The sequence below is a fragment of the Nicotiana sylvestris genome, chromosome 9, assembly GCF_000393655.2.
Source record: "Nicotiana sylvestris chromosome 9, ASM39365v2, whole genome shotgun sequence".
NCBI classification, from domain to species: domain Eukaryota; kingdom Viridiplantae; phylum Streptophyta; class Magnoliopsida; order Solanales; family Solanaceae; genus Nicotiana; species Nicotiana sylvestris.
The window spans coordinates 104,910,303-104,982,391 of record NC_091065.1 but is presented as its reverse complement, the minus strand read 5'-3'; positions in this window follow the sequence as shown (position 1 = coordinate 104,982,391).

The window sequence follows — 72,089 nt, the reverse complement described above, 5'->3', positions numbered from 1 at the left end:
CCAACGCGGACCGCGCGGAAATGTACCGCGACCGCGCTGAGGGAGGGAAGAAGTGGGCTCTCTGAACCTACCCAGCGCGGACCGCACTGATTTGGTGCGCGGACGCGCTGGTCGACCTGGCTACCGACCCTCTGAACCCCCACCACGTGGATTGCACAGAAAAGCGACGCGGCCGCGTGGCTGCCAGCGCGGACCGCGCGAAAACGGCCGCGCTGGGCTTGCAACACCTGAACCTGCATTTTTTTTAAGTCTAAGACCTCCCGGGCCCCACTCAAAACTCACCCGAGCCCTCGGGGCTCCAAACCAAACATACATATGATCTTAAAAACATCTTACGGTCTCATTTGAGCGATCAAATTGCCAATACGTAGAATCAAGCCTCAAAACACATGATTTTCTTTCAACTTTCGTAAAACTCAAATTCCCAATTTTAAGTCCGAAACACGTCATATGACGTCCGTTTTAAGCCAAACTTTATAGATAGTGCTTAAAACATATTTAAGACTCGTACCGGGCATCGGAACCAAAATACGAGCCCGATACCACAGTTTTCTGATCAATTTCCTTCTTCATTTTCCTTAATAAATTTCAGAAAACAATTTCAGACAAAAATTCATTTCTCGGGCTTGGGACCTCGGAATTTAATTCCGGGCACATGCCCAAGTCCCATATTTTTCTACGGACCCTCCGGGACCGTCGAATCACAGGTCCGGGTCCGTTTACCCAAAAAGTTGACCGAAGTCAATCTTATGCATATTAATATCAAAATTCATCAAATATTTTCCCAAAATTCACATATTCTAACATAAAAACTTTCCGGCTACACGCCCGAACTGCGCACGCAAATCGAGGCAACTAAAAGCGAGGTTTTCAAGTCCTCGGAAGAGCGGAACAAGGAAGAACTACGGTGATGACCCTTTGGGTCGTCACACATAGTAAAGCTTATAAGATATACAGTAAAAGAACTATGTGTGTAGAAAAAGTGTATATGTTATTTATACGGCCATATTAAAGGCAACTGCCATATTAAATACTACGGTCATATTAAAGACTACGGTCATGTAAAAGGCTATGGCCGAAATAATGCGACTCGGAGATGTCCGACTTCCGCCATAAATTAAAGGCCTTCAAGTACTTCGAAAAACGGGTTAAACTCGACTACCCTCGGCAAAAGCAAAAAGGGCTTCGATAAAATCAGCCTTCGAATAATTTAAAGGCTTCGATAACATCAGCCTTCGAAAAATCCTCAAGAGGTATTAACACGAATGGATTTTGATCGATTGAACCCTCAAAAAACCTAACTGGTACAAAAAACATATGCTAAGGCATAAAGAAATTTCACTAAGTCTTTTAGCCTAAAAGAGAGAAAAATTATAGCCGTCTTAGAGGCCAAATTGGCCCAACTTAAAGAGCCTAAGGGCCGATCTAAAAGAGCCTAAGGACCAATATAAAAAAGCCTAAGGGCTAACTTTATTTCGAGTTCGAGCAAATCCTCACTCGACCATAAAGCCTAAGGGATATTTTCATTTCGAGTTCGAGCAAGTACTCACTCGACTATTAAGACCAAGGGCTACCCGAGTTCGAGAAAATTCTCACTCGGGGACTATCTATGAAGCTTAAGGGCTAACTCTATTTCGAGTTCGAGCGAGTCCTCATTCGATCATAAAAGCCCAAGGACTATCTTAACCCGAGTTCGAGCAAACCCTCACTCGGGGACTATCCATAAAGCCTATGGGCTAACTTCATTTCGAGTTCGAGCAAGTACTCACTTGATTACTAAACCCAAGGGCTACCCGAGTTCGAGAAAATTCTCACTCGGGAACTATCTTTCGAGCTCAAGGGACACCTCATCTCAAGTTCTAGCATCCTCGCTTGGCCATAAGGCCTAAGGGCTATTTTCATTTCAAGTTCGAGCGTGCACTCACTCAACTATCAAGCCCAAGGGTAACCTTACCTCATCGAATGTTGAGCCTAAGAGCTACTCAAACTCAAGTTCAAATGGTCATTTGGGGACCATTGATCAGAAACATTCGAGGGCAGAACTTATTATCGGTCATTACCATCTCAAACTTTGGACATTCAAAAGGAATGCTATGATAAGGCGTTTTGACCCGCACAAAAGGGTAACAGATTCAGAAGTCATGGAAGGAAAAAGGCTTTGTATAAATCTTTTTACAAGAGCTATAGGTCACGATCAAGAGTTGCTCATAAGGGCCGATCAACCTCAAAAGCAAAAACTTACTAAGAGCACGAAACCCAAGCGGTACGGTCCTTATTGTCAGAAGTGTCTTTGCCCTCAGAACTTTCCTGCTGCCGGATCGCTAAAAGTTCTCGGAGTTTTCCTCGAGAAAGGCTAACTTCCAAGCTCTTGTTTCCTCAGTCGCTTACGTCACGATGATGATGTCGTGGCATTCGGGATAAAGATCAAGGACTTAATTCGTTTCTTGTCGTTGTACTCCAAGAAATGCGGGACTATCTGTATACGGTAGAAATCGAGGCTACCTGATTTTGTGGGCTCGAGGGTCACTTCAAGAGCGAGATCGAAATAGACTAGGAGCAAGCCCGATGCATATGGTCAAAATCATATGCCTCCGATTTTGTAAGCTCGAGAAGTCGCATCGAGGATAAAAGTTCGATATAGACCAAGCTCGAGCTCGAAGGTAGAATAAGAGGCTCGAAGACATAAGTGCTCGAGGAATATCGGGGCCAAGTGTGCTCGACTCCGAAATAGTACCGTTATGGATTTGTACCAGAACGAGCTAGATTTCTGCCACGTCCCCAAAGTAATGGCGCAAATCTCGGAATAGGATTATACGATTCTGTACTAGGCGGTTTAGACAGTTGTACCAAGAATATTCCTTACTGTAAATAGAAATATATCCCCTATTATATAAACGGGACCCCAATCATTTGTAACATCATCCAATCATTGAGCAAAGAATATACTCTCTACCTTTTTTCCTATTGTTCATCAGAATTGTCCTTAGCTCTACTTTTCTTACTTAATTGTTTTTACTGTTCTAACACCACCTCGAGGTCACTAAGCTCGAGGTCACTGTTGTTGAGTAACATTGGTTTGATTCACTTGTCTCTTTCATCTCTACTTCATATTTCTTGATTATTAATTGGTATTGAACTAAATCACATATCTTTAAAATCACAAATCAAATTTTATTGTTACTCGTATTTTCGAGGTAAACACATGCATTTCCGAATAATTATTTTTTATAAGTTCTCACGTAAAATTTTCCAAATCGCTTTGGAATAGACAGATTGTAGCGAATATATGCTCATAGTTAGTGGTATGATTTATGATGTCGTTTCCATTTAATAAAATATTGAAACATCAAGAAAATATAGGGTAAATCCATTGCCCTAAACTTTGGTCAAGATGCCTATTCCAGAAAGAAATGTGAGTTTATTTTCTCAAAAAATACAGGTGGAGAAAATTGGGTAAATTCACAAATGTTCATATAACTATGACTTTTTTTTACTAAAGTCATATAACTTTATTTTCTCACACAAAAATCATATAACTATGATTTTTTCCACCAAAATCATATAATTTTATTTTCTCACACAAAGATCATAACAGTTTCACTAACTCACACAAAAATCATAAATCGAAAAATAAATTTTTCGATTGTATTTTCTTATTTTATGCTTTTATATTTTCAGTCTAATAAATAATTACCCAATTAAAATAGGAGAAATATGAGTATATTTTTAGTCTCTCCCAAAAATAATAGCCGAATTTTTTTATATGTGTACATATAACATACATATTCTATATATATTTTGGCATGTAAATGCAATTAGTTTCAGCCGACAGGTTAATTTTATATTTTTGTTTTCTTAAAATTAGAATGACCCAACTTAGCCTGACCCAATACCCATAAACGCAAGTTAAAATAATACTTAAAGTGAACTATTCCCCCATAAAACTTAGTTCGGAATGCATGAAATTATGACAAAAAAATAATGAAATAAAAGGTATAATTAAAGAACACTTGAAATAAAAATGATGTCAATTTGAATAAAAATCTTGAAAAGAAAAATAAAATATAGAAGTATCATATTTTAAAGAATTTACTATTCACTTTTAGCATTATCTTAATTTATATATATAAGTATTGGGCTGGGTTGGCCAGGTCGGGTTGGGTCATCTCTATTTTAATTGGATTATTATTTATTAGGCTGAAAATAAAAAAAATAAAAATTTACAAAAGAAGAAAATACTACTGAAATTTTTTATTTTTCAATCATTATGATTTTTTCGTGAGTTAGTAAAGGTTTTATGATTTTTGTGTGAGAAAATATAGTTATATGATTTTGATAAAAAAAAAGTTATAGTTATATGATTTGTGTGTGAGAAAACAAAGTTATATAACTTTAATGAAAAAAAGTCATAGTTATATAACCATTTGTGAAATTTTTCAGAGAAAATGTGAGTTGATTTTCTGAAAAATTATATGCGATTTAAAAACTTTAGAAACATTTTAATTTGATACAACTACTTCTATATTTGTTTGACTTTTGCGTCCCAAAGGTCATTTGACCATATGCGCATTTTGTTTTTGGGTGCCATTTTTTAGCAAAAGAACTTGGACAACGGTATTCTTACACGAATAGCAGATCGGATTATGTTTAATTTTTCTGGTTGATAACATAAATTATACATTATTATACATATATCATATGTGATTATATATATTTGTTAACTATTTTTAGTTTAAATAATTGTATATGTTATTTAAGTTAATTCATCAAGTAATTTAATATTAGCATTTAAAAACTACAGTGAAAAAACATATTATTCAACTATTATTAAGTTATAAATGGGTGAATGAAAAACAAGTTTCTTGCATTCATTGAATTGGTATGATCAACACTACTAGAAATCCGGTAAATATCGACCAAATATTTTCGAACAACGTTGGTCGATCAAAAAAGCGACCAAAGTTGGACGAAAATTGGGAGAAAAATATTTTACATTTATTTTTAAAAAAATACCGACCAACGTTGGTCGACAACTTGGTCAACAAGTTGACCGAGCTGGTCAGACTTGCTTAGTCAAAGAACTTTCACATTACCGACCAACTTTGGTCGGTAATGTGGACCCAATTTTTAAAATTTTAATAGTTATATTATTATTATTTAAAATGTTTTTATAAAATTTAACAAAATTTTATTTTAAAATTACCAACCAAAGTTGGTCGGTTAATGCTGAGGAAGCATTTACCGACCAACGTTGGTCGGTATATTTTAATTTCTGGAAAATAACCAACCATTGTTGGTCGGTGATTAGGTCAACATTGGTCAAAATTATGAATCACTTTTATATTCACTATCTAAATATTATAAATATAATCCGTTAATACTTTTATAATACAAATAATGAATATACTAACATATACTATAACATGCTATATATGTAGTTAAAGTAGTACAACGAAGTGTGATATATATATATATATATATATATATATATATATATATATATATATATATGGTCAAAGCGTTTTTTTTAATATTCAAAGATGCATCCAAATAAGTAATAAGTCGATGAATCAATTTACAAATAGATATATTTGATGATAAATTATATATACTAATTAAGATCTTCACAAGTCTATCCTTAAAAGAACTCGACCCTGTGGCAGGTCGATCAGTATGTCGCAGCCATCAGTATCACAACTACTTGGGGTCTATCCAAATATGTCGCAGTCACAGGTATCACAACTATCTTCATCAACGACCCCATCTATTTCAGGCATTCGCCATCGATGTAGTAGCTCTGACCCCCCCTACACCGTCCACACATCCAAACTTATCATATCCGATATGATATGGAACTTTTTGGTATGTTTAGACGGGGTCCCGAGGGACTCAAGTGAGTTTCAGATAAGTTTGGATTATGTTGCGCTCGCTTTTCTTATGTTTCGACGTCGTTTCTTCAAGCATAAATTGTACCACATTGAATAAATGAGCTCTGATTTCTGTTTTTATTGAAGCAATAGATCCGTATCATAATTATTGAGCCATAGCAAAAAGAATCATCAAATTTGGACATCGTATGAGGATTTTATCGTCATTTTACTAAGAATTAGGGTGACAGATTTTTTTTAGATTAATTACGAAATTGTCACTGCTGCGTATTTAAAAATCTTCACTATTTCCAAATATTGAAACCAACATATCTCCTTCAATATAAGGTCAAATGGAGTGATTCAAGAGCCTAACTTGACTAGAATTAATCCATTGGAGGTATCAAAAGTGAGTTTCGAGATATTTTGGCATAAGAAACGAAGCAGAACAATGTTATAGCGAGGGTTTTGTTCATTTAACATATTTTGAGTTGGGGAGCTCGGAATTGAGAAATTATTCGAGGCGCTTTTCAGTATATGAATTGGGGTAAGTATTCTCTACTCGGTTTTGGTTATATTTCATGAATCTATCTTCAATTTTAGCTTTTGGTTGATGCATTTTAAAGAAGAAATTGAGGGTTTTGGCCTAAAGTTTCATAATATGAATTTTTGAGTTTTGAACATAGATTCGGAGTCGGATTTAAGAAAAACTAGTATAGTTGAACTCGTAATTGAATGGGTTGACGGATTTTGTAAGTTTTGTTGGGTTCCGAGGTGCGGGCCCGGATTGGGCTTTTTGGCCGATTTTGGGATTTTGATTAAAGATTCGACCATTTCCGATTGGTATTGGTTCATTTAGTATTGTTTTATGTATTTGAGTTGTTTTTGATTAGTTTCGAGCTATTCGGAGGTCGAAACGCGCTTGATGGGATTCTTGGAGTACCGATTGGCTTGCTCGGTGTCAGAACTGGCTTGTTTAAGATAAATAACTCTTCTAAGCTTAGTGATGAGGGTATGAAATCCCGAACTACATATTATGTGATTGGCATTGAGGTGACGCACATGCTAGGTGACGGGCGTGTGGGTGTGCACCCTATGAAATGAGACTCTGTTGTTCTCATGGCCTTGTATAATGGCCCTATTTTATTGATATTTGTGTTTTCATCATGTGATAAAGTAATTGAGCTGTCAATCATGCTAAATATCATGTTTAGGCTTTATGATGATATTGTTTGTACCCATAGTGGTTATTTCTTATTGTCATCTCACTGATTTTCATTGATATTTTGTAGTCAGTCATATTCATGCATTCATATCGTATCTTAGTCTCAGTTGTTGTAGTTGATGCATCATATCATTGTTGTCGGGCTCGTTTCATGACATTTTGAGCCTGTGAGCAAGACTGGAGAGAGTGATGACTGAGTGAGGTCGAGGGCCTGATTGTGAGGATATAAATATATATACGGATCGGGCTGCAAGCTGTAGCGATATATGGATCGGGCTGCACGCCGCAGCGATATATGGATTAGGCTCCACGCGCGCAACGATATATGGATCGGGCTACATGTCACAGTGATATTGGGTCGGGCTACACGCTGCAACGATATAGCGCTTGGGCTGTAGGAGCCCCTCCAGAATTTGTACACCCCCAATGAGTGCAGTCGACTATATATATATATGGATCGGGCTGCACGCCGCAACTGTTATTATACAATGCTGAGTGATTTAGTGTGTTGAGTATTGAGCTTAGTAAGAGAGGATGCAAGGTAACAAGATTGAGTACTCTGAGAGTGTGAGTACATGTTTCATCTCTGAGATACATGTCATTCACATGCCTACATAACATACAGGCATAGAGATGCATTCTTCCTCATGCTATAAAGTATCACGTCGTTCATGACTTATTATATACATTGATATGTGGGTATGGAGAGACACTTTATACTTGTGTTTTGGAAATAAAATGAAATATTTTATTTATTGTGGAAAGGATATTTGGAAAATTACAGTTTTCAAACTTACTCGTACTTTTGGCATTTTTGGTAAGAGATCTGGGATTTTCTTTCACTGAGATATTTGAAAAGCATGACCATTTTCCATAGAACGAGCTGAGTATTTTACTTTTGAGATATCTCTTTTATACTTGCATTTATGTTGTTATAACCTGTTGTGGAAATATTAGCTTTGGACCTGATCCTGTGTTAGCTCGTCACTGCTTTCAACCTAAAGTTAGGTTTCTTACTTTTTGAGTACATGGAGTCGGTTGTACTCATACTGCACTTCCTACACATTGTGTGCTCTCGGATGCCGATGTTTCTACGTTCGATGGTTTCTGAATTTGAAGGCGTACCCGTGTTCCTGTTGTAGCTGCCTCTTGTTCACGGTAGCCTTAGACTATAAAAATCTGTTTATGTACTTTTCAAACAGACTGTGTAATTGTTCCATTGTTTCTTTGTAAACTCCATTCGTATAAGCTCATGATTTGTACTACCAGTCCTTAGAAAATATATAAGATTTAGATAATTCTCTTATTTAATTATTTTATCAAGTTTAATAAAATTGGATAATTGTTAATTGTCTTACCTAACAGGTTGGGTTAGGTGCCATCACGACTGGTGGATTTTGGGTCGTGACAAGTTGGTATCAGAGCTCTAGGTTCATAGGTTTTACAAGTCATGAGCAAGTGTCTAGTAGAGTCTTGCGGATTGGTATGATGATGTCCATATCTATCTTTGAGAGGCTACAGGATATTTAGGATATACTTCCCATCTTTCTTTCCTTATCGTGCAGCATTGATTCAGCTTGAAGTGTAACCTTTTGAATTCCTTCCACGCATTCATATGCGTATGTGAGAGCTCGATATCAGTTGTACATCGACAGCTTGTGATTCCATGGAAGAGGTGCGAGATGTAATTTTGGTATGCTGATGATGGGCCAGTCTAGAGGACTTGAGGCCGGGTTTTGACTGTGGTTTGAGCACAGAGGTGTTGATTATGTGATCACGTGCTTTTGGATTTATATGTCCGACAATGTCCCTATTCGTAGAATTTATGGCTAGATGGCTATGTGATGAGTATGATGTGACTGCGAGATGTGTTCATATGGTTGAATGTGATGAGAAGGGTCTGCTTGGAGTGTAGAAAGAACTATTTGGTGCTTGATTTCCATCTTAATTTAATGTATAGTCTCGAGTTATAGGTGTGTTGAAGGGTCTTTTCATGTTGTTTAGTTGAGGAGTGAAGTAGATTTCATGTCGTGATATTAAATGATTGCGTAATGGTTATGACTCTGGAAGGGTATAAGGAGATGTTAGTTTGAGGCAAAGCATGTGGGTTATCTCCTGCGAGGTGTCATGAGGTTTGTGTGACCCCTATGTTATTTGTTGGGAATTCTCTTTTACCAGTGAAATATATGTGTCGCAATTTGAGTTGGGATCGCTTATGAGAGTGGGCTTGACTGTTACAAGGGTGAATGCGAGATTTTTAGATGATCTAAAATACTAGATAGTTTGTGTTACATGAGCTTATGAAGGATTTAGTTGAATCTCACTATGGTATTATGGCAGTAATAGAGTATGGGCATTGTGAGTTATTGTGTGCTTTGATTTATGGCTTTGAGCCAAGTGGGGGAGTCCGCTATTGATAAGGTGATTTCACGGTTATGTGTTGTATTGGTTTTGGTTTGAGGTATACTTGTGAATATGTTATATTCTAGAGAGGGTGAGATCGAGGATGACTTGAGTAAAAGAAATTCTGGGTAAACTTTATGAGTATATAAGAATCACGGAATGATTTGAGTTGTTATTGGTAAAGGATGTAATGTGTATGGAGCAGGAATTTATTTGGTTGCATTAAGGTAGAGTTACTTCCTTGGGTGTTGGAGTGCTAATGGGGAACCGGTCATTCGGTTTATTTGGTTAGTCTAATTGAGATTTGAGCAGAGTGGAAAATTCTTGAGAATGGTTCAAATGATTTCAAGATTTGTGTGTGGCAATTGGAAATCTTCAGGATGTGTATTTGGCTAGAAACTGAGATTTATATTGGAGGATGTTAGGACTTGTGGCATTTCTATATCATTATGGATTCTACATATCAGTATGAGGAAGGCAAAAGTAATGGCTTTAGATTCGCAGAAGGTCTCTTCAGAGTGGGTATCTCGGTTGAGGTACTTTTGGGGTGATTAAGAGAGCATTCAACGGCTTATGAGCCTTAGAGCGGTGTGGTTTATGCTAGGGTCTCGTGTGGTGAGTCTTGGTTGAGGATTGTGGTATTATGGCGAGGAGAAGTATCAATTTAAAGGTAATTCAGAAGGAACCAGGATAAATAGGACATCTTGGTAGTAGGTTGGATCGACATGGTAATGAATGCGATTGGCTCTTTTGGTCCTTATGAGGTAGTGAGTTTCTACAGGTGTTTTGTGGCGGTACTCTTGGATTTTGGTGGCCTGTGTGGCTTTGTTGAGTTAGAGAGATTCAATTCTGATGGCTTGGTTATGTGCAAATGGGTTTCGGAGAGTTCTCAATTGTTTCTACCACGGTTTAAGATGTATATTTTCTACTAGCTTGAGGAGCCTGTGATGTATAGTGATTTTCTTTGGATGAAATCAAATGGAAAGTTCTTGGCTAATTGAGTGAGTATTTTCTTGTGACTCGGAGTGGATTATGAAGTTCTTGTATTTTTCGTATGATGGCATAGTATATGCGATGTATTGTGTAGGATTGAGATTTGCATGTGTAAGTTTAAGGTTCAATTTTGAAGAGGAGGTCATGAGTCCTTAGGCAACATGGACAGTTTCAGATGACTAGGTAAATAAAATTACTATTTGTTATGGCTTGATGAGAGTACACATTTCAGAAGGGGGATGTATTTTTGATTTATGGATACTTCGTTGGTATTACGGCACTCTCCAAGTTGATCGACTGCTGGTGTTCAAATTTTTCTTTGTGGCACAAAAGAATTATAGAAGTATTCCTCGCGGGATGATCATGTATGAGACATATGTTAGACATTCAGGCGGTGGAGCTGGGATCAAATATGGTGATTCATGTGTTCTATGGATTTGGAGACTGGGAGCTCTCAGAAGCAGATTGGTGCATGGTTGTGGACTTTGAAATGTGGCCGAAGCTATCCAGGTGATAGTATGTGTTATGATTCAGTCATTGTGGACTTTTGGAGGATTATTTATCTATTTGTGGGTGACCAGAGTTGATTTGGGGGTCCATTGGTAGGCCCAATTAGGATGTGTATTCTACACCGAGTCGGATTGGTTGGCTCCATACTGCTATTGCTGAGGGATGTGCCATTTGGTTGTTGTTGAGCTTATTCGTGTTCTTAAATGATCTATGAGTTACTCTTCTATGCCACGCGTAGTTGTTATTCGTTGGTTATATGCACATATGGTGCGGTTCTATTTGAGCTTTATAGCAGAATTTAAGCGAGATGAGTATTTGGGTATTGCATGATTGATTGCGCGTTTGCTATGCTCTTTCCTGATTGCGGTATTGTGTTATTTGCTCTCCATGGTTATGGTAATGCAATTTGGGTGCTTGATGTCGAATTTTGCGTGATTATTGATTTTGAGCAGGGTGGCTCGAGGTACATACTATGGACCAGCGTTTGGATGGGTCACGCATTGTAGCAGAGTTATATTGAGACATGATCCTTTGTGTTAGATTCATGTGTTTTGGTTATACGGCGTGTGATAGGTTCTTAGCATTGCTTTGTGGCGGTACCTATTGAGCTTGCGAGATAGCTCCCTCGTCTGAGTCATTTTCCATGATTGAGTACATTTGGAATGTTGCTTATTGGCGCACGAATTGCATGAGTTGCGACTTTAGATGGTATTAATGTATCATGTCACTAGAGTGATTATGTTAGATGGAATGAAGTCATCGTACCTAGAGTGGGTGCTATCGGATCAGATTGCGGTATATTTGGAAGGATATTGATGCTGATCGGCTTAGAAATTTGCTATTCCTATCAAAGGAGAGGGAGTTCCACAACTTGTTGGTCTGATAAATGGTTATGAGTTTATGCGTGTTTCTTTCATCGTTGGAAGTATATGAAGGTGTTAGAACGAGGCTCTGTTTGATAAGAGGTTTATTACTGGTATTGGGTTGTTTTGAGCAGCTACTGTGATTAGAAGTTATTGCTATGAGTGTTTGAGTTATATGGTATATCATGTGATTTCATCTTGGGTTACGGATATGGCTTGATACAGCTTGTTCAGACTTATACAATGTGTAGATGCGAGATTCTAATTTTATGAAAAATTTCGGATATGAAAAATTTGGTTCTAAGGCTTATGGGCTAGGTTGGATTAAGAAATTTCAGTCATTTTGTGTTATCAGACCTATAGGGGATAGGGTGACGTGGGATCACCCTCGGGTATGTGCATAGTAAGGTTACAAGGCAATTTGATGGCTTTTGGAACAACTCTGGGCACGTTCGAGGACGAATATATGTTTAAGTGGGGGAGAACATAACGACCTGACCGATCATTTTGAGCATTTGCAGTTCGCTCGGTAGTTTAGGGGCACGAGTAACTCTGTATCATATATTAGGACTTGTGTGCAAAATTTAGGTTCATTCCAAATTTATTTGATATGTTTCGGCGTGGCTTTTTGGAAGTTGAAAGTTCGAAAGTTCATTAAGTTTGATTTGAGGTGCATTTCGTCATTTCAATATTGTTATGTGTATTTTGAGGCCTCCAGTAGGTCCGTATTATGATATGGAACTTTTTGGTATGTTTAGACGGGGTCCCGAGGGACTCAGGTGAGTTTCGGATAGGTTTGGGTTGTGTTGCGCTTGTTTTTCTTATGTTTCGACGTCGTTTCTTCAAGCATAAATGGCACCACACTGAATAAATGAGCTCCGATTTTTATTTTTATTAAAACACTAGATCTGTATCGTAATTACGGACCCATAGCAAAAAGAATCGTTAAATTTTGACATCGTATGAGGATTTTATGGTCATTTTACTAAGAATTGGGTTGCCAGATTTTTCAGATTAATTACGAAATTTCCACTGCTGCGTATTTAAAAATCTGCACTATTTCTAAATATTGAAATCAATATATCTCCTTCAATATAAGGTCAAATGGAGTGATTCAAGAGCCTAACTTGACTAGAATTTCACAAGGAATCCATTAGAGGTATAAAAAGTAAATTTGGAGATATTTTGGCATAAGAAACGAGGCAGGACAGCGTTAAAACGAAAGTTATGTGTATTATATATATTCTGAGTTGGGAAGCTCGAAATTGGGCAAATCTTTGAGGCGCTTTTCAGCATATGAATTGGGGTAAGTGTTCTCTACTCGGTTTTGGTTATATTTCATGAATCTATCTTCGATTTTAGCTTTTGGTTGATGAATATTAAAGAAGAAATTGGGGGTTTTGGCCTAAAGTTTTATAATATGAATTTTTGAGTTTTGAACATCAATTCGGAGTCGGATTTGAGTAAAACTGGCATGGTTGAACTCGTAATTGAATGGGTTGACGGATTTTATGAGTTTTATCCGGTTTTGAGGTGCGGGCCCGGGTTGGGTTTTTTGGCCGATTTTGGGCTTTTGATTAAAGATTCGACCTTTTCCGATTGGGATTGGTTCCCTTAGTATTGTTTGATGTATTCGAGTTGTTTTGGATTAGTTTTGAGCCATTCGGAGGTCAAAACGCGCGTGATGGGATTCTTGGAGCATCGATTGGCTTGCTCGGTGTCGGAACTGGCTTTTTAAAGATAAATAACTCTTCTAAGCTTAGTGCTGAGGGTATGAAACCCCGAACTATGTATTATGTGATTGGTATTGAGGTGACACACATGCTAGGTGACGGGCGTGTAGGCATGCACCCTGTGAAATGGGGCTCTGTTGTTCCCATGGCCCTGTATAGTGACCTATTTTATTGATATTTGTGTTTTCATCATGTGATAAAGTAATTGAGCTATCAATCATGCTAAATATTATGTTTAGGCTTTATGCTGATATTGTTTGTACCCATAGTGGTTATTTCTTGTTGTCATCTCACTGATTTTCATTGATATTTTGTACTCAGTCATATTCATGCATTCATATCGTATCTCAGTCTCAGCTGTTATCGTTGATGCATCATATCATTGTTGTCGGGCTAGTTTCATGACATTTTGAGCCCGTGAGCAAGACTGGAGAGAGTGATGACTGAGTGAGGTCGAGGGCCTGATTGTGAGGATATAAATATATATACGGATCGGGCTACAAGCCGCAACGATATATGGATCGGGCTGCACGCCGCAGCGATATTGAGTTGGGCTGCACGCTGCAACGATATAGCGCTTGGGCTGTAGGAGCCCCTTTGGAGTTTTTACACCCCCAGTGAGCGCACTCGACTATATATATATATATATATATATGGATGTGGTTGCACGCCGCAACAGTTATTATACATCACTGAGTGATTTAGTGTGCTGAGTATTGAGCTTAGTAAGAGAGGATGCAAGGTAATGAGATTGAGTACTCTGAGAGTGTGAGTACATGTTTCATTTCTGAGATACATGGCATTCACATGCATACATGACATACATGCATAGAGATGCATTCTTCCACATGCTATATAGTATCACGTCATTCATGACTTATTATATACATTGATATGTGGGTATGGTATACTTGTTATTTGTAAAGAAAATGAAACAGTTTATTTATTGTGGAAAGGATATTTGGAAAATTACAGTTTTCAAACTTACTCGTACTTTTGGCATTTTCGGTAAGAGATCTTGGATTTTCTTTCACTGAGATATTTGAAAAGCATGACCATTTTCCGGAACTATGAACGAGCTGAGTATTTTACTTTTGAGATATCTCTTTTATACTTGCATTTATGTTGTTATGACCTGTTGTGAAAATATTGGCTTTCAACCCGATCTTGTGTTAGCTCGTCACTGCTTTCAACCTGAGGTTAGGTTTGTTACTTTTTGAGTACATGGGGTCGGTTGTACTCATAGTGCACTTTCTACACAGAAAGAACCGGCACAATACGCCTAATCGATTAGAATTGAAAAAATTATGTCCCTATTGTTACAAACATACGATTCATGGGGAGATAAAGAAATAGAGCGAACCAAGTACCTGTGTCTTACCCTTTCAAGGAAGGGGAAAAATGACATTATATATATAACATATTTAAATAGAAAATAAACAAATCTTATTTTTTAAAAATCCTATTTTGGGTGGATTTAAACTGAATTAGAATTAAGAAATAGGATTTTATGCGTTCTCCCGGATGCCGATGTTGCTACGTTAGATGGTTGTTGGATTTGAAGGCGTACCTGCATTCCTGCTGTAGCTGCCCTTTGTTCACGGTAGCCTTAGACTATTAAATTCTATTTATGTACTTTTCAAATAGACTGTGTAGTTGTTCCATTGTTGCTTTGTAAACTCTATTCGTAGAAGCTCATGATTTGTATTACCAGTCCTTGGGAAATGTATAAGATTTAGATATTTCTCTTGTTTAATTTTTTTATTAAGTTAAATAAAACTAGATAATTGTTAATTGGCTTAACTAGAGGTTTGGGTTAGGTGCCATCACGACTGGTGGATTTTGGGTCGTGACACTGAAGGAGCAAATTTTAAATCAATTCAAGGTATAAATGTTCTTTTAAGCAGTTTAATAATTTATATTTATGATATTTCCATATTATAATTAACTTTTCAAATACAGAGCAAGTGTGTATGGGAACACCGCTATAGTGCAGAAGTGGCTGCAAATTTTCATCATAAAACTCGCAAGCGATTGTCGGATGCTTTCTCCGATGCTAGAAAGAAGAAGAATAAGAAGATGCCTGACTAGTTACTTCAAAATTTATGGGATGATTTGCAAAGGCAATGGCTTACCTCAAAGTTCTTAGAGAAGAGCGAAAAAGGAAAGAAATATCGTGCATCAGAGAAGGGAAGCTCCTTGCACACTGGAGGTGCGATCAGCCTAGGGACGATAAAAAGAAGATTGGTACGTAATTGCTTAAATTATTTTAATTTTCAATGTATATCTATTCTGTTTATTAACTAAATTAATTTGATTTCAGGAAAAGAAGTTGGGGCGTCCAATGAACCATGATGAGATATTCAAGGAGACACATATTGTGAAGAAGAAGAAAGAGACAAATCAAGAAAGGTGGGTTGAGGATCGGGCCTCGACTGTATATGTAAGCTTTCACTTTTCTTTAAGTATTTTAATTTACTTTTATATAAATTTTGAAATACTAATTCAATTTAAATTTTAGTATGGGGTCACTACCAAACTAACATGGAGGAATTCATCCGCACTCAGCCAGCTGGTGAATCGGGCGAGCCAACCCAACCTTCGGACGAGGATGCTAAAAGAATATGGATGGAGTCTGTTGGCGGTCCAAAATGGTGGAAGGTATATGGGCTTCCTACTAAAAAGTTTCATCGCTATAAGTGTGGAATGCAAGGAATAGGGATTTTCTCGCAAGGCGAGCAACTTAATAGGGAGAGCCTCTCCGCTATGCGGGAGACTGTGACAAAGCTCACATCCGAGCTAGAAGCGGCCAAGGAAAGATAAAAGGTTAGAGATGCTCAATTACTTGGAATGCAAGCTCAGATCAGAACTCTCCTATCTACTGGAGATTTTCCGTTGCCCCTATCTCGTGAGTCATCGCTAGAGGCTCGACCTGCACGTGATCGTTCCTTCCGTCCTCCCTGTGATCATTCCTCCCGTCCTCCCCGTGGTCGTTCTTCCCGTCCTCCACAAGAACCTTCTCGACACCATCTTTTAGATGAAAGTTCATCAGACGGGGATGATGATGTTGTACAAAATACTCCTTGACTTTTATATACATTGAACTAGACAAATAGAACCCGTTTTGAACTAGTTGTAATAAGTTTTAACTTGTTTTTGGATTTTTATATTTAATTGAACTTTAATTTGTTAGTTTTAATGTATTTATTTATTTTTGTTGTTGTTGTTGTTGTTGTTGTTGTTGTTGTTATGTTGTTGTTGTTGTTGTTGTTTTATGTTTGCTATTAGGTGTATTGGTATGCTGACAGGTGGTGTAGTTGCCAAAACATGCATTTTATGCCAAATTTAAAACCCAAAAAACCGACCAAAGTTGGTCGGTTTCTAATTAAAAAAATATTTTTCTGCAAATTACCGACCAAAGTTGGTCAGTAATCAATAAAATAAAAAATAAAAAAATTATAATTACCGACCAAAGTTGGTCGATTAATGAACAAGGAATTCCCAAAATTCAACATTACCGACCAACGTTGGTCGGCATTGTTAAATTTTAATTTTTAAAAAATATAAATTTTTTTTGCTGGCCAAATTTGGTCGGCAATTTTTTAAATTTAATAATTAATAAAAAAAAAAAATTTAAATACACCGACCAAAACTTTGGTCGGTAAAATTAAATTATTAAAATATGTTTCCGACCAAGGTTGGTTGGTAAATGTTTTAAATTCTTCAGATGGTCGTTTTAACATACCGACCAACCTTGGTCGGTATATTAAAACGACCATTAAAATAGCGATCAAGCATGTTTGGACGGGCTTTGATCGATTTTTCTGGTCGGTATTTAACGGATTTCTAGTAGTGACATGAATACCAAATGCGACTAAGTAGACTTTCTTTAAAAGTTTGGATTTATGATACATACGTCTCATCTGAATTCAAATAGTACGCAAACGTTCGTTTCTTTCTTATTTTATAAGAAGAAATAAGTATTACACCCACTTTGTATTTGTATAGAGTAAAATCGGTTCGTATTAAATACTCATATAATAAAGAGATAAGTGGAATCGGAGACAGACGAAAAGCGAGGCAGGTGAAAACCAATACCGGGGACAGCAGCTTCGGTTGGCACCGGAAAAATCCCGAAGAGAATATTGCCAATAAAGACAAACGAATGTTTGCCACCCGATGACATTCAATGAGGAATATTCTTAAGTATTAAATATATAGTCTATTATAGAGAATATTGACATTTATAGCCTACGTTGCATATTCATCAATGGCCCCCATAATTGTCATTTAAGAGGGGATTAATACTAGGACCTTGTTCCCTAGGTGCAGTTATAAATAGTGACTTCAACAACCATTGTAAGTGAAGATTTTTCTCACAAAAACTTATGCTACACATTATTCTAAGTTCAATGACACTTTGTTTCCTATCTATTGATATTCATACTACCACCTTTGGAAGCTCTACTCCCGGAACCAAGCTATTTGTTGTCTTATTTCGTTATCAATACTAAGTCTTGCTTTTTATTTAGTTTATTTTTATTTTATGATCAAATCGATTCTCTTGTCTATAAACCACGCTACAAATTCAACTGTACTATTTTACGGGTAAATAGTTTGGTGCCCAGCGTGGTGCTTAAATAGTTGTGTAATTGAGTTGATCCTTGCATCTATCACTAATCTGTTCAATTCTTTATTTCTTAGCGAAAAATCGTAAATAATGGTAGATAACAATGTCAACATCGCACACAACATTAAGGCCTACGGAAATCTGCCTCAACACGAATATTCGATCAGTGATACCCGTAACGAGGAGGATGCAACCACGCCAGTCCATGATGGGCAATATCCATGACACATTCGTGAGGCAACTCTTAATGATGCAGAAGACGAGCATGTTGCGGAGACGGTGAGAATCTTGAAGGAGAAATAAAATTCTATTACGAGCCTTCTCTCGCGACAAGATCAGGCCATGACAGAGTTGAGGAAAGCATTGTCGGGTGCTTCCAACAACGCGAATGGAAGAGATCCACTTCCTCTCGGTGCTCCCACAAACCAAACAACAAAAAAGGTTGATAATAACACCCTGAGGGGTGAGGTCGGCTTCGACGGGGCTGTGGAAGGGGGGAGACGACAGCGGATCTGGTAACAATAATGGGAGTGATCCCTTTAAAAACGAACTCATGTGGTTTCTGAGAGAAATAGATGCCCGAATGGACCAAATCCCGAGCGCACTGTCAATATTGAAAGGACCAGACTCAAAGAAATACACCTAGTTGTCATTCAAATCGAGCGCGACACAAGGGTTAATAGCAAAGTGGTTCAAAATGCTAGACACGCTAAAATATGAGGGGACTTCAGATCCTCAGGAGTACATCACCTCCTACACAACGGCAGCGAAAGGAAACGACTTAGCTCCCCACGAGATTAAGTCAGTCTTACTGAAGAAGTTCGGGGAGACCCTCACAAAGGGGGCCCTGACATGGTATTCACTTCTATTCGAGCATTCAATATATTCCTTTGAGATGCTTGCAGATTCTTTTATCAAGGCCAATGTTGGGGCCAGGAAGGTGCATGCCCGAAAAACCAATATATTCAGAATTGAACAAGAAGAGTCCGAAATGCTGAGAGAGTTCGTGACCAGATTTCAAAAGGAAGGGATGCTGCTACCAGTCGTGCCAGATGAATGGTCACCTCAAGAAATCACCAAGGGGCTGAACCTGAGGAGCTCTAACGCTTCCTAGAAACTGAAAGAAAACATGATCTAGTTCTAGGCAACAATATGGGAAGATGTCCACAACCGCCATGAATAAATATAAGAATAAAGGATGACCGGCTTGGTTTCCCGGCATCAACTAAGGGTCGAGATCAAGAGAAGAATAAGGAAAAGTTGAAGGATGATTTTGACACAGACCAGCAGTTTTCTAAAGGTCGGTTTTGCCCTACGAAAAGGCCGAAGGATACGGCAGAGGTTTCTGGTCGACAGATAGATTCGTTACCGATAGGATAGTTGACCATGGCAAGAATAACAGATCGTTGCAGGACAAAGAGATGTCAGGCTCCCGGGATTCCACCTACCCTAGATTGTCCCAATATGATTTCAATGAGAGCGTGGTGGAATTAGTATAAAAAATGAGGAACATTAAGGAAGTACGGTTCTCGAGGCCATGAGATCCGATCCCAGTCAAAAGGACCATAATATATGGTATAAGTATCATGGGACTAAAGGCTACTAGACTGGGGACTGCTGACATCTGAGTGAGGAGGTGGCGACATTGCCGAAAATTGGCCATCTTTTAGAGTTCTTAAGTGAGCAGGCTAAAAATTAACTACAGCCGCAACCAAGATAACACGGAACCCTCCTCGTGCAACGATCAACAAGATTTTCGGGGGGAACGAGATTAATGGTGTAACATTTTCAGTAGAAAAAAAGACAAAGGTATCAGGGACCTATAGCAAAAGACTCTAGGAACTCACTAAGGACGATATCACCTTCACGGAGGAGGACGTCGATGGACTCCTACTATCGCATAATGATACCCTGGTAATTTCTCTTACTATTTTAGATTTTAAAATTAAAGGTGTTTTGGTGGACCTAGGGAGTTCAACCAATATTATCCAATGGAGAGTGTTGGAACAAGCCAAGCTAACCGGAAGCATCATTCTGGCCACAAAGCTCCTCGTCGGGTTCAACTTAGCAAATGTGACAACTCGAGGGGAGATCCTGGTACATACAAACGATGAAGAGGTCATGAAGACGGCCCTATTTGATGTAGTAGATGACGACATAGGATACAACATTATTCTTGGAAGGCCATGGCTACACGAGATGAAGGTTGTGCCATCAACTTCTGAAATTCCCAACTCCAGAGGCAACAACAACAACAACAAACCCAGTTTGATCCTAGCAGGTGGGGTCTGGGGAGGGTAGTCTATACGTAGACCTTACCCCTACCTAATATATGTATAGAGGTTATTTCCAATAGACCCTCGGCTCAGGAAGAGCAAGAAGAAGAAGAGGAAAGCAAGGAAGGAAGAAATATGGAAGATAAAAGAAAAAGTGAGAGATAAAGGATACGTCTTACCAAATAATAGTAACAGGGAATACAATACCTGAGGCGAACAAAACCACATAACGTAATAAAAATCTAAGAAGAAATTCCCAACTCCAGAGGGAATTAAACAAATAAGAGGATATCAACTGGCGGCAAGGGAGATAAATAAGATCTCGATTTCTAGTAGTAAAGGAAAGGAGCATACGTCATAGCAATTACAGGAACCGACACCTTCTCCCAAGTCAAATGATATCGGCAGAGGGGAGGAGCCATCAGAATCTTATCAGGTACCAAGGTATTTCCAGGTACCAAAAGAAACGGATGCAACCAAAGCCACAACGAAAGAACTCGAACAAGTCGCGTTGTTCGAGAACTTCTTTAAGAGGAATTTCCACTTGGGGACAGGATTAAACCCCAAGATCTGGTCAGGATTTATAGAATTTCTTAAATTTAATGTTGATTATTTTGCATGGCCGCATTCGGATATGACAGTTATTTCACTAGAAGTGGCCGTACACAAGCTAAGCCTGGATCCTAACATCCCTCCGGTAAGGCAGAAGAAATGCCCTATTGTCGAGGTCAGAAATAGGTTTGTCCAAGAATCAATAACTCAATTGCTTGATATTGGTTCAATCCGGGAGGTAAAGTATCTCGACTGGTTAGCTAACATAGTAGTAGTTCCAAAAAAGAATAATAAATTCCGCATGTGTGCATATTTTAAGAATATGAATAAGGCGTGCCTAAAAGACTCATTCCTATTGCCAAACATTAATCAAATGATTGATGTGACGGTTGAGCTCGAGTTGATAAGTTCCCTCGACGCCTATTCCGGGTATAACTAAATCAAAATGAACCCGGAGAATCAGGAAAAGACTTCGTTCATAATGAACTTTGGCATATATTGCTATAATGTGATGCCTTTTGGGCTTAAGAACGCCGGAGCCACCTACTAGAGGCTCGTGAACAAAATGTTCGAAAAGCAAATAGTAAAAACAATGGAAGTTTTCATAGATGATACGCTGGTTAAGTCTTTGAATGCGGGTGATTATCTGAAGCACCTCCAAAAAACCTTTGACATCCTAAGGAAGGACAACATGAAGCTTAACCACGAAAAATATGCATTCAGAGTCAACTCCGATAAGTTCTTGGATTTTCTGGTGTAACAAAGGGGGATCAAAGTCAATCTCGATAAAATTAAAGCTATCAAGGACATTCCCGACCAGCCTTCAATTGTGAAAAAGGTTCAGAGGTTAACTAGAAGACTGGTCGCTTTAAGCAGGTTCATTTCCCCGTCTTCAGAAAGATGTCATCACTTCTTCTCACTTTTGAAAAAGAAGAACAACTTCGAATGGACTCCGGAATGCCAGCAAGCCTTGAAAGATTTGATGTATCCCCGTTAATATCAAAACTGGAGGAAGGCAAATAGTTCCTAATTTACTTAGCGCTCTCAAAGGTTGTGGTAAGTTCTATTTTAGTCCGCGAAGACAAAGGTACGCAATATTCTCTCTATTATGTTAGTAAAATTTTAACAGGAGCGGAAACTCGCTATGCACACCTCAAAAAATTGGCGTTAGCTCTCGTAGATGCCGCATAAAATCTTAGGCCTTATTTTTAATGCCACCCGATAGCCGAGGTGGAAACCTTTTCCCTGCGGAATATCCTTCACAAACTTAGGTTGTCAGGTCGACTGGCCAAGTGAGCAGTCAAAAGGGGTGAGTTTGACATAGAGTTTAAACCTAGAATTGTGATCAAATCGCATGTTTTAGCCAATTTTATGGCCGATTTCAATCTCGGAATACTGCCTTTGGCCACCAAATAAGCAGTGATGGTGTCGGAAACAACATCAAAAGTCTGGACCTTGTTCACGGATGGAGCTTCCAATGTGAAAAGATCCAGGCTCGTGGTAGTACTAATTATGCCCTCGGGAGAAACCCTAAGGTAGGCCATAAGAACTGTTTCCTTGAATAATAATAAAGCCGAGTATGAGGCTTTAATTGCAGAACTTGAACTAGCCCGGGGACTAGACTCTAAGGTCATTGTAATCAATTGCGATTCCTAACTGGTAGTAAATTAGGTACACGATATCTTCGACACCAAAGAGGAACGCATGCAACAATATGTAGTAAAAGTCCAAACTTTGCTCACACAGTTCAGGGAATAGTCAATCACCCACATCCCGAGAGAAGAAAATGCAGAAGCAGAAGCAGATGTACTGGCTAATCTGGGCTCGTCCACAGAAATGAAGGGATCATACTCTGGTACGGTCGTACAGCTCATGCATTCGGTATTAGATGTGGACAATTATTATGAAGTAAATGCAAAAATTTGGTATGGCACTAGAGAAATGAGATCATCGACTATCTTGAGCACGGCAAACTACCCGAAGATCCAAAAGCATCCCGAGAACTCCACACCAAAGCATCTCATCACAGCTTTTGAGGAGACCAGTTGTGTAGAAAGTATTTCTAAGGCCCGTTGGCCCAATATTTAGGAGCCTCTGAGGCTAATTACATCATGAGAGAAGTTCACAAAGGAATCTATATAAATCACTTGGGTGCAGACTCATTAGTATTAAAGTTAATTAGGGCAGGATACTACTGGCCCCGGATGGAATAAGACGTTAAGGCATTTGTTTAGAAATGCGACAAGTGTCAATGCTACGTGCCATTGGTGCATCAACCAGTAGAACTATTGCATTCGATTGTTACACCCCATGTTTTCGTACGTAATAGTACGTCGTAAGTCAATTAATGTAAGCTCAGACATGAAATCACCTTTGAAAAGTTGATAAAGTAAGTTAATCATGTTATCGTGGAGGTTACAAATATTTAAGATCATGAATACCAAGCACCAAGAGGGTTGGAAGGCTTAGAAGCTAAACGAATTGAAGAAAATAAGTTTCGTCGAAAGTCGACAAGTTGGAATGTTATAACATATAATTTTGGGGTGAGACTAGGGTGCTTAACATTATAAGAAGGTTATGTTATGAGTTATTTCAGTCGTATGATAGTCGTGTGCTATGTTTGAAGTCAAGCGAGTTGTGTAACAAAAGTTGGCAAAGGTCATTACAAGTAGCATTCATCATATGCTAAACATTACGTCAAATGTAGCAGCGTTTTTCTCCACATATACTTGGAATTAAGGGATTATCCATATATAAAATTGAATATCTATGAGCCTAGTTTCTAACTCATTAAACCATTCATCGATACGACATCAGAGTAGAGAGATATTAACATTTTTGAAAGACCACACAAGCAGCTCCCAATGGGGACCACTTAGGCGGTGGTCGACCTACTTCACTTTATAAACGATTTGGACGCCTATTTTTTGCTCATTTTTTATTCAACCTCATCTCCAACCTCCTCCTAACCCTCCTAAACAGATACCATAAGGGTTTGAAATGATTCCAAAGTAATTACACCATATTTCAACATCAAAAGTTAGTTCTAGTGAAGAACAATACCTTTTTGAGGTTGTGTTGTTATTGAGAAGGTCCAGCACGGATTGAAATAGGAGCCGGTCCGATAGTTGTAAGTTGTGTTTTGCTGAATTTTCAAGTGGTTGCTAGTTTAGGTATGTATAATTCTCTACTACATGTTCTTGAAGTTGTTTGTATGTTGGTTGTATTATTTGAGCAAGATACTACAAGAGAAGACTTGAAATAGTTTGAGATATTATTGTTCTTAATTGACTGTTTTGGAAAGGTTGTTTCCATGAACTTTAAATGGTTGGAAAACTTGGGTAATGACTTGTTTATGCTGTTATTTTCATGAATATATTATCTACATGTTGAACTTGCTATTGGTATTGTGAATAAGAAGATAAAAGATAATATAACAATGGAAAGTTGTACTTCTTGTTGTTGTTGGATTGTTTAGTTGTTTGAGTGTGGATTAGGTGATTAATAGGAGGTTGGAAGTCCTCCTTTTTCATCATGATGGACATGTTTTTAAGTTAACCAATGTATGATAATGGGGTTGAAGGGCAATAAAGGGATTTAATCCGAGCTTGCCGCTCGTCGTGCTATGTTGATGAGTTGTTAATGAAATATTTTGTACCCTATTGTTGATTTTGTTCTTATTGTATTGCTATGGTTGTTGTTATTGGTATATGGTATTGGAGGAGCCCTTGTTACAGGGGAGATGTTACCCGAATTTACATAAACGAGCTACTAGTTTAAGTTGCGGACTTAGCCTTTTCTCAGCACTGATTATGAATCTCCTTATGCCATGGTAGATTGAGTTGAGTTATTTGAAGAATTTATTGGAAGGTATTAAGGACTCAATGAAGTTAAGGTATGTTAAGGCTATCCCTTCTTCCCATTTGGCATGATCAATATAATACAAACGAAATGAGCAAATGCGGAACTCTTAGAAAATGACTCTATTCTTAGAAGCACTAGGGGCGCCCATGTTCTTGATTCCCTATGTGTCCTATTATTATATCGTCTGCTCATGGGTCTTAGAAAATAAGTATGTTGATAAATTTTTTTTCATGATATTAATCAAAGGAATATTGATCTTATGACATTTCGAGAGATCTTATTGACTTACTTTTTATGCATTGCATTCATTTATACATGTACATTGACTCATAACCTGATGGCATTATATATGCGTATATTATATGTATATGGGGTATGGAAAAGGTTATGGCATTATATATGCACCACCACCTGATCAGTTGGTATACATTGATGATTTTGCCTACAGACCAAGATGATATGATGGAATGCCCTCAGAGGCTTGATGATGTTATGTACACCCTATGAATGATATGACATTTATATGCACATGCATGACATTATAAATGTTTCATAATGCACAGAGCTATTCAGACTTACAAGTTGAGTACTTTACTCCATATTTCTTTCATGTCTTTTGTATACTACTTTTCATTCCTTACATATTCGGTACTTTACTTGTACTGACATCCCTTTTTTATGGGTACGTTGTGTTTCCTACCCGAAGGTCCTGATAGACAGGTTGACAGTCCTCCTAGTAGGCTATCGGCTCAGCAAAAGGTGTCTCCGGAGTTGCCTATTTGGTCATTATGATTTGGACATGTATTTATTAGTATGGCGGGTCCCTGTCCTGACCTTTATGATGTTTATGTACTCTTAGAGTCTTATAGACAGATGTCATGTATATGGATACTTGTATGGCCTTGTCAGCCAATATTTTGAGTGTAAAAATGATCATGTCGACTTATAGGCACGTATGTCACATGTATAAGTTTATATATCATGTTGGGTCATCCTATGTCTAGTATTCTCTTTTATTTTATTCTGGTTATCTCATGACGGCCTTTCTGGCGCATTTACCTATGATGGTGTGATAAGAAACATATGTTATTTTGGTATTCAGTTGAGTAAGGCACCGAGTCCGTCATAGCTTTTTGATCAGAGTAGTTCTGTCCTAGGGAGTCTACAATCCGTTTCTAGTAGAATCTTATTTATGGGTGTTTTGTGCACCATACTTATAAGCAGGAGGCTAGAGGGAATTTAGGACTATCATTATTTCTTCTTACTCTAGATCATGTTGTAGAGCTCAGTTGTAAGAATTCAAACACCTAAATTCAATTTTATTTGTAATACAATGATACCTACATCAGAAAGACAATTGGTAAGAGATTGAATGTGGATGTGAAAGAGTTAAGTCAGAGGAACTCAATTTTGCATCATGCTTATGATGAGTAAATGTGAGGTCTTCAGTAGATCATGTGTGTACCTTAACATGTAAGCTTCTTGATAAGGAGACATAAGGCATGGATATTTATCCACCCAAATGGTAAAAAGCAATAAGAGAATCAAAAGGTAGATACAAGTTTTAGCAAGTAAAAGACGCAACGTGAAAAAATGTACGAGGTACCTAGTTAGTGAGGATTATCAGTATTTACAATTCAGGCAAAGAAATATAAGCATTATGAATTACTTTCAACAGTAATAGAGATATATACAACTGGCCACACCTATCTCAGTTATGCCCTATGGGAGCTAACATATATAGCTTAAGAGAAGAATGGGATATCAGGATCCATCTGGGGTTAGAGTAACCCAAAATGCTGGATGGATTGTTATCATTAGCTAATATTTTTGAAGGATAGTGCAAATGTGGTAATAGATCTCCTTTTGAGACATACACATGGTGCACTCTATAATAGTATAGTCAGATATGAATACTAGAATGTTCAGAAATTTCAAGAGATAGGCAGTGAAATCCTATAAGGGATAAATATTTACCTTAGTATGACTCCCATACCTAGTAAAAAAAAATAGAAAATGACAGGCATCTCGAAGAGCCAGTGAGATGAACCAAAGGGAGCTAAAAGTGAAAGAATGTTTTGTTGAAGTTTTCAGAATAAAGTGATAGCCAAAAATATTAGCCAAAAAATAAGAAGAGAGTTAATGAGGCTTTATGAGTAAGATGTGATAAATGGGTGATAACGGTAAATCAAAATATGACAGGATGACATAGACTATATTCAAGTGAAGGGAAAGACAAGAGGAGACATGCCTTGAAACAATAAAGAAATATGAGCCATAAAGTCATATCCTCATTTTGGGAAATAAGTTGGCGACTCCAACGTGATTACTAGAAGGAAATGGTAGACCCCGGAAGTAATATAATTTGGTATAGGCTAGTAAATAAGATACACTGAACATGAATTAGGGATCAGAAGATTTGATAATAGTCGACATCGTGAGAATTTTAGAGATCGCGTTCTGGTAATAATAGAATGGACAATAGAAGAATAACCTTTAAAGGTCATTTAGGAAGACGCTTGACTAAAGCAAGCACTGTGAGCAGAGTTAAGCTTAAGGGAATAAGTGTGCCAGTTACACTAGGTGTCACCCTCTTGCGTAAGAAAATCAGTTATCTCTTGTACAAAAGGGTTACCACAAGATGAGTAAGAGTCAATGAAGTTGTGAAATGATGCCAAAGATGAAGAGGTAAAACATTTATAGGTAAATCTTCATATCATTAAATGTTAGTACTACCCTAAAGGGGGGAAGATGGTTTAATATGGTATTAAGTCAGAGTTAAGTGGTTCAGGTAACAATAGAATAGTAAAGGAAGAATATGGTAAAAAGGCGAAAGGAATGAGATTGCATTTATATAGATTCTACAAATATGTTAAAACTCTAGAACATTATGCAAGCACGACGTCGGGTAGTGGAATTAAGGGTTCCTGCCCAGGATGTTAATGATAAATAAGTGCGAAGGAACATTTGATACATAAGGAACTAGTGCGATGTAATGACCTGACCGGTCATTACGAGAATTTAAGCTCTGTTCGGTGGTGCACGGTCTTGAACAGCTTCATAATATGAGTATCGACTTGCGTGCATGGTTTAATTCAGTTAATGGATGATTTAGAGTCAAATTGGAAGAAAGAATCTAGTTTTGGAAGTTTGAATGGTAAGAATTTGACCGAAATTGGACTTTTAAGTAAACAGCCCCGGAATGAATTTTTGATGATTGCAGCAGCTTCGTATGGTGATTTTGGACTTAGGCACGCGTCCGGATTCAGATTTGAAGGTCCGTAGGGTAAATTGAGGCATTTCGGCGAAAGTTGAAAAGGTTGAAGTTTGGAAAATGGAGAAGTTTGACCCATAGTTGACTTTTGTGATATCGGGGTCGGAATGTGATTCCGAGAGTTGGAGCAACTCCGTTATGTCATTTTGAACTTGTCTTCAAAATTTGGCGTTATTCCGAGTTGAATTGATACGTTTCGGCATGAGATTTGACATTTGAAGATTTGGAGATTCATAAGTTTGATTTTTGGTTTGATTCGTTGTTTGGGTGTTGTTTTATATGATTTGAAACCTTGAGCGAGTCCATGTTAGGTTATATGACTTGTTTGTGTGATTAGACGGGGTTCCGGGAGCCTTGGGTGTGTTTCGGATGGGCTACGGGTCATTTTTCCCTACGTTTGAACTGGTGTTCTTCTATCTGGTATTTCCTTCTATGAGATCGCATAGGTGTAGCCGCGATCGCGTAGTACAATGTTAACCTGCCATATTTTCCTTCTATGCGATCGCATTGATTCGTCCGTGATCGCATAGCACAAATTTGGACATCAGCATTTTCCTTCTATGCGATTGCATTGATTTGTCCGTGATAGCATAGCACAAATTGGACAGCAACATTTTCCTTCTATGCGATTGCATTGATTAGTTCGTAATAGCATAGCACAAATATGGACAGCAACATTTTTCTTCTATGTGATTGCATTGATTTGCCCACGATCGCATAGGACATTTTGGGCCAGTAGCTATTTTCTTCTATGCGATCGCATCACTTCTCCCGAGATCGCAATGAACAAACACCTGGGCAAACAAAATATATTCCAAAATCGAGGTTACACCATTTTCATCATATTTCGACTTCTAGAGCTCGGTTCTTGGCGATTTTTGGTGGGTTTTTCACGAAATTCGATTGTTATTCTTCAACTAGAATTAAATATATTCCATGAATTTGTCTTTATTTTATCATTTAAATTGTGTTTTGGGTTGGGGAAAGAGTTGGTTTTTGAAGAAAACTTTCAAAATGAAAAATCATGATTTGAGGGACCAAATGGTATCGGAATTGGATAAATTTTGTATGGTTGAACTCATTTTGGAATGGGTGATCGGATTTTGTAAAATTTGATAGGTTCTAAGGTGTGGGCCCAGGGGTCGACTTTTGGGTCGATTTTTATATTTTTGTAAAGATTGAAACTTTATTATTCGGAATAGTTCCTTATTTGATTTATGTGTGTTTTGGAGTTGTTATAGTTGGATTTGAGCTGTTCGGAAGTCTGTTCGCCCAAGAAGTCCATTTTAGTGTACCGAGTTGTCGTCTTTGAGGTAAGTATCTTGCCTAACCTTGTGTGAGGGACTTCCCCTTAGGATTGATTCTTCTATGTTGATTGTAATCCGTGTACGCGAGGTGACGAGTGCGTACTCGGACTTAATTGTGGATAGTTGGCCTTTTAAGGTTCTTAGGTTCTTATATTCACTATGTATGGAGTTATTCTTGATATGACTGAGTTCCTGCTTATTAGTTTTGTCTCTACATGCTTAGTTGGAATTATTTGCTTCATGATTTACTTTTATTGCCTAATTGTCATCCTATTTGATTTAACTGAAGAACTTCGTTTCTCTTATCATCATGCTACCTTTTCATACCTGCCTATGTTCTTGAGGGTTATTGTCATCCCTCCTATAATCGCCTAGTCTTAAGTGCAGCTAAGATCACCTTCCTTTAATTGAAATTATCGAATATGCTCTTAACTTCCCAACCTTAAACGGAGTTTAGATGACCTATATCCTTGTCAACTTGCTTTTATTTGGGACTACTAGACTCGTGTTTCTTGTTTGCACTGATTTGTTTATTTTGGGATCGTTACTACATGTTAGTTTTCCCTTTCGTTGAACTGTTCCCTTTATGCCTTTCATTTTTCTTATTGTGGCTATTCTTGTGAACTGGTTATACCGATACCTTGCAATTTGAAGTTTTGGAGTGGATTCACTCGCTATATTTTGTATTACTGTCACTATTGTTATTGTGCTGGTTGTGTTGGTGCACGAGGTCTCTGCCATGCAGTTGTGTTGTGTTGTGCACTAGTTCTCTGCCGTGCGGATTGTTGTTGAGGGGTTGCACGAGGTTTTTTCCATGCTATTGTTATTATTGATATATTGCACATGCAGCGTGACAAGGCGGGATATGTATATATGCTTATATGTGGGTTGCGCATGTAGCGAGACAAGGTGGGAACATTATGATGCACATGTGGCGAAACAAGGCGGGCACTTATTATGTTATTATTTGCACACGTGGCGAGACAAGGTGGGATATGTCAGGGATCGATTGTGAGGATTTGTGATGGCCTGGGGCATTCTTGTTGTTTAATATTGTGTTGTGGTACGCTTACCTGCATGAGCTTTACCTCATGAAGTTGTGAGGAAACATCTTACGTGTTGTCCATTTTTTTCCTTACGCTTATTAGCTGGTAGGAACTATGTTATAGCACTTGCACAAGCATACACATAGTTGAACACTCCTATTGGATGTGAAGTCCTCCTGATTTTGCTGAGTATAGATGTTCACCCTCATTTACTTATTATATATGTGAGAGTGGCCCTAGTTATCAAGTGAGTTGTCAGCATGACCATGGGGTTGATGGGGGCACAGGATGCCAAGTGTTAGTTTTCAGGTACTGGGACTTGTGAGCTGTAATTCGTCCGAGATTCGGTACTTCGTGGAAATTATTGGAAAAGGCCCGATGTGAACACTGTCGTAGGATCTGAGTTATTGCTTACCTTTACTATATTGTGACTTTAGGATTTGAGTTGTGTTTTTGCTCGCTCTTCTATGTCATTATTCTTAGTATTTTCGTTGTTACTTGCTGTTTTCTCCCCTTATTGTGATTGTAGTATTGTTAGCCATTTCGTGTAGTCTTTATATATACATCATGTCCCGTTGTTCCTATATTTGTACAGTTTTATTTGACCGGTAGGTGTCTTGATTGTTCCTAGTCACTACTCCACCAAGGTTAGTCTTGATACTTATTGGGCACCGCTGTGGTGTGTTCATGCTACTCTTTTGCACATTTTTGTTGTGCAGATCTAGGTACTTCTACTCAGTCTTATCATCCTTGCGGCGTGACACTTCTGTAGAGACTTCGAGGTATATCTGCCGTGTCTGCAGACCGAGGAGTCCCTTTCTATCTTTCTGTAAAAAGTATAGCCCTTCAGTAATTTTCCTTTGTTTAGACATTTTCGGAGTTAGAGCTTCTTATGTATCTTTTAGCTTGCGATTCATGAGATTCCGGGTTTTGGGAATTGTTGTTAGCTTCGAGAGTTATTATTGTATGTGCCGAGCGGCACCTTAAACACTGTTTCATTTTACTATTTCGGTTTTTAATTATTTCTTCCGCAATTATTGTTTATATTCCGCATTGTTAGGCTTACCTAGTCATAGAGACTAGGTGCCATCACGATGGTTCACGGAGGGCGAACCAGGGTCATGACATGCAAGAGGTAAGTTAAGACAAATGACATAACCCAAGAGAGATTACATAGAATATAGATATGAGAATTGACCAACGGGTAGTTATTAGTTAATTCAGGAAGAGCCTAGTTATGGCTAGACAAGAGGATACAGATAAATCACCAGATTGTGCAAGATAAACGCAGTGAACCCCAGCATAGGAAATTCAGTCTCGCAGATACGAGATCGCAATCCTTGAATTATTTTCAGATAGGAGTTGGGGTAGTTAAAGGTACCGTTTAAGTTTTACAAAAATAAGAGAGGGTGCCACTAAGGAGACAATCAAAATTTGAGTCCAAAAGTAACCCTACGAGCACAAGGTCATAGAGGTATGTAACTAAGGATATTTATAAGTGAGTAAGAACATCAAAAATTCCTTTAGATATACGATGTAATAAGCTCGTAGTTTTAGAGGAGTCATAAGGTCTCCCCTAAATACTACAATGAAAGACTAGTTGAAGAAATAAGGAAGAAGGATTCAACCTAAGTATAGTGACCAAAAGAAATAATGGTCTTGTAACAACAATCGCACTATACAATTGTATGCATTTTATAAGAAAGTGGCACCTATTGTGACTAATGAAAGGAAAGTAAAATCAAAATCAATATTCGAGTTTATATGGGTTGCATGGAATTCTGTCACGACCCCAATTCGCCCTCCGTGAACTGTCGTGACGGTACCTAGTCTCTACGACTAAGTAAGCCTAACAATAAGGAAAAGTAAATATAAACTTGCGAAAAGGTAAATTTAAAAGCTAAGAATAACCAAGTGAAAACAGTATATAGGATGTCGCTCGGCATATACAGCACAACATCTCAACTTCTACATCACTATCCCAAAACCCGGAAACTCATGGGAACACAAGCTAGAAGAAATACAGTAAAGTGCTCTAATCCCCAGAATGTCTACATCAACAGTAAGATAGAAAAGGCTAACACTACAGGATAGAATAAAGATAGAGACTTCTTGGTCTGCGGACGTGGAAGATGTACCTCGAAGTCTCCGAAAGATCTCCCTGCCTCAAGGGTGATAAGCCTGGATAGAGGTACCTGGATCTGCACATGAAAAACATGCGCAGAAAGGGGCATGAATACACCACAGCGGTACTCAGTAAGTGTCAAGCCTAACCTCAATTGGGTAGTGACGAGGAAGGTCAGGGCATACTGAGGTAAATAATAATAAGCATGACGGGATAAGATAAACATTATAAATGAGAATCCACAGTAAGAACCTATACAGTATGATAAGAGTACAATAACGGAAACAGAAATAAAGGCATAACACAAGAAAAGCACCGCTCACAGCAAGGATAACAACTGGGGATCTCTTGGTATCCCGAGGATCTTTTGGTATTCTCAATATGAACACTAGGAATCTCTTGGTATCCCGAGGATCTCTTGGTATCCTCAATATATATGCCATGGATCTCTTGGTATCCTCAATAAATACACTAGGGATATCTTGGTATCCCGAGGATCTCTTGGTATCCTAAGGATCTCTTGGTATCCTCAATATATATATGCCAGGGATCTCTTGGTATCCCTCACCTCAGTCCAGATCATAAATACGTGCAGGGGATCTCCCGGGATGCCGTCCTGTAGTCCTAAATTTAAACACACAGCAGCCGCTCAAGAATATTAAATTAAATACTAAATTCGTAACAAGTAAACAGTTAATACTAGCCTAACATGCTTCATGAAATATAATTAAGGCAGTTTAAGCAAATAGGTAACTAAGTCGACTAAGCATGCTTTTCTAAACTAACACAGGCTATGTTTGCAAGTAGAATAAAATAGGTAAGAAAGGAACTCAGTTTAAATACTTAAAGTAAAACTAGATTTTCAACAATTAGCTCAAGTATGCGCTCGTCACCTCACGTACAAGGCATTCGATTACCAAATATCATATCCTAAGGGAAAAGTCCCCCACACAAGGTTAGACAAGCCACTTACCTTGGACCGACTCAAAATCAACTTGAAACCACACTTTTGCCATGAGTATCCGACTCCAAATGGCCCAAATCTATTCAATTCAATTACATATTGTAAATAACACTTCAAGTAACGGATTCTACAATTAAATTCTAAGCTAATACGCGAAAACATGTAAAATGACCAAAATGCCCCTCAGGCCAACGTCTCGAAATTGAGTGAAATTTATATTTTCAGAAACCTCGTACTCTCACGAGTCTATACATAATAAGAAAACTGAAATCGGAGTCCAAATGATCCCTCAAATCCTCAATCAAAGGTCTCTTAAACTCAAGCCCTAATTACCCTTTTTTCCCAAATTTCTCACCATTAATTAGGTCTTTAATCACATAAAAACGAGTTATGAAGTCAAGGACATTACCTCCAATCGATTTCTTGTTGTTTTCCTCAAAAATACCTCTCAAAAGCTCCAACCCCAGATGAAAATGGTGGAAGAATAGCCAAATTTCGCAAAGGCAACTATTTATATGTTCTGCCCAGCGATTTCCGCATTTGCGACTGCGGTTCCGCTTCGCAGAACAAGTGTCGCATCTACGACTTTACATAAAAATGGCCAATTTTCTGCACCTGCAGTCTTCCACTCACAGATGCGGTTCTGCTTCTGCGGAAAATCCACCGCATCTGCGGAACCTGCTGAACAAACCAAAATTCGCTTCTGCGGTCTCCTTAGCCGCATCTGCGGTCCCCAAGTCGTAGATGCGAAAATACCAGAAGCAGCAATGCTACAGCTGCTATAACACTTCTTCAACCTTCCCGTCAACAATCCAAAATCATCCCGAGGCCCCCGGGGCCTCCACCTAAAGCACCAACATAACCTAATACCTTATTCAAACTTGTATCAATCCTTAAAACACCTGAAACAACATCGGAAACTCAAATTAATCAAGGAATTAAGCCTAAGAACTCCAATTTCCTCCAAATACGCTTTCGATCAAAAACCTAACCAAAACACATCCGAATGACTTGAAATTTTGCACACACATCCCATATGACATGACGGAACTACTGCAACTTCCAAAATTCCATTCCGACCCTCGGATCAAAATCTCACTATCGAACTGGAAACTTCAAAAATTCAAACTTCGGCATTTCAAGCCTAAATTAGCTACAGACCTCCAAAACACATTCCGATCACGCTCCCAACCCAAAAATCACCCACGAGCTAATAGAACCATCATATTCTCATTCCGAGTCCGTCTTCACACTGTTCCAACTACGGTCAATTTTCCAACACTTAAGCTCTCATTCAGGGACTAAGTGTCCGAAAACTCTCTGAAACTAACAACCGAACATCCCAGCAAATCAAATTAGTAGAATTAAACTTGGGGAAAATAGTTAATAGGGGATCGGGGCATTAATTCTTAAGACGACCGGCCGGGTCGTCACATCCTCCTATACTTAAACATTCGTTCGTCCTCGAACGAGCATAGAGACATACCTGAAGTAGTGAAGAGATGAGGGTAATGGCTGCGCATATCCTGCTCGGTCTCCCAGGTCGCCTCCTCGATCGGCTGGCCCCGCCACTGAACCTTTACTGATGTAATGTTCTTTGACCTCAGCTTTCTGACCTGCTTGTCCAAGATCGTCATTGTCTCCTCAACATAAGATAGATCCTTATCCAACTGGACTAAATTGAAATCCAACACGTGCGATAGATCATTGTGATACCTCCTAGTATCGAAACATGAAATACCGGGTGAACTCCTGCCAAGCTGGGAGGTAAGGCAAGCTCATAAGCAACCTCCCCAACATGTCTCAATATCTCGAAAGGGCCAATAAACCTCGGACTCAACTTCCCTTTCTTCCCAAATCTCATGACGCCCTTCATAGGCAAAACTCGAAGCAGAACCCGCTCACCAACCATATAGGAAACATCACGAACCTTCCGGTCCGCATAACTCTTCTGTCTGGATTGGGCTGTACGGAGTCTATCCTAAATTACCTTAACCTTCTCCAAAGCGTCCTGAACCAGGTTTGTGCCCAATAGTCTAGCTTCACCCGGCTCAAACCAACCCACCGGGGATCTACACCACCTACCATATAAAGCCTCATATGGTGCCATCTGAATGCTGGACTGATAGCCTTTGTTGTAAGCAAACTCCGCCAATGGCAAGAACAGATCCCAAGACCCCCCAAACTCAATCACACAAGCACGGAGCATATCCTAGTACACTCGGACTGTTTGTCCGTCTGAGGGTGAAATGTTGTACTCAACTCTACTCGAGTACCTAACTCATGCTGAACAGCCCTCCAGAACGGTGATGTGAACTGGGTGCCTCTATCTGAAATGATGGAAACTGAAATACCATGCAGACGAACAATCTCCCGGATATAAATCTCTGCCAACCGCTCCGAAGAATAAGTAGTACACACAGGAATAAAATGAGCAGATTTGGTCAGCCAATCCACAATCACCCAAATGGCATCAAACTTCCTCAAAGTCCATGGGAGCCCAACTACAAAGTCCATTGTGATCCGCTCCCACTTCCACTCCGGAATCTCTATCTGCTGAAACAACCCACCTGGTCTCTGGTGCTCATACTTCACCTGCTGACAGTTGAGACACCGAGCTACGAATCCAACTATATCTTTCTTCATCCGCCTCCACCAATAGTGCTGCCACAAATCCTGATACATCTTCACGGCACCCGAATGTATGGAATACCGCAAGCTATAGGCCTCCTCTAGAATCAACTCTCGAAGTCCATCAATATTGGATACACAAATCCGACCCTGCATCCTCAATACCCCATTATTACCAACAGTCACATCCCTAGCATCACCGTGCTGAACCTTGTCCTTGAGGACAAGCAAATGATGGTCATCATACTGCTGCTCCCTGATACGATCAAATAAGGAAGACCAAGAAACCATGCAAGCTAGAACCCGACTGGGCTCCGAAAGATCCAATCTCACAAACTGGCTGGCTAAGGCCTGAATATCCATCGCCATAGGCCTCTCTGATACTGGTAAATAAGCCAAACTCTCTGCCTGGTGACTCAAAGCATCAGCTACTACATTGGGTGATACAGAATAGTAATGTCATAATCCTTTAGCAACTCTAACCACCTCCTCTGGCGCAAATTTAGATCCTTTTGCTTGAACAAATGCTGCAAGTTCCGATGGTCAGTATAAATCTCACAGGTAACCCCGTATAGATAATGGCACCAAATCTTCAGGGCATGAACAATGGTAGCTAACTCAAGGTCGTGGATAGGGTAGTTCTTCTCATGTATCTTCAACTGTCTGGACGCGTAGGCAATCACCCTACTGTCTTGCATCAACACTGCTCTGAGGCCAACCCTTGGGGCATCACAATAGACTGTATAAGACCCCAAACCTGTAGGCAGTATCAAAATTGGGGTTGTGGTAAAGCTATCTTGAGCTTCTGAAAGCTCGCATCACACTCTTCCATCCACTGAAACGGAGCACCCTTCTGGGTCAACCTGGTCATAGGGGCTGCAATCGATGAAAACCCCTCCACAAAAAGATGGTAGTAACCTGTCAAATCAAGGAAACTGCAGATCTTTGTAGCTAAGGATGGTCTGGGCCAACTCTGCACGGCCTCTATCTTTTTTTGCATCCACCTGAATGCCCTCACTCGATACCACGTGGCCTAAGAATTCCAGTGAATCCAACCAAAACTCACATTTCGAGAATTTAGCATATAACTTCTTCTCTTTCAGAGTCTGAAGCACAGTACTCAGGTGCTGCTCATGATCTTCCTGACTCTGAGAATACACCAGAATATCATCAATAAAGACAATGACGAACGAGTCAAGATACGGCTGAAACACATTATGCATAAAGGCTGCTGGAGTATTGGTCAGCCCAAATGACATAACAAGGAACTCGTAATGACCATACCGAGTCCTGAAAGTAGTCTTAGGAATATCTAACTCCTGAATCTTCAAATGATGGTAACCTGAGCGCAAATCAATCTTAGAAAATACCCGTGCACCCTGAAGCTGGTTAAACAGATCATCAATATGAGGCAAAGGATAACGGTTCTTCTTGGTAACCTTGTTCAACTAGTGATAATCAATACACATCCGCATAGAACCATCTTTTTTCTTCACAAACAAGACAGAAGCACTCCAAGGTGATACACTGGGTCTAATAAAACCCTTATCAAGCAATTTTGTAACTGATCCTTCAACTCAGGAGGAGCCATACGATACGGAAGAATAGAAATGGGTTGAGTGCCCGGCAATAGATCAATGCCAAAATCAATATCTCTATCAGGCGGCATGCCTGGAAGGTCAGCTGGAAACACATCGGGAAAGTCCAGTACTACTGGAACTGAATCAAATGAAGGGGTATCAATACTGACATCTCTCACATAAGCTAAATATGTGGCACACCCCTTCTCAACCATATGCTGAGCTTTAAGAAAATAAATGACTCTACTAGGGGTGAAATCTAAGGTAACCCTCCACTCAACACGCGACACACCTGGCATAGCCTACGTCACGGTTTTGGTGTGACAATCAAGAATAGCATAATGGGGCGACAACCAGTCCATACCCAAAATAATATCAAAATCAACCATGCTAAGTAATAATAAATTGGCTCTGGTCTCAAAACCACTAAGAGCAACCAAACACGACCGATATACGCGGTCCACAATAAGAGAATCTTCCACAGGAGTAGAAACATAAATAGGGGAACTCAAAGAATCCCGAGATACCCCCAAATGTGGAGCAAAATAAGAAGAGACATAAGAATAAGTAGAGCCTGGATCGAATAGAACCGATGCATCTCTGTGACAAACCAATATAATACCTGTGATGACAGAGTCGGAGGAAACAGCCTCGGTACGGGCAAGAAGGGCATAGTATTTGACCTGGACTCCCCCTCTAGGGAGACCTCTACCTCCCCGACCTCCACCTCTAGCTGGCTGAGTAGGTGGGGTAGAAACTAGAGCTGTAACCATAGCCTGAGAACTCTGCGGGGCACGTTGTGGCTGGGAAGTATGTGGAGGTGCACTCCTCCCAAGTCTAGGGCATTCCCTCACCACGTGGCATGTGTAACCACACTCAAAACAAGCTCTAGGAGGACATGGTGGCTGTGACTGGCTAGGGCCAGGTCTGCTGGACTGACCTCTGAAAACACCCCACGCGGGAGGTGCGCTAGAAACCGGAGGTGTATAATACGGCTCCTGAGGCTTAGGAGGAACTGGAGCACTGCTGGCTACTAGAAGAGCTGAATGAACAAGGCGGCTCATATAACCCTTACCATGACGACCGGAAGCTGGGGCACGGGCACTTGAGAAATGGCCCAACTCTCGAGACTTCTTGGCCTCCCTCTCCTCTCTCTCCCTAGCATGCATACCATCAATCCTCCTAGCAATGCTCACCACCTGCTCATAAGAAATATCCATATCCAACTCACGAGCCATGCTAGATCTGATGTTAGGAATAAGGCCCTCAATAAATCGGCGTACCCTCTCGCGGACAGTAGCAACCAAGGATGGTGCATGCCAAGCCAAACTGGTGTAATAGATAGCATACTCTGAAACAGTCATAGAACCCTGGCGCAAATGCTCAAACTCTGCGTGCCATGCGTCCTCTGAGGCTCTGAGGAACATACTCTCTCAGGAACAGATCTGAAAACTGAGCCCAAGTCAGTGAAGCAGCCTCTTCTGGACTGTCTAACTCATAGGTGCGCCACCACTCATAGGCAACTCCTCAAAGCTGGAAGGAAGTGAAAGAAACCCCACTCGATCCAAAAATACCCATAGTACAGAGAATGCGGTAACACTCATCAAGAAATCCCAGAGCATCCTCCGATGCTAGACCACTGAAAACAGGAGGCTTGTACTTCTTGAACCTCTCAAGCCTCAGTTGCTCGTCCTCGGAAGCAGCTGCCCTGTCCTCGGGCTGAACCGACACTGCAGGCGATGTAGGAATAATCTCAAGGACCTGCTCGACATGCACTCGCTGCTCAAGAGTGCGGGCGGCAGGAGTTTGTGCTCCTCCCCTGGCCTGGGATGTGGCTGCAGCAAGGGGAAGCAACCCTGCTTGAGCCAAAGTGGTGTATATACTCATGAACTGTGCTAGAGTCTCCTGAAGGGCTGGAGTAGTAGTAGAAGTAGGCGTGTCAGGTTCCTGGACTCCGGCTGGATCTGTTGGTGGTACCTCGGTGGCAGCTCACGCAGGTGCTCTCGCTCCACCACGTGCGCGCCCTCGGCCTCTACCCCGGCCCCGGCCTTTGACGACTGCAGTAGGGGGCGCGGGTGCCTGATCATCTCGAGTAGAACAGGTCCTCACTATGTATGAGGGAATAAAAGATAGAAGTTTAGAATTGTGATGTCAAAATATCGTACGACAAGGAAATCAAATGAAGTGGAATTTTCCTAACAGTTACATAGCCTCTCGTAGATAAGTACAGACGTCTCCGTACCGATCAGCGAGACTCTAAATACCTGGCTTGTGATTCATGACTCCTATGAACCTAGAGCTCTGATACCAACTTGTCACGACCCCAGTTCGCCTTCCGTAAACTGTCGTGACGGCACCTAGTCTCTACGACTAAGTAAGCCTAACAATGCAGAAATATAAATATAAACTTGTGGAAAGGTAAATTTAAAAGCTAAGAATAACCAAGTGAAAGCAGTATATAGGATGTCGCTCGGCATATACAGCACAACATCTCAACTTCTACATCACTATCCCAAAACCCAGAAACTCACGGGAACACAAGCTAGAAGAAATACAGTAAGATAGAAAATGCTAACACTACATGATAGAATAAAGAAAGAGACTTCTTGGTCCGCGGACGTGGCAGATGTACCTCGAAGTCTCCGAAAGATCTCCCTGCCTCAAGGGTGATAAGCCTGGATAGAGGTACCTGGATCTGCACATGAAAAACATGCGCAGAAAGGGGCATGAATACACCACAGTGGTACTTAGTAAGTGCCAAGCCTAACCTCGATTGGGTAGTGACGAGGGAGGTCAGGGCCCTACTGAGGTAAATAATAATAAGTATGACAGGATAAGATAAAGAGTATAAATGAGAATCCACAATAAGAACCTATACAGTATGATAAGAGTACAATAACGGAAATAGAAATAAAGGCATAACACAAGGAAAGCACCACTCACATCAAGGATAACAACCGGGGATCTCTTGGTATCCCGAGGATCTCTTGGTATCCTCAATATGAACACTAGGGATCTCTTGGTATCCCGAGGATCTCTTGGTATCCTCAGTATATATGCCAGGGATCTCTTGGTATTCCGAGGATCTGTTGGTATCCTCAATAAATACACTAGGGATCTCTTGGTATCCTCAATATGAACACTAGGGATCTCTTGGTATCCCAAAGATCTCTTGGTATCCTCAATATATATTCCAGGGATCTCTTGGTATCCCGCACCTCAGTCCAGATCATAAATACGTGCAGGAGATCTCCCGGGATGCCGTCACGTAGTCTCAAATTTAAAAACACAACAGCCGCTCAAGAATATTAAACTAAATACTAAATTCGTAACAAGTAAACAGTTAATTCTAGCCTAAAATGCTTCACGAAAGACAATTAAGGCAGTTTAAGGAAATAGGCAACTAAGTCGACAAGCATGCTTTTCTAAACTAACACATGCTATGTTTGCAAGCAGAATAAAACAGGTAAGAAAGGAACTCAGTTTAAATACTTAAAGTAAAACCGGATTTTCAACAATTAGCTCAAGTACGTGCTCGTCACCTTATGTACAAGGCATTCAATTACCAAATATCATATCCTAAGGGGAAAGGTCCCCCACACAAGGTTAGACAAGCCACTTACCTCGAACCGGCTCAAAATCAACTTGAAACCACACTTTTGCCACAAGTATCCGACTCCAAATGTCCCAAATCTATTCAATTCAATTGCATATTGTAAATAACACTTGAAGTAACTGATTCTACATTTAACTTCTAAGCTAATATGCAAAAACATGTAAAATGACCAAAACGCCCCTCATGTCAACGTCTCAGAATCGGGTAAAATTTATATTTTCAGAAACCTCGTACTCTCACGAGTCTATACATAACAAGAACACTGAAATCGGAGTCCAAATGCCCCTCAAATCCTCAATCAAAGGTGTCTTAAACTCAAGCCCTAATTACCCCTTTTTCCCAAATTTCTCAACATTAATTAGGTCTTTAATCTCATAAAAACAAGTTATGAAGTCAAGGACATTACCTCCAATCGATTTCCCGTTATTTTCCTCAAAAATTCCTCTCAAAAGCTCAAAACCTGGATAAAAATGGTGGAAGAATAGCCAAATTTCGCAAAGGTAACTATTTATATGTTTTGCCCAGCGATTTTCGCATTTGCGGCCCTAGGACTGCATTTACTGTCCCGCTTCTTCGGAACAAGTGTCGCATCTACTACTTTCATTAAATGTCCAATTTTCCGCACCTGCGGTCTTCCACTCGTAGATGTGGTTCTACTTCTGCAGAAAATCCACCGCATCTGCGGAACCTGCTGAACAAACCAAAATCCGCTTCTGCGGTCTCCTTAGCCGCATCTGTGGTGCCGAATTTGCGGTCCCCAAACCGCAGATGTGAAAATATCATAAGCAACAATGCTACACCTACTGCAACACTTCTTCAACCTTCCCGTCAACCATCCGAAATCATCCCGAGGCCCCCGGGGCCTCCACCAAAAGCACCAACATCACCTAATACCTTATTCAAACTTGTACCAATCCTTAAAACACCTAAAACAACATCGGAAACTAGAATTAATCAAGGATTTAAGCCTAAGAACTCCAATTTCCTCCAAATACGCTTTCGATCAAAAACCTAACCAAAACACATCCGAATAACCTGAAATTTTGCACACACATCCCAAATGACATGACGGAACTACTGCACTTCCGGAATTCCATTTCGGCCCTCAGATCAAAATCTCACTAGAGAATCAGAAACTTCAAAAATTCAAACTTCGGCATTTCAAGCCTAAATTAGCTACGGACCTCCAAAACATATTCCGATCACGCTCCCAACCCCAGATTCACCCAACGGAGCTAACGGAACCGTCAAATTTCCATTCCGAGGCCGTCTTCACACTGTTCCGACTACGGTCAATTTTCCAACACTTAAGCTCTCATTCAGGGACTAAGCGTCCCAAAACTCTCCGAAACTCACAACCAAACATCCCGGCGAATCAAATTAGCAGAATTAAACTTGATTAATAGGGGATCGGGACGTTAATTCTTAAGACGACCGACCGGGTCGTCACAAATTCCAATATGTGTGGGCACTAAGATAAGCTAAGTATTCATGCAAAAAGTGGCAGAACGACCTGGAAAAGTAATTGCTTACATTTAAAGACAACTGAGAAGGCACGAAAGGAAATCTATGGTGCTAGCAAGTTAAAGGAAGGTTGTGAGTAGTACAAATAGATATGTGTAGGTCGCAAGGTAAAGTATCATAGAGTGATAAGATTTTAGGTAAATAGGAGTAAGGATAATAAAAGGTGAGTGAGAAGGTGACGACAATAGGTAAGTCCTCGGGATTAAACCCATCAAAACGAGAGAGATGATGCTATCCGTAAGTTACAGAAAGCTCGATACACTCTGAATGAACTCAAATGAGTCTAAGACTAGGAGTAATTAGAAGAGATAAAATGGTGCCCTTGTAGTAGAATAAGGGTGTAACATTGATAGATAAGAGGATGATGTTCAGGCCTTTGATTGAGTAAAGATTTTAAGAAGAGGGATTTCATGAATTGCACCGGGATTAGAATACCCAAATAAGGTGAATCACGTTGGGATTCTATGAAATACAGTTATTAAAGTATAGTACCGTCCCTAGGTAGATCAAGAAAATAACTTTAGATGTTCCCGGATAAGACGTGAGCCCTAGTGACAATGTATTACATGAGAGGTTTCGAGTTAGTAGTGGTAGATTATAGACCAACATTAAGGTGAATCAATAATAGATGGATAAAAGTTACAAAGTATGAGATGAGATTAGGCTATCATTCTTAAGTTGAACAGTAATGAGGAAGCATTCAAGGGCTTAGATTTATACATATAGGATAAGCAGCGAAAGAACGGGTAGCAAAAATCGGTAATCATAAACCGAAGTAAAAGTTATATATAGTATGACATACCTAGTTGTAGTAAAGCTATAAGGATAGATAACTGAGGCTATGAAACAAAAAATAGCAATAGTCGTAAGTTCGACAAAGTACCGAGCGAAGAACTTCAATACACCTATAGATGCCCAGAGGGACAACTTTTCAAGCTCTGTATATGTTCCCAAAGTGAGTACTACATATTGGATAAAAGCTGGAGGAAAATGGAGAGAAGAGTCGTATAGGCGCACATACAAGGACAAAGTCGTACAAGCTAGATGACAGAAGGTAGAACCAGTTACGAGATTGGAAGAATTCCGACAACAAGTCGTGGTGTAAGAAAGAGGCCTGAAGGGGGGAATGCCCTGGCCTTTGGATTTATTCACAGAATAGTTGCCTAGATGGCAAGGACAATATTAAAATATTTATAAGAGCTATGGGTTATGAGACTGATAAGCGCATCATTCAACATTCGAGAACGATTGTTCCAAAGCGGGGAATGATATTACACCGCATGTTTTCGTACGTAAGAGTATGTCTAAGTCAATATATGTAAGCTCAAAAATGAAATCATCTTTGAAAAATTGATAAAGTAAGTTAATCAAGTTATCGTAGAGGTCACAAATATTTAAGATCATGAATACCAAGTACCAAGAGGGTTGGAAGGCTTAGAAGCTAAACAAATAGAAGAAAATAAGTTCGTCCAAAGTCGACAAGTTGGAATGTTATAACATGTACTTTTGGAGTGAGACTAGGGTTCTTAACATTATAAGGAGTTTATGTTATGAGTTATTTTAGTCGTCTGATAGTCATGTGTTATGTTTTGAAGTCAAGCGAGTTGTGGAACAAAAATTGGCAAAGGACATCACAAGTTGTATTCATAATGTGCTGAAAATTACATCAAATGTAGCTGCATTTTTCTCCAAATATACCTGGAATTAAGGGAGGATCCATATATCAAATTGAATATCTACTTGTCTAGTTTCTAATAAATTAAATTGTTCGTCTATACGACATCGTAGTAGAGAGGTATTCGCATATTTGCGAGACCGTGCAAGTAGCTCCCAATGGGACTCACTTAGGCGGTGGTCGACCTACTTCACTTTATAAATGATTTGGACGCCTAGTTTTTGCTCATTTTCAACTCAACTTTGTCTCCAAGCTTCTCCTAACTCTACTAAATAGATACCATAAGGGTTTGAAGTGATTCCAAAGTAATTACACCATATTTCAACATCAAGAGTTGGTTCTAGTGAAGAACAACACCTCTTTGAGGTTGTGTTATTTTTTAGGATAGTTGCGGGATGTGTTTGGCTAAATTTTCAAGTTTTTGCTGCTAGTTTAGGTATGTATAATACTCTACGATATGTTCTTGATGTGTTTGTATGTTGGTTGCATTATTTGAGCAAGATACTACATGAGAAGACTTGAAATAGTTTGAGATGTTTTTTTCTTAATGGACTGTTTTAGGAAGGTTGTTTTCATGAACTTTAAATGGTTGGAAACCTTGGGAAATGACTTTTTTATTATGTTATTTTCATTAATATATTTTCTACATGTAGAACTTGCTATTTTTATTGTGAATAAGAAGATAAAGGACAATATAACAATGGAAAGTTGTACTTGTTGTTGTTGGATGGTTGGGTTGTTTGAGTGTGGATTAGGTGATCAGTAGGAGGTTAGAAGTCCTCCTATTTTACTTGGTATCATGATGGATATGTTTTTAATTTAACTAATGTATGATAATGGGGTTAAAAGGCAATAAAGGAATTCAATCCGAGCTTGCCGCTCGTCGTGGTACGTTGATGACTTGTTAATGGAATATTTTGTACCTTATTATTGATGTTGTTCTTATTGTATTGATATGATTGTCATTGTTAGTACATGGTATTGGAGAAGGTCCTTGTTATAGGGGATATACTTCCCAAATTTACATAAACGAGCCACTAATTTAAGTTGCGGACTTAGCCTTTACTCAACACCGATTTTGAATCACCTTATGCCATGGTAGATTAAGTTGAGTTGTTTGAAGAACTGATTGGAAGATAGTAAGGACTCAACGAAGTTAAGGTATGTTAAGGCTATCCCTTCTTCCAATTTGGCATGATCCATATGATACAAACGAAACGAACAAACGCGGAACTTTCACAAATAACTTTATTCTTAAAAGTACTAGGGGTGCCTATGTTCTTGATTCCCCATGTGTCCTATTATTATATCTTCTGCTCATGGGTCTTAGAAAGTATATATGTTGATAAAGTCTATTTCATGATATTAACCGAAGGCATATTGATCTTGTGACATCCCTAGAGATCTTATTGACTTACTTCTTATGGATTGCATTCATTTATACATGTGTATTGACCCATGATCAGTTGGCGTTATATATGCGTATATTATATGTATATGGGGTATGGGAAAAGGTTATGGCGTTATATATGCACCACCACCTGATCAGTTGGCATACGAGATGATTTTGCCCACAGAGGCCGAGATGATATAATGGGATGCCCTCAAAGGCTTTATGATGTTATGTACACACACACCTATGCATAATATGGCATTTATGTGTGCATGCATGACATTATAAATGTTTCATGATTCATAGAGCTATTCAGACTTATAGGTTGACTACTTTACTCTATGTTTCTTTCATGTCTTTTGTATATTTATTTTTATGCCTTACATACTTTGTGCTTTATTTGTACTGACATTCCTTTTGTCTGGGGGCACTGCGTCTCCTGCCCACAGGTCCCGATAGACAGGTTGACAGTCCTTCTAGTAGGCGATCAGCTCAACAGAAGGTGTTGGTTCACTCCATTTGCTCTGGAGTTGCCTATTTGATCAGTATGATTTGGACATGTATTAATTGGTATGGCGGGGTCCTCTGTCTCGACCTTTATGACATTTATATACTCTTAGAGGCTGGTAGACAGATGTCACTTATATGGATACTTGTATGGCCTTGCCGGCCAATGTTTTGAGCGTACAAATGATCATGTCAGCCTTATAGGTATGTATGTCACATGTATAAGTTTATATATCATGTTGGGTCGTCCTATGTCTAGTATTTTCTTTTGTTTTACTCTGGTTATCTCATGACAGTACATCTGGCCCATTTAGCCATTATGGTGTGATATGAAATACATGTTATGTTGGTACTCGATTGAGTAAGGCACCAAGTGCCTCTCGCCGCTCTCCGATTTGGGTCGTGACATCGGTATTGTCACCCTAGACATTCATGAAATGGGGGATGGACATATTTGATCCGCTGCCACCGACTCCCGGTAAGGCAAAATTTCTTTTGATTTTAACTAATTACTTCTCTAAGTGGGTTGAAGCGTGTCCTTACCAGAAAATCAACGAGTGCGAAGTGGTCGATTTCCTGTGAGAGCACATAATTTGTTAGTTCAGAATACCAAAGGAAATATCCTACGACAATGGGCCACAATTTATAGGCACAAAGGTCACAAAATTTCTAGAAGACTTGAAAATCAAAATAATCACATCTTTGCCATACCACCCGAGCGCAAACAGCCAAACGGAATCGACAAATAATGTGATTATTCAAATTCTCAAGAAAAGATTGGAAGTATCCAAAGGCAAATGGCCTGAAGAGTTACTAGGAGTGCTATGGGCATACCGAATGACGGCCAAGTCAAGCACGGGAGATACACCTTTCTTTCTCGTATACTAAGTAGAAGCCCTACTCCCGGTGGAAGTGGCGAACCTACCATGAGATACTTCTGGGCAGACAAAGAAGCAAACAACGAGGCGTTGCTGGTTAGATTGGAGTTGCTTGACGAACGTAGAAACTTGAGGCATATAAGGATGGTGTCCCAGAAACAAACAATGGAAAGATACTATAATCGAAATGCCAATATCAATTATTTCAAAGTTGGAGACTTGGTTTTAATAAAAGTGACTCAAAACACTCGAGAGCTCAACACAGGGAAGCTGGGTCCGATGTGGAAAGGCCCCTACCGGGTGTCAGATGTCACCGGGAAAGGATCATATGAACTGCAAAATCAAGACGGAGTAAAATTGTCGAGAAACTGGAATGTGGCATACCTCAAAAGGTACTGATGAGCACTGCATGTACTAAAAGTATATGATGCACTCTCTTTCCCTTTGTCCAGTTTTTGTCCCAATCGAATTTTTCTGGTAAGGTTTTTAACAAGGCAGTAACGGAAAGCGTGCTACGAAGGAAGCGCCATCAGAATAAATAAGACCCTTAAACAAAAAGGCATGAAAACAACAAACCACTACGAGATGGTTAGATAGTCTTTGGCTCGATAGCAAAGTTCCTAAAGGGAAACAAAGCTTGCTATCAGATTAAAATCTACCCAACCTTTCACGATTTCCTCTTCACCATAAGCCTCTGGGGTGGTTAGATAATCTTTGGCTCGGTGGAAAAGTTCCTAATGGGAAATGAAGCTTGCTATCGGACCAAAGATTATCCAACCATTCACTAGAGGAATCTTCAAAGGAGCAAGACTTCCAGTGTTCCAAATTGCATTCTTCGCATTCAAACACTGGAGGGAATGATATGAGAATACAGCAACCCTATTTCCATAAAAACCAGGACTACGAGATCGGGGAACAAGAATATATCATCAGGATCGGGGACTGCATGGCCAGCCCCATAGAAACAAGTTGTACAAATTAGCCACAATTAATGGCAATTTTTAGCAAAACGAATCCTTATGTACTTTTGAAGATAAAAGGAATAAAATAAAGTCCTTTTATTTTTATCTTGTTTATTGTCCAAATGATAAGTTAATTTTATCATTTGAAAGTTAATAAACTACTTCAAATGTGTGCCGAAAAGAACAAGAGACGTCCTCTTCAAGAGCACCGTAAGCATAAGAGGGCCCTCTCTTATGAAATATTCACACTAAAGGTATGGTTCCGAAAGAATTTATGCCCGGAACCCAAATACTATTGGGAAATAATACACCTGAAGCCTTACAGAATTCTATGCAAGAAAGTAAACTTTGCGTAATGCTTAAACAAAAATCACTTTTATATAACAAACGTGCCAAGCAACACAAGTACAAGAGTATAAAAAGAAAACAACAAAAGAAAAGGAAAGCAAAAAAGTAAACTATTGCATCCCCGAAACTCGGGGGAAGATAAGTATCGACGCCCCCGGGAGAAGTAGGTGGATATGCTGCCAGCTCGGGATATTGACCTTCATCATTATCCTTTTCTAGTTCATATTCAGTTCCAAAGAACTTGGAACCAGAACCAGAAGAGGCGGTTGCATTGGGTCGAGTCAAGAGGAACCTTCGGGCAGTTGACTCCAACTCTCGGGCCTTGGTGATCTCGGCACCAAAGTCAATGACGCTGGCTTTGTCCTCTTCCAAGGTTTTTCTCCTAATGCTATACATAGAATATGTTTTCTCAATAGTGAAGGAATATGCTCACTGGAGCTCTGATTTGAGCCAATCAACCTCGGTCTAAAGGCTATCCCACTCTGACCTCGTGGCCCTATGGTTGAGATCAAGGTCACAGAGACTGGAGATATGAACTTTATTGTGTTCCATGACCTTCTTAAACTTATCCTCCATATGGGAACACTTCTCCTTAACAGTATCAACCTCTTCAGCTTTGGAGTTCAAAGCTGCCTCCAAATTATTCAATCTCTCAGTAGAGGCAACCTCGCGCTCGGTAGCAGCAAGTACAACATTTTGAACCTCGGGCCATTTAGACTTGGATTCTTGAAACTGTGTACTTAACTAGGAGGCTTCTTTGTTGAGGTCCATCACTTCATGTTCGCTCTGCTGCAACCGAACCTCTAACACACGGGCTTCGGCGGCTTGTGCTTACAATACCAGGAGGCGAGCGACAATTTGGTCCTGCTCGACCAACAGTTGATCCCACTCGGACATGAGTATTTCTTTATCGAGGATTGACTTTTGAAGGCCCTCGGAAGCAAAAAAGTTAGCCTGTAAAGTAAAAACTCAAATCAGAAATCCTATCATAACAAGACAAGAAGAAACAGTAAAATGAACAAATATCATACTGTTGTTGCGTTGTGGATGGCATTATATTTCAAACACACCCCGAAAGAGATTGTATTTTTTTCTTATCTTTCTTTGAAGCCAGCGACTTCAGGTAATTGGCAAGTTCTACCGGTCGGGACAGCAGATGGCACTCGGTAGAGACCGAGAGGGAGACGCTTCTCCTCCTTTGGGGATCTGCAGAGGGGGCCGAGTAGTTATTCCCCAAATTACCATGGTTTGGGGACTAGGGAGAGGGGACATCCTCCTCTCGGGTGTGTGCGGACAGTGGGGGTGATGTAGCAGTTGTTGGTGATGAAGGTGTGACCGGCGTGGAAGGAAACAAAGTTAATGGTGTTGTGGGATGAGAAGCAGCTACGGCAAAGGCAATGATGGTTGTAGATTGATCATCAATCGAAGACTAAAGAGGCCCGATACTCAGCCTCATAGTACCAGGAGCAGCAATTGGGGCTCGAAAGCAAGAATTGGCATTCTCTACTATATCACACTCTCCCCAGAGTGCTTGAAGGTCGTCCTCGGTTGGTGTATTAAGCTCTTCAGATTGAGCATTCAGTTGAACTAATGAAGATCGTTGTCTCCTTAGTAGGGAAGCCTCTTCATCACTGGCTGGCTGGGGAACGGTGTTCTTCACCTTTTTATTTTTGCCCTTGGCCGAGGAGGAACACCGCCTTTTTAGTTGCTTGTTCTTTGGCATGGGACTCCAAGAGGAAGCACCTACACCGGAAGTGGATTCGATGGCTCCTGTTTGGGTGAAGGCCTCCTTCAGCAACCTCGCAGCCTCTGTAGGATCAGCCAAAACATCCTCCTCGGGGCGGTAACAGAGCCCTACGGAAGACCTGAATTCAACGGAAAAGAAAGTTAACCAATTTTATTATACACGAAAATGAGATAAAGACAAGATTATTTTCGGGAATCAACTTACCATGATTTTTGGCCTTTCACCCGTATTTAAGGGCCAATTCTTTCCACCGGCGGGTCTCAGGTGTGGTAATATCCAGAATTTATTGAACCCACTGGTCCAGCCTTCAACCCTTGGTGGTGTCCACCGAGTTTCTAAAATAATGAAAACAGAAGAATCAGTAACAACATGAAATAACCTTTTGTCAAAGAAAAGACAGACGTTGAACTTATGTATACGAGTCCATGACTTAGGAAAAGATGGAGTTGTGGCCGGGATAATATTCCTGGTGGCAATAATAACAAACTGCTCCATCCATCCACGGTCATTGTCATCATCCATGTTGGTGAGAAAAACATGGTGGCCACGTTTGCTAAAGCTTATTACTCCCCTATGAAAAATCTTGGGGGAGTAGAAGTTCATCATGCGAGAAAAGGAGAGTTCTTCCCCCATCTCTTGGCACAGTCGTTGTAGACAGGATACCGTACGCCACATAGAGGGGCTCACTTGTGCCAAGAAAATTTGATACCGGTGGCAGAACTCCAAGATTATGGGGTCAAGTCTCCTGCTCAATGAGAATGGTCCCAAAGTGAAAGGGTATGTATAAACGTACATAAAACCCTTCTTGGGGAAGGTTACTTGCTCTACCAGATCAAGAGAGATAATGTTCAGATCATGGCAACCATAATCTTCATTCACATCAGGAATGCTAGAAGGATGGATGGAAGAAGGGTACACGCCAACAACCCACGTACGAGAGCTTGCAGAAGGAAGCTTTTCTTAGAAATCCTTGATTGTACTGAGCCTTCTGGGAATGATGATGCTCACCGTACGAGGGGCGGTATCATCGGTTCTTTCTTTATTCTTTTAGAGAACTTGAGTTCTTGGAGGAGGAGGTCATGGTTAGCAGAAGGTAATAAGATTTCTTTGAAGAAGAATATTAAAGAAGAGTGAAAGTAAGAAAGAGTTGAATGCAAAGAAGTTGAGAAAGTTTGAAAACTTGTGAAGTGTAAAGAATGAGGCGTATAAGTAAAGGAATAGGCGGTTAAAATCGTGTCCATGATTACCTCGAGAACCAGTCAAAGTATTGCTAAATCATGTAGCGATGCGTGTTAAGAGCATTAAATGCGGAGAGACGTGCGTCTAATCAAGCGTCAGAAACTCTTTAGAAGGAATCAAAAATATTTCCACCAAAAAGATATCTTTACCAACTTCCCGATGACACGAAGATGTGCCATCAGAAAGCAGGGGGACTATCTGTATATGATAAAATCTGTTCGTATTAAATACTTGAATAATATAGCGACACGTGGAATCGGAGACAGATGGAAAGCAAGGCAAGTGAAAACCAAGATCGGGGACAGCAACTTCGGTTGGCACCGGAAAAACTCCGAAGACAATTATATTGCTAATAAAGACAAACGAATGTTTGTCACCCGATGACATTCAATAAAGAATATTCTTCAGTATTAAATACATAGTCTGTTATAGAGAATTTTGACATTCATTGCCTGTCATTACACATTCTTCAACGACCCCTGTAATTGTCATGTAAGAAGCGTTTGATCTTAAAACCTTGTTCCCTAGGTGCATCTATAAATAGCGACTTCAACAACTATTGTAAGTGAGGATTTTTCTGACAAAAACGTATGCTACACATTATTCTAAGCTCAATAACACTTTGTTTCCTATCTATTGATATTCTTACTACTGCCTTCGGAAGCTCTACTCCCGGAATCAAGCTATTTGTTGTCTTACTTCGATTTCAACACTGAGTCTTGCTTTTTCTTTAATTTATTTATTATTTTTGGATCAAATCGATTTACTTGTCTATAAACCACGTTACAAATTCAAATATACTATTTTACAAGTAAACAATATTAATTTTATATCTTCTTCTGTTTTGTTTAACGAATCTATCTTTTATTTTTTAAATCTTATTATTAGTTGTACGTATTCAATTAATTCATGCACATCAACTTCTTTAAATCTCCCTATATACATACGATCATGAAAACAAAATTACAAAAATGAGAATACATATTAAATAAGAAAATCTCTATATTTTTTAGATTCTTTCTTTCTTTATCTTACTTTATACTTTTATTTCACTTTCATTTTTATTTATAGTAGAATACTTTGAAGTAGTTGGGTGGAGGATGGTAGGATTAGTTTCATCACTAGTACAGGTGACAAATTGGCAGTTTGGACAGAATTTGGCAAGTCAAAGTGCGGTAAATCATGAATGAGTCATTAATTAACCCTGTTCAAAAGATACTTGTGCTAAATGAGCTGAATTAAGATGACTTAAACAATGAGTTAAAAACTGATTAGAGAGTAACATGGTTATCATTACTATTTAAATATTTTTTGGGTGAACTATAGTAAAAATGAAAAACGCCATTGTTGAAGTTTCTAAAAGCTTGAAAACTCATAAGTGAGTTTTGTGATTTATTGAATTTTTTTACAAATTGATGATTGGAATTGTCGGGGATATCATTTGGAAGTTGCAGAAAAATTGTGAAGCTATTCTATAAAGATTTGAGCTATTTAGTGATATTTTTGTGAGTGAAAGTTCGTTGGAGATAAAACCCATTTTTTGTATACAATAATATAATAAGTGCATAATATTGTATACCGGTGCATAAATACTATTTTAAAAAATAGTGAACTATACGATTGTAAACTTAAAAAATATGGCCAGATAGGTACAACATAGTGTGTTCGACTGTACTTTTGTGCAAACCTCTCTTAAAAAGGTATTCTTGTTTTATTATTAGTTATCACATCGTATCAAGCAAAAGGTATTTTTTTATTCTTACAAGGTTATTCTTGGGTCAATTTCAGTTGTAAACTGAGTCAAAATCAGCTTAGGTTTTAGATGGGCTAAATTTGGGCGAGTTAAAATGCTCTAAGTTACTAAATGGGTGAGTCATCAGCTTGTCCAAATTTTAATTGAGTAGACGAGTCATATTTTTATAGGTAATTTTGCCACCCTATAAGACATAAAAGAAGAGTATAAGCACTTTTCTCCTTGTATGTAATAATATATTTCGGTTACATAAATTCAATAGGAAATACAAGTTCTAGAGGGAATCCTTACCTTAAAGATTATATATTATATATCATTTCTATATATATATATATATATATAGAAATGATTTATAATATATAATCTTTAAGGTAAGGATTCCCTCTCTCTATATATATATATAATAGAGAAATGATATATAATATATAATCTTTAAGGTAAGGATTCCCTCTAGAACTTGAATTTCATAATGGGCTAATAAGAAATTTATGCTGGGCTAAGGAAAAAGATTGTTTCGGGTATGGACTACTAGGTTTCAAGTTCTTATTGGGCTGTGAATTAATCTGCGAACCGTAGTGATATAATTGTTCTACTTCTAATTGATATATTTTCTCATTAGATTGTGAAAGAAGTAAAGGTCAAGGTGAATGCTGCCCTTCACCGTGTTTCTTCTTCTTCTTTTTTCTTTTTCACAAGCCATTGAATTACGTGGGGAATGTGATTCGAAGAAACTTGCATATATAGTTGAGTGAAAGAAATCTTTTAAAATAAATATTATTAGAAGAAATTGGTAAACTTACAATGTTTTCCCTGTTGCAGACTCATTCAAAAGTTGTTAACAAGATTGATATAATTCTTAGTCCCTTTTGGTCAAAATTCAAACACTATCAAACACCTTATTAATTTTAGGGTGTTGCATTATCTCAGAAGAAATTGAAGAAGCGATCCCCCAGAAGTCTTAAATTTGAACAAATGCTAGGCTGTACGTAAGTACCCTGTATATTCAAAGAATGTTTTCATACATAATCTTTAACAAATCTTTCACCTATGACCAGCAGCGCATTGACCATTCTTCTAAGCACTCAAAAGATAAGCTGAAAAAGTACACAACTTATATACTTAAAGATTAACTGTATTGTCAATTGACAAACAATTATTAGAAAAAAAATTGATTATAAAAAAACTATTAATAACTTTGTATATAAGAAAACTAGAAAATGGACTTCAAACTAAAAAAATAATAATTAAAAAAAAATAAAGCCCCTCGTAAAATTTAACTTTAGTCACAAAATTCGCCGGGCCGCCCCTTACATACATATATACACATAGGGAGAGATCATCAGTTGAATGTAGGGTTACATACATAGCGCATAGATGTTAATGTTCAAGAATTATAATTTGTTGAACTCATGCAATGTTATCACGTATTGCACTTTACGATGATTGAGATGTCAAAGGCTAAAAACTCATCTCATGAGTTTATCACTTGCTTGTATTAGAGAAGAATTCTGATTTGTGAATAGGTGATGACGACTCGTAATCTTTCCACCATAGTTTCTTTAATTTTTCCTTTATCGTTTTCCTTACGAGTCAATGCAAATGATCAGTTTGTTGCGTCCGAAAATGAAGAAAATCCATGTGCCATATGCAGATAATTGCTTAGGCCAATGTCTATGTTGACCAGCTTTATAGTGGAAATTTATGGAGGAGAATGAGTTTAACAAACTGTATTTGATAGTAACATTTCCAATTAGTGGTAGACGTCTTAGCTTTCACGAATGAAATAACGAAAACTCATACAAAATCTTGGATTTGTTTCTTTGTATGAATCCCTTTTTTGACTTGGAATTTCTTCTATTTTAATATGACCATGACCAATGTTCACGTCAAAGAATTAGTCATCTCCCTTTGAAAAATTTGGCTTCATATTTTAGAACACTTTGCTGAGTTTCATTAAATCCAATCCTTGGACCACCAAAGCACCTATATATGTAGGAATTAATGTGGGGAAATATTGATCCACGTGACCTAATGAATGACATGTTTATAGTATGATAATTAACTTATCTAAATGATTCGATGTAACGATCAGACCGGTCGTTTTGAGCAACTGCATTCAACTCGTAGCTTGAGGTCTTGAATAGCTTTATATGGTGTATTATAACTTGCCTATATCGTCGGTTTTGGTTTTTAGGTGATTCGGGATCGATTTGGAATAATGATTCTCAAATAGGAAACTTTAAGTTGGAAAAGTTGACCAAGTTTGATTTTTGTGTATCTGACCTCGGATCGAAGTTTTGATGGTTCCATTAGGTCTGGACGGTAATTTTGAACTTGGTCGTATGCCCCGGTTTGCATTTGGATATTTCTTGAAAGTTTTGGCATTAATTGGCAAAAGTTGGCAATTTGAAGGTTTGGAAAGTTTATAGATTTGATCGGGAGTTGGCTTTGACAATATCATGTTCGAAATATGGTTTTGGGAATTGAAATAGCTTTTCATGTCATTTAAAACTTCTATGCAAAATTTGATGTCATTTCGAGTTGATTTAATATGGTTCGGCACGAGTTTTAGAAGTTGAAAGTTCATGAAGTTTGATTTGAGATGCGTTTCGTAGTTTTGATGTTGTTATGTGTGATTAGAAGCCTTGAGTAGGTTCGTGTTTTGTTTTAAAACTTGTTAGTATATTCGAACGGGTCCTGAGGGGCTCGGATGAGTTTTGGATGAATTTCAGACCATTATGGGCTAGGTTGATATTGCTTGTTTATGTTGTTTGCTGATATCCCTATTGTTCTTCGCGATCGCGAAGAAGTGGTCGCGATCGCGAAGAAGTGGTCGCGATCGCGTAATGATTCATGGAACTGGGGGATTTTCTTCATCGCGTTCGCGACAGGTCGATCACGTTCGCGCATAGTTAGGGCAAGTCTTCTTCGCGTTCACGTATGTAAAATGGCGATCACGTAGTGTGAGCTAGGAGCTGGAGCAAGAGGCCTTCTTCATCGCATTCGCATAGAGAGAGTCGGGTTTGCGAAGTTCTGTGTCAGATGTGAGTCGCGTTCGCATGAAATGTGCCGCGAATGCGTAGAGAAATTTATTAGTAGTGGAGTTTGTGTTTCATGATCGTGACGCTAGTTCCGCGATCGCGTAGGGTTCACCGGGGCAGTGTTTATAAGGTACTCTATTTCGAAGATTTTGGTCATTTTATCATATTTTGAGTTATGGAGCTCGGATTTGGGCGATTTTCATCACATGGATTGGGGTAAGTATTTTCTACTCGATTTTGATTATATTATATGATTCCACATTCGTTTTTGGCATTTGACTGATGATTTCAAAAGAGAAATTGAGGTTTTTTGTCTAAACTTTTCCAAAGTTAATTTTTGAGTTTTGAACATCGATTCGGAGTCGGAATTGGGTAAAGTAGTATGGTTAGACTCGTAATTGAATGTGTTATTGGAATTTGTGAGTTTTGTTGGGTTCCAAGGTACAGGCCCGGGTTTGATTTTTTAGTTGACTTTGAGTAAATGTGTAAAGATTCTACCTTTACCATTTGGGTTTGCTTCCTATGGCACTATTTGATGATTTTGAGTTGCTTTTGGCTAGTTTCAAGCCATTTGGAGGTCGATTTGAGCGGGATGTCTTCTAGTGTATCGATTTGTCTTGTTTGAGGAAAGTGTCTTACCTAATTTTGTTGGGGGAGTTTTTCCTGCTAATTGACATTGTTTGCTACATGCGGGAGTGATGCATATATGAGGTAACGAGTGTATATGGATGTGCTAGGGTTGCTCGTGCTTGAGGGTAGATTATACGATTAATTATACCTTGTAGGATTATGTGACCTTCTTGCCTCATATTTTACTTGACTTCTAGATTAATATGAATATAAAGTTAAATGCTAGAAATCATGATTTAGCTTATTATAAATTGATTAAAAATTTGAAGGACTTTTTGTGAAAATACTGATGTGCTAAATTCGGTTGTCATTATATTTAATCGCAAATATATCGCTACGACCGTTATTCTTGAGATATTAGATTTTGTACTTTAATTGAAGATCATTCGTGAGATTTGTTGAGTTACTTGAACAATAAGGTTCTTGAGGTTTATTGAATTATTATTGGCTTGAAAGTTGTGATTGTTGTTCGATTAGAATATTCGATCAATCACTCCCCTTGATGTTATTTATGCTTCACACCTTGCTTGTTATTGATATACATGTGCTTGGTGAGGAAGAGTGTAAAGAACGAAGGGTGATGCCGTGCCATTTCATATACATTATCATAAGAAAAAGAGTGTAAAGCATAAAACGTGATGTCGTGCCATGTGAGCAAAAGCACGAAGGGTGATGTCGTGCCATTTTCTTTTATATTATCATCTGTTCATGGCACAAAGGGTGTTTCCGTGTAGAGGACGAGAGAAATGCATTATATTGTGCTATCTTTTTCTCGTGCATATGATAAGTGTGGATTTTGATCACTTATTAGCACCTTTTTGCTTCTGTTTTAGTCCGAAAGTGTTGATCTACGTTCCCAAAACCAATGAAAATGTTTAAATTGCAGGAAAGTTGGAAGTTTGGGCTCTCATGAATAAATCCAACTCAAAAAGGAGTATTTCGATTCATAAGGCAAGAAGGGGCGGATAACACAAGAAGTGTGGTCCGCAGAGCCATTTCTGTGGCCGTAGAAGAAAATGCGGACAACAGAATTCTCTCTGCGGCCGCAGAACTAGTAAAGAAGCCCAACAGATTTAGATGTGCGGCCGAAAAAAGGGGTCTACACTGGCCAAAATTCAAATGTTCAGAGAATGTGCAAATGATCAAGACTTGAAGCCTTACCTGAAGTGCGGACTGCACCAGAATTGTGCGTCCGCAGAAGCTGACTTGCAGCCACAAACCAGATTTTACGGTTGCAAAATCCTAGTCCTTGCAAGCTGGAGCAATGTGCGGAACACACATGAAATTGTGCGGTCACAAAACCTCCCGAGGGGCATTTTTGTCAGCGAATTTTGGGCCACTATAAATAGACACAAATCACATTTTAAGGTCAAGTTTTGAAGTTTGGGTAGTTGTGGCCGATGTATTTTGCTATTTTAGGAAGTGTGTGACTATCTTGGGATTTAAACATCATAGTTTATCAATTTAATCTTAGATTATGATTTTAATTAGTAGTTCTTCTTTATTTTCTTCATCTTCTATTATGAGTATCTAGACTTTTACTAGGGTTGTGACCCAACGCTAGTGTGTAAACCTTATATGTATTTAATTTAATGCTTGTTTATGTTTGAGTGTTAATTATTTAGCCTATGCTTCAAATTTAGAATTAATAATTGCAAACATTGATTCATGCCTTTTTGACTTGGTTTCTACTTGAGAAAGAGGGACCTAGTCTAGGAAAGCTTGGCTAACAAGAAATTGGCTAATTAAGGATTTGATTAACCTAATTAAAGGGTTTGAACTAGAGATAGGGAAAACCCGACTTGTGCCCATATCAACTATTTAGCTTCATACCCATTTGGGTTTGAGAAAGCCAAATTTGGCAAAATCACTCTATAACCAAGAGATATTGAGTGGCCATAATACACCCCTATCAGTAAAACAAGTGTTAATGTATTTAACCCATTAGGCAAACACCTAAGTGAAGGTTACATCGATTGGATGTTTAACCATTTAGTAAAAACAACAAAAACAATCATTCGCTTTCTAATTTCTTCTCCTTAGTTTATAATTGATAGTGATAATCTAGAAGTAGAAAACAAAAACTTTTGTTCGGAAGCGCAATTTAGTTATTTCATTGCACTCACTATTGACTGGAATTGGACGTGGATCAATTTTTGGCACCGTTTTCGGGAGTTAAAATAGTGCTAGCTATATATATTTGAATTTGTTTTTGGAATATCTTCTTTTCCTTCCAGTATTACTAACTTGTGTGAGAAATTATAGCTACAAACATGGCGAACAATGAACTCAGAAATTTACCTTTGGGGGAATTGGATGGCGAGGAAGAACAAGTAGAGGAGGTACCTCATGAGCCACAAGCCAATTGGAGAGGCCGAGTACCTCATGACAATGTGCCCGTTCCATCTCTACCTCCACCAGAGCGACTCCACACAAGATATTGCCCAATGAAGGTTATGCTAGTGATATAGTCTCTCCCCATATTAGGGCGGGTAACTTCCGAATAACCAATATGATACTCACTTTACTTGAGCAACGGGGTTTCTTTACCAGTGCTCCAACACAAAATTCTTATAAATATTTGAAGGGATTTATGGATACATGTTAGGGGATCAAGCAAACTAATGTTTCCGAGGATGCATTGAGGCTAAGGCTTTTTCCCTTCTCTCTAGGAGGGAAAGCTTTAGATTGGTTGGAACGATTGCCGAACCGTTCAATTCACACTTGGGATGAGTTGACGAAAAAGTTCATTTCTAAGTTCTTCTCTCCCAGACACATGGCTAGACTTTGAGACGAGATCTTGGCATTCAAGCGAGAGCCGAATAAACCACTACACGAGATATGAGAGCACTATTGAACAATGGTTAAGTAATGTACCAACAAAGATATAGCGGAAAACATGATTCAACAAACCTTCTATCGTGGGATTAACACAACCAACCAATGTGTAGTGAATCAACTAGCCGGTGGGAACTTAATGACTACACTTATGCGGAGGCGTGTGAGATTTTGGATGAGATGGCGAAAACACCGTCCGCTTAGCAAAATCGCATCTAAACTAAGTGCAAGCCCCTAAGCAAGTTAATGATATAGAAGGAGTGAATATGTTGGTAAATAAGAGGAGGACCAAGGATCCACAAGTGCCAACTCGAGTGGAGAACTATGTGCAAGAAGATGGTGGTTTTGTGCAAAATGATTCTTACAATAAACAAAAGGAGGAAATGCAATATGTGAACAATCTTCATGGGCAAACAACTCCCAAGGCCCAAGCCAACAACAATGGTGACCATCAAACAATCATGGAAATTAGAATTCTAACAATCAAGGAAATTGGAGTGGAAACAGCAATCGAGTGAATTGGCATAATAATAATAATCAAGGAAATTGAAGTGGAAACAACCAAGGAAATTAGGGAGGCAATAATCAAGGCAGTAGAGTAACAACCAAGGCAACCGGGGGTCGGGTTTTCAAAGGTCCCCGATGTACCAACAACCAAGCAACGCACCTCCTTATCCTTCCCATGGTTCAAGTTCTTGAAACAAAGAGATGAGACATATTGAAAGCATGTTCAAGAAAATAATGATAAAGAATGTCAATTCAGATGCCTAACTTGCCTCACACAACACATCAATCCGCAACTTAGAAGTTCAAATGGGGCAAATATATCAACCACTAAATTCTCGTCCTACAGGGGCACTACTAAGTGATACGGTGGTAAACCCAAAGGGTGGTAACTATACGGGCCATGCCATGATGGTTATCACAAGAAGTGGAAGAGGCGGGAATACACCTACCTCAAGTGGGAGGCGACTTATTGATGATGATCGAGTGATATAAGAAGAAGAGATCCCGAATAATGGTGTTCAACCTAATGAGGAAGTTATTATTAATATTGATGATAGTGTGGAAGAGTCTCAAGAGAAGGTAGGAAACACATTATTAACATACCGGAGCTGGTAGTGCAGAAGGCTAAGGCACCATTACCTAAGTCTCCACCTCCATACCCTCAAAGACTTGCCAAGAATAATGGTGAGAATGAATTCAAAAAGTTCATTCAAATTATAAAGAGTCTTTCAATCAATATGCCATTGATCGAAGCTTTGGAACAAATTCCCAGTTATGCAAAGTTTATGAAGGATTTTGTGACAAAGAAGTGGTCAATGAATTTTTAGACCATCAAAGTCACTTAATCAAGTGAGAGTAATTGTTCATTCCATTTCTACTAAGATGGAGGATCCCGGTGCTTTTACGATTCCTTGTACAATTGGAAGTGCTGAATTTACTAAAGCTCTTTGTGATCTTGGGGTAAGTATAAATTTGATGCCCTATTCAGTTTTCAAGACTTTGGGAATTGGGTAACAAAGACCCACATCCATGATATTTTAAATGGTTAATCGTACCATGAAAAGGTCGTTGGGTGTGATTGAAGATGTTTTGGTCCGGGTTGATAAATTCATTCTTCCGGTGGATTTTGTCATTCTAGATTTTGAGGTTAATTATGAATTGCCAATTATTCTTGGGAAACCTTTCCTTTATATGGGTAAGACTCTTTATGATGTTAAAGCCAAAGAACTCGTTTTTCAGGTTGGTGATGAAAATGGTGTATTCCATATGTGTAAGTCCATGCGGCAACCAAATAGCAATGAGGTGTGTTCTTTTGTGGACTTGGTCACCGATGTCATTGTTGATAATACAAGTGCTACAATCAATGTTGGTGATATGTTGGAGGCCATGTTGCTCAACTTTGATGATGACGAGATGTATGGCTTCATGGAATATGTGAACTCTTTGCAAGGAATGGGGTCGTACAACTATGCACCAAAAAAATTGTCCTTGGATCTTGAAAATTGGACTCCTCCTCCTACAAAGCCTTATATTGAAGAGCCACCTACCTTGGAGTTGAAGCCATTGTCTCCACATCTTCGATATGAATTTCTTAGCCCTTGTTATACTTTATCAGTTATTCTTTCCTCTTGTTTGACTAACATGCAAATATTAGCAGTGCTACAAAGAGGAAAAAGGCTATTGGGTGGACCTTGGCGGATATTTGGGGTATAAGCCCTGCCTTTTGCTCGCATAAGATTAAGTTGTAAGATGGCGCTAAACCATCTATTGAACATCAAAGGAGACTCAATGAGGCTATGCAAGAAGTTCTCAAGAAGGAGATTATCAAGTAGTTGGATGTCGGGGTTATCTACCCCATCTCCGATAGTTCATGGACTTCTCCGATTCAATGTGTCCCAAAGAAGGGGACATGACGGTGGTCACCAATGACAAGAATGAATTGATTCCTACAAGAACAGGGACCGGTTGGATGGTGTGTATGGATTATCGCAAGCTCAATAAAGTCACAAGGAAGGATCATTTTCCACTTTCTTTCTTTGATCAAATGCACGATAGATTGGCCGGCCATGCTTTCTATTATTTTCTTGATGGATGCTTGGGCTACAACCAAATTCTCATTGCTCTGGAAGATCAAGAGAAAACAACTTTTACATGTCCCTATGGTACATTTGCTTTCAAGCAGATGCCTTTTGGTTTGTGCAATGTCCGGACGACTTTTCAATGATGTATGATGGCTACTTAGAAGTCTTCATGGATGACTTTTCGGTGGTTGGATATTGTTTTGACGATTGTCTTGCAAATTTAAACAAAGTGTTGGCTAGATGTGAAGAAACCAATTTGGTGCTCGATTGAGAGAAATGTCATTTCATGGTCGAAGAAGGTATTGTCCTTGGCCATAAGATCTCAAAGAATGGAATTGAAGTCGACAAGGCAAAGATTGAGGTAATTTCTAAGCTTCCACCTCAACTTCGGTGAAGGGTGCACGGAGTTTCTTAGGCCATATGGGTTTTTACCGCGCATTATCAAAGATTACTCTAAGGTGGTGAACCCGTTGTGCAAGCTCCTTGAGAAGGATGCCAAGTTTAAATTCAATGATGATTGCATGAGAGCTGTTGAATTGTTGAAGCTCAAGTTGACAACTACTCCCATCATCACCGCCCCAAATTAGAGTGTGCCTTTTGAATTCATATGTGATGTAAGTAGTAGTGGTTGGGGCTGTTTTGGGGCAACATATTAACAAGATTGTCCATCCGGTCTACTATGCTAGTAAGACCATGAATAGTGCCCAAGTCAACAATACCATTACGGAAAAAGATCTCCTTGCTATTGTGTTTGCAATTGAGAAGTTCCGCCCATTATTGATGGGTGCAAAAGTTATTATCCACACGGATCATGCGGCACTTTATTATCTTATGAGCAAAAAGAACTCCAAAGCTCGGTTGATGAGATGGGTGCTTTTGTTACAAGAATTTGATATTGACATCCAAGATAGGAAAGGTAGTGAAAACCAAGTGGTGGACCACTTGTCTCGCTTGGAGGAGGAGAGGAGGCCGCAAGAGGGCCTTGAAATCAATGACTCTTTCCCCGATGAGAAACTTTTGGCAATTTCAATGAAAGAGGTGCCAAAAAAGAAGCTCAAAAGGGATTGTCAATCCCTGGGCTTCTTGTATGTGGAATCACTCCGGATGAGTTATCTTCAAGCCAAAGGAAGAAGCTCAAAAGGGATGGTCAAGATTATTATTGGAATGAAGGGGTAATTAGGAGGTGTGTTCCGAAAGATGAGTAAGGTTATATTCTTGGGGCTTGTCATTCTTCGGCGTATGGTGGTCATCATGGTGGAGCATGAACGACAGCCAAAGTGCTTAGTTTTGGTTTCTATTGGCCCACTCTTTACAAGGATTGCTAGTGATTTAGTAAAAAGATGTGATGAATGTCAACGTGCCAGTGGAATTTCAAAGAAAAATGAAATGCCTTTCACAATCATTTTGGAGATTGATATCTTGGTTGCGATAGATTATGTGTCCAAATGGGTTGAGTTCGTTGCTTTACCTAATAATGAGGCGAGAAGTATAGTGGCTTTCTTGAAGAAGAATATTTTCACAAGGTTTGGTACTCCACGGGCAATTATAAGCGATGGGGGGTCACACTTTTGCAACAAGACTTTTGACACTTTACTTAGAAGTATGGTGTTACTCACAAAGTCACGACTCCCTATCACCCGCAAGCTAGTGGGCAAGTGGAAGTCTCTCACCGGGAGATAAAGAGTATCTTGTCTAAAATGGTGAATGTTAATCGGACGGATTGGTCCAAGAAGCTTGATGATGCATTATGGGCTTATCGGACAACTTACAAAACACATATCGGAATGTCGCTATACCGGTTGGTGTTCTAAAAAGCTTGTCATCTTCCAGTGGAACTAGAGCACAAGGTAATGTGGGCTCTAAGAGTTGAATCTTGATTGGGATGTAGTCGCTAACTTGAGGGTTGCACATTTGAATAAATTGGATGTGTTCTGGCACCATGCTTATGCGAGTTTGTCCTTTTACAAAGAAAATATGAAATATCTTCATGACAAATATATTTGGAACAAAGAGTTCAAGGTGGACGATCTTGTATTGTTGTTTAACTCAAGGTTGACGATGCTTCCCGGGAAGCTAAAATCTAAGTGTAGTGGTCCTTTTGAAATTGTTGGTGTGACATTTTGGTGCATTAGACTTGATGAACAAAAACAATGAAGTATTCAAGGTCAATGGTCACCGGGTGAAGCATTACTTCGGCATGGTTGGAGATAGCCACATGGTGGCAGTCATTTACTACACTTGAAGGTATTTTGCGTCGTGCCGTAATGTTAAATCAAACACTTCTTGGGAGGCAACCAATATTCTTTTCCTTTTTCTTTTATAGTTAGTTGTTCTAACTTGATTTGAAGTGTGATATAGGGATGAGTGTGACGTACAATAAAGATGGACAAAAATATGGTTGTGTTCAAAATTGTGCGCACCACACTTTTTTTTGCGGACTGTACATTTCTATGTGCCATAGCAGAAGAGCATTGTGGCCACACATTCCTCTTGTGGACTGCACATTTGAAATGTCACAATACCAACTCTCTGAAGTTTGATCTTGTTAGTGAGGAGGTTGATCTGCGATAGCACGTGAAATTTGCGGGTACATATGGAAATGTATGGACCACATATTGGGTTCTCAGAATGTTCGCCCAGGTGATAGAGTGCGGACCGCACATGAAAATTTGTGTCTGCACTCTCCTCTTTCCCCCTTCTCAAATAGTTGGTATAAATAGAACACTAGACCTCATTTTACATTTTTCCCTCTCTGAACAAAATATTGTTGCTCTATTGATTTTCTTGGAGATTTCTAACTGTCCTCACACACAACCACCTTGATTATTCACTCATTACACTCGCTCTATCTGGTGTGCTTCAATCTCATGTTAAATTTTTGTATTATTTTAATGTTTAGATTCTTAGTTTTTTTAAGGCCATCTATTATTAGAGTTCAATTATGTATCCATGTGGGGTAGATTTGAACTGGGTAAACTTAACACATGCTCTAGTAGTCCATACAGTTTAACTTGCTAACGCACTTCTGATTCTCAAAAATGTTAACTCTCTGATGACAGAGAAATGGTTGATTTGCGGCCGCAAAGGAAAATCTGCGATCCGCACATTTTAACTTGTGGTCGCAGATTCCTTCGTCATTGATTTCCAATTTTGCTAATATGTGGACCGCACAAATTCAGGTGCGGCCGCATATTTCAAAAAGTTATGAGCATACTACCTTTTTATTTCTACTTAGGTTTTTTCAATTTCTTGAATAAATAGGTGTAGCAACATGGTAAAAATATGAATTACTCTCCCCCAAACCCCAGAGGCACAGATTATACATGAGATCCGTGATGATGGTATAGGGGGAGATGGTACAGCCACAAGTATGGAGAGATCTAAGAAGAAGAAAGTCTGGGAGGATAGGTTTGTCAATTTGGCCGCTTTCACTAGTTTTCGTATATGCTGGCCAGTGAGGTCAATGACTCTTGAGTGATAGTTCTTATTAAAAGATTTGGAGACATACAACCCAGAAATCTTGAGGCAGATTAAAGCACGAAAGTATTAGATGTGGTTCACTAAGAGAGTTGAGGATGCCAAGGAATACCTTGTCCGAAAATTCTATGCCAATGTTTCTCACATAAAGAAAGGGACGAAGGTTATCAATGTACGTAACCTCAAGGTGAGGTTTGATCAGCATACGCTAAATGCGTACTTGGGATTCGAGGATGTTGAGCAAAAGGAGTATCTGGAGAAGTGCGTCAATGAAGGAGGAAGTCCGACCTTGGCTGGCTAAGATCTTAGCACAACCGGGGCCACCACCATCATGGATTACTGCTAGAGTTCCCATCCACCGAAGAACTTTGAGTTTTAAGGCGAAGGGCTGGCAGAATTTTGTTTGTAGCATACTGGACCCATGCCAAAATAAGACTCACCTTCCAATCTCGTGGGTTGTTCTTGTGGCTTCTAGCATGGCCGTGTACCCAGTTAATGTGGGTGCCGTGATGTCGGCCAATATTTCATTGATAGCACAGCAGGATAGCTCGGCCTACCCTTATCCCAATACTATCACAGAGTATCGCACCAATATAAAGGTAGAGCTGAATGATTTTGACACCAAGGTGAAGGAAAAGAAGCCATTTGACTTGTATTCATTAATGGATGGGAGCAAACCAAAGAGAAAGTCTAGCCTTATACCACCATAGGCCAATCTGATGAGACATTAGTGGTAGTTTCTGAGGCAGATGATCTTCCATCTACCTCTGTTGAGCCTTATTCCAGTGTTGTTGTTATGCCTCTACCATCATCCTCAGCTCCTACCATAGCCCCTAGGGTAGCTCCAGGGCAATGCACATGCCCACAGCTACACTATCTGCTTTGTGAGACTCCCAAAATTGGTGTGTCAACAACTAGATGTAGACAGCTACTACAAAGCTGTCTGACTTATCTAGTAGTGTTGTAGCACAGTCCACTACACAGGTACCACAGGCCCCCTCTGACATTGATGAGACACTCAAGAAGATTCTAGAAAACCATAAGAGGATCATGGACACCTTGGTATAGCATGGGTAAGTTATTGAGGGACTAGGAAAGGAAGTAAAGAAGATGAGGAAGTCCCAAGTAAGTAAGAAATCAGTGGAGAAGATCCGGAAGGATGTGACTAAACTTGCTACAGCTGGAGACCTTCCTTTTGATATGCTGCTTAACCCGCACCAGTCCACCCTTAATCCTTCAGCGCCTTTTGCACCAGTAGCACCAGTTGGCCAATCTGAGGAGCCAGACCTTGCTATCAACACTACTGAGGCAGTATGTGCGATGTTCGACAACCCAAACACACCTAAATTTGATGATGATGAGATACAGTTGGCTGATCCTGAGGGAGATGATATTTATGGGGACACTGAGATGTCCAAGGATCATTAGGGAGTTTTCTTCACCCTCTTTTCTTTCACTCTTATTTTGCTAAGAATTGGGGATAATGCTTACTTTTATTGGGGAAGAGGGGTGGAGTTTGTCTAATTAATTGACACATTTTGGATACATTTGGTCTGTAATTTGATGATTATCTTTCTTTTCTTACTTGTATTTATCTATCTTTTGTAGTTATTGTTTAGTAGCTTATTTGTTTTTCTACTTCAGTTCTTGTTTTGTTAAGTAGCTTCTTTTTATACTTAGTAGATAATAAGCCTTTGGTTTTCTTAATGTCACGGTTCTTTCCAAAGGTAATTATTGTGTGAATAGGGTGACTCAACCCAACGATGGATGGCATGACAACCTTCTTAAGGAAATAAGTCTGCTTTTTGTGTTTAGGTAATAATAGTACTAGTATTAGTAGTGAATAAAAGGCCTAATCAAGTCATTCTTGAAGAGTTAACCATGCTTCTTTGGTACCAACACACTTAACTACGTGCTTATGGTTAGAGACAAGATATTTCAAAGAAAAAAACTCAAGTTAGTGACTTTGTGACTCTTGAGTTGACTTTAGCAATCATCGAGTGATTTATTAGACCATAGCTATTATTAAACTTGAATGTTGTTGTTATAGGCTGACTCTATCCTCTTTTACGATCTAGCTGCGTGAGAGTTAGATGAATTGTTGCTGGTCCACGTATCCATACGAATGTTAGATGAATTGTTGCTAGTCCAAATAACCGTACAAATGGTCTAGAACTTGCACCGAATGTGCTTCAAGGCGAATTTTGGCTTGGTTTGAGAAGTAACTATAGGCTTTCCTTGGCTCGTTTGAGATTTCTATTGCCAACCGATGTCGTTATCCCTAGTCAACCCCCTTTGAGCCTCTAGCCTTCCTCATTTGATAACTATGTTATAAGTCTTTACCCGTTTTATCGTGATCCTCTCTTGGTACCCGGACTTTCCTTAACAATCTTGAGAAATAAGTGGCTTAAAGTATAAGTTGGGGGGAGAGATAAGGAATTTGAAAAGGTATCAAGGCATAAAAAGAGAAAAGAAATGATTTCTATGAAAAGAGAAAGCAACAAAAGAAAAGAAAAAAATAAATAAAAAGTTTTAAAAAAAGTGAAAGGGTTGATGGATTCAAAAAGAGGTAATGATCCCTAACATGAGTATCAAAGGGAGAAAAAGAATGAAATCAACAAAAAAAGTGATGTCAAGTCTCTCTAGCTCCCAATAAAAAGAAAATGCCTATAAGAATTGGTAATTGTGAGCCGGGAAATGAAAATATGGAGTGCTTAAGGAAAGGTATAATCACTTACCCATATGGTATCCTACCCTAATCCAAAAGCCTCCATTACAACCCGAAAGAACTTCTACTTGATTTCGAACCGAGTAAGCTTGCATTAGTGGTGATATACATGAGGGGCAAGCCTATGGTACTTGAAGCCGTACTTTTGACAATCTCTTGTGAGAGAAGAGTGAACCTTTCATAAATCTTAATATTGAGTGCTAACATTTTAAGCGAGCTTGGAAAATGGAAGTTAGATGAGGAAGAGTTTGGAGTCCACCATGACCTACATGATAGAACAAGAGTCCTTAATGAGTAACGTTAATTCTTCAAGCTCAAATGTCACATTAGAACTATATGTGCATGAATATTTGACTTGTCACCTTTTTGATAATGCATGAGTAGTGTGGGTAATTATTGGTCCAAACTGAGTATGAATGGATCACCGTTGACCCGCTAAAATGACCTTTAACTTTGAGGAGGTGGGAACTAATTTATTTAATTGAGGACAAGTAAAGACTTATGTTTGGGGGAGTTGATAAGTGTATATTTTAACCACTTATTAGAACTTTTTTGCTTATGATTTAGTTCGAAAGTAATGATCTATGTTCCCAAAACTAATGAAAATGTGTAAATTTCATGAATGTTGGAAGTTTTGACTCTCATGAAGAAATCCGACTCAAAAAGGAGTGTTCCGACTTACAAGGCAAGAAGGGGCGCCGAATATAAGAAGTGCGACCCACAGAGATATTTCGCGGTCGCAGAACAAAATGTCGATCGCAGAATTCCCTCTGCAATGGCAGAACTGGTAAAGAAGCCCAACACATTTAAAGGAGATGTGCGGACCGTACATGAATTGTGCGGCCATAGAAAGGGGTCTGCACTGACAAAAATTCAAATGTTCAGAGAGTGTGAAAATGACCAAGACTTGAAGCCTTACCTGAAGTATGGACCGCACAAGAATTGTGCGGCCACAGAAGCTGACTTGCAGTCACAGATCAAATTGTGCGGCTCAGAATCCATGTCCTTGCAAGCTGGAGCAACGTGTGGACCGCACATGGAATTGTGAGGCTGCAGAACCTCCCGATGGGTATTTTTGTTAGTGAAATTTGGGCCACTATAAATAGACTAGAATCATATTTTTAGGTCAAGTTTTGAAGTTTGAGCAACTGTAGCTGTTGTATTTTTCTAATTAAGGAAGTTTGTGACTATTTTGGGATTTAAACATCATATTTTATGAATTTAATCTTAGATTATGAGTTTAATTAGTATTTCTTCTTTATTTTCTTCATCTTCTATTATGAGTAGCTAGACTTTACTAGGCTTGTGACCTAACCCTAGTGTGTAAACCTTATGGATATTTAATTTAATGCTTGTTTATGATTGAATGTTGATTATTTAGCCTTGTTTAAGCTTCAATTTTATAATTAATGGTTGCAAACACTGATTCATGCCTTTTTGACTTGGTTTCTACTTGAGAAAGAGGGACCTAGTCTAGGAAAGCTTGTTTAACAAGAAATTGGGCTAATTAAAGATTTGATTAGCCTAATTAAAGGGTTTCAACTAGATATAGAAAAACTTTGACTTGTGATCATATCAACTATTTAACTTGATACCCATTTGGGCTTGAGAAAGCCAAATTGGATAAAATCTCTCTATGACCGAGAGGTATTAAGTGGGTAACTTAGAGTTGAGAGCTATAATACACCCTTATCAATAAAATAAGTGTTAAAGTACTTAATCCATTAGGCAAATACCTAGATGAAGGTCATATCCCTGGGCTTTTTAGCTATTTGGTAAAAGAACAAAAACAAGCATTCACTTTCTAGTTTCTTCTCCTTATTTTATAATTGATAGTGATAATGTAGAAGTAGAAAACAAATTCTTTGTTCGGAAGCGCAATTTAATTATTTTATTTGCTTTTGTCAAGTGTATATCTCTAACACCCATATTAGACTCCCTGTGAAAATCTAACCCGGCTCTTGTTGGGTACTATTCTTCTAACGACCGTTTTCACTCACTATTGAGTGCTCATTGGACGTGGATCAACATACATTCATGCCTTTATCTTGAGTTGTTACTATTGCACCTATACTTTCTACGTAACTTGTCATTGTTGTTCTGTCTTTGTCCTTTACCTTAATTGTTGTTGTGTTATCTATGCCTTCTATTTGTTTAACCTGTAAATATTATGCTTTTCTTCGTATTTGTTATATCTACATCTATACAACTTCTCATTTGTTTCACTTTCGTATAAACTTGTTACCATGTTAGTTATTCATGCCTTCCATTTTTTTAGCTTATAAATATCATACTTTCCCTCTTGTGATTATATCTGCATCTAAATCTTCTACCATGTTAGTTAGTAAAATTTATATCATCCTATCTTAATTGCTATCATCACTTTTGTGCCTCCCACTTAGATTGCTACCATCTCCCATACATTGTGCCTTAATTTTTAGTACTCCCTGTGTTTTTCCACATTGTTGTTACTATTATTGGCATTTTTTCACCTGGTTGGCACTATTATGCTTATGCTTGGTAAAAATGAGATGAATGCACGAAGGGTATTGCCGTGTAATTTGATTTGACATACATCTATATATCTTGCGAGGATGTGATAAATGCACAAAGGGTGTTGCCGTGCTATTTAATTTGATATCTTGAGTACCTTCCTCATACTATGAAAGTTCATGGATTGTACTATTTCGTTTGTTGGTTATTGCTTAAAGAAAAGGATTAGTTATGACATGGAGGAAACTGACCGTGATTTCTTTTAGTATCATCTATTTCTTTGCATATCTGTTCTTGTACTCTCCCTTGTATTACTTGTATTGTTTTAGTGTAAATTTAATTGAGCAAATTATAACAGTGAGTATCAGTTAACTAAAAATCCTCGTCACTACTTCACCGAGGTGAGACAATATACTTACTGGGTACATGGGGCCGGTTATACTCATACTACACTTCTGCACCTTGCGTGCAGATTTTAGAACCGGAGTTGATGTGTATGGCAGAAGCTGGCATTGAAGATGTACTTGCATTTCTGGTATATCTGTCACTTATTCTTGGTAGCTTTAGATTTTGCAAATTTGTTTGTGTATATTTCAAATAAATAATGTATTTATTTCATACCAGCTTTTGTAAATTCTAAGTCTTAGAAGCTTGTGATTAATTGTATTGCTAGTCCTTGGATTATTGTATAAGAGTTCAGATAATTTTTCATTGTTTTCTTATAAATCTCAATTGGATTGTATTGAATGTATTTGGCTTACCTAGCAAATCGAGTTAGGTGCCGTCACGACTAGGCGGATTTTGGATCG